Source organism: Neomonachus schauinslandi, chromosome 2 (genome assembly GCF_002201575.2).
Source record: "Neomonachus schauinslandi chromosome 2, ASM220157v2, whole genome shotgun sequence".
Classification (NCBI taxonomy): Eukaryota; Metazoa; Chordata; class Mammalia; order Carnivora; family Phocidae; genus Neomonachus; species Neomonachus schauinslandi.
The window spans coordinates 30,738,898-30,799,177 of NC_058404.1; the positions used below are offsets into that span (position 1 = coordinate 30,738,898).

The window sequence follows — 60,280 nt, forward strand, 5'->3', positions numbered from 1 at the left end:
CACCTCCACTGAGCTCCCAAAAGCAGCTGGTGATGGGGGGAGAGGGAGCAAGCAGAGGGTAGAGAGCAGAAAGAATACAAGTCCCTTGCCCAGGGCAGTGGGCTTGCGGCATGAAAAGAGCTCCAAGCTGGCGAACACAACAAATGTTACCTAGGCACATTCAGAGTCGGGTTGGGATTCTACCTGGGACTGAACATGCCACTTACTAAGCTTGAAACTGCACTTGCAACGTAAAGTGACCATAAAATCGTCCATTGCTTCTGAGTGAGCACAAAGGCTGGAGATCTGCCAGATTTTCCAGTTAGGGATGGTGAAAATTAGCCCCCTGAATAAGGCTTTAAAGCGCAGTGAGAAACACACGCATGTTGATCTCATTCCATAACTCATGCTTGGTCATCGTCAGGCTTTGAATGAATGAATGAATGAACGAACGAATGAAATGTCTGAAGGGGAATGAGTAAACAAAAGAGTAAACCTGTGCACAAAACCCAGAACATGGAGAGATGGCTGGTAACAGAGTTCACTGATGAGCTAGCATTTCCAAAGGAGAAAGATGATGGATCTGTTGTGCAGGCTCATAGCCTCTGGTGTAGACAGTGTGGTAAAATATTAGTAAACAGAGTTTGAGTTCTATGCGATCTGAAGAGAAACCAGAGTATAACAGAGTTTGAGTTCTAGAATCAGATATTCCGATTTGGGTACATGATCAGGCACTTTCCATCTGTGTGACCTTAGGCAAGTCACTTACATTCTCTGAGCCTGTTTCCCCATCTCTAAAATGGTAATAATACCCAGGCAACTACATAGTGTTATGATGATTTTAAATAACAGAATACATGGAGAGTATCTCTTTGGTGCCTGGCAGAGTGGGCAATGATAACGGCAGTGAAATCCCAACGGGTTTGCTATGCTTCACTCTAAATGTATTTCATTACAATGCTCTGGGAACCGGTAAGCTATAGATGGCTTATAACAGAAACTTTTTCTCTTCCTCTGCTAAAGACCTTCCTTGTAACTCCGGTTCTTGAAGAAGTCTTCCGGAATGATACCACCCATTTCTAATGATTCCTTTACTCTATGTCTTCTCCGAGGTTGGAAATATAATCTGGACTATATTATCTCATGCCTTGTCCATGAGGAGAAAGTTCTGGTTCCTACCACCCACACAGGTAACCGAAGACAAGCCTTTTCATGCCGTGCTTTACTTCCTTCTTCATCAAAAAAAGATAGAATGCCCACCTATGAGGCTGTTTTGAGAAGGCAATGAGATCATGTTCAAGGAAGCGGTAGGGGGAACATGGAGCCTACCACGAGGGTGGAGGTATTGGAGCTCCCGGCAAGCAGTCAGCACTCAGTCCCAGAGAGCTGGACTGGAGCTGTCCTTTGAGGAGGGCCAACCTGATGTCCTTCCTCTTCATAACCTCCAGACTTCATCAAGGTGTGCTCATCCCACATTCCTAAGGCGGTAAAATATTTCAGGAGCCTCCTTGTTTTCTTTATCTCCACGTGCCTCTGTTTACTAAAACCTCTGTTGAGAAGGTCACCTAAAACATAAGCAGTTCCCCTGCTCTAACTAAGCCCATTCTCGTCAAGGCTGACTCCAACCCGTCCTTCAGGAGAGACATCTTTCAAGAGAACTGTCTAAAAACCCAGAGTTGTGTTAGAAATCACTACAGTGACAGTTTTGAAGACTCCCATAACCCTTGGACTTTGGGTTTTAAAAAAAAAAACCACTTTATTCACTTGTGACTGCTGTATTTTCATTTCAGAGAATTGTTAATGAAGCTGAAGATTTGCATTTCTCAAATGGCTCAAACCAGACACAGTATTCACAGTGTTCGTATTAAGTAAATAACTCATATCTAGGAAGAAGAAAAAGAAAGTAGGCTACAAAGGAAACAAGAAAACTCAAAAATATTCTGGTTTACAATAGCTTCGAGGTTACATAATCCTCCAAGTTTCCATTTCGCTAAATTAGGTCAGCTTTTGACACCAGCATCATTTTCCCTGCCTTTTCTTTTTCAATCCTGCTGCAGCAGAGACCCAGGCGCAGTTGTGAGTGACCTACTTAATTAGAATTTGTGGAGCCCTCAGACAGAAACGTGTGGTGTCTTCATTCTATTTTGCTCAACAGACCTCCTTAATGAACTGAATCTCTAATTCAGCCAGCTAAAAACCACACATCTTAAGCAATTCCCAAATCCAAATATCCAGGTTTAATTATACTCATGAGTATACATTCAAATGTGGTACAGACAAAAGAGCGATGGATGAACCAAGTGTGAGGGCCCGTTGGCTCTCAGTCCCACTCTTCTGCTGACCCCAGTGCAATCTTGGCACATCCCTCACCTTCCAGGGCCTCAGTCTTGTTACCTTGGTGAAGAGAAGGTTAGACTCCTGCATCCTTTTTGGCTTGACTCTCTATGAAGATTTCCTGAGCGCCTACCAAGGATAAGGTGCTAGATATAAGGGGTAGAGGAGGTACAAAGATGAACGGACGTTGCCCTATCCTCAAAACTTTCCACTCCGTGAAGGAAGAGAAGATCACACAGAACAAAACCAAATGCCTAGTTACCTCATTTATCTTATTTATTCCTCAGGATTGGCATTGTGCCTGGCATACCGTAGAGGCTGCATCTGATGGGAGGGAATCCGGAGTGGTTCACAGTGTTCTGAGTTGGCTTTTAAAAGGCCATTCAACTCTCAGGGGTTCCCTGATAACATTCTCCAATGTGATGCAAAATCTTAAGCCAACGTTCAAGTTCTCCTTGTTCTGGTCCCAATATACCATTCAATCTCCATCTCTCTCTTACCCAGAACTCTGCTACAGCCCTGCTGTACCTCAGATATTACCCATAACTTTCTACTTCTCTGCTCACATTCACGCCATCCCTCATCCCGACATGTCCTCCAATCTCAACCTAATCCAATTCCGTTATCCCTCAACATTTCGAATTTCTCCTGTTTTATGAAGGCGGTCTTACAAAGCCTTTCCTGACTCCTCCAATCATATGTTCTCTCTCCCTTCTTTGAAATTCCACAAGATTTATTGACACTTCTGTTATGGTACACTTAGAACTGCATTACTGCCAGGTTATATCTTTGTCTCAAGATAATAATCTGTGACATTAGATGCTACATTATTCATCCATGTTGCCAAACAAATGGTGGGCATTCAGTAGATTGTTTGACAAGACAAATATAGAAAGGACAATCTAGGACTCAGAAACTGAATAAACAGTGGCAGTAAATTAGTACATTTGTGGCTTCTGCTTAAAATGGTGACTATTGCAGTTTGATTCTTAAACCTAGGGTTTGGTTGATAGAATCACAGTGGTTAGAAGTTTAGAAGACAGGCTGGATTCAGATTTCAGGGCCTTGAATGCCAGGGTAATAAAAATGGCATAGGGCGCCTGGGTGGCTCAGTTGGTTAAGCGTCTGCCTTCGGCTCAGGTCATGATCCCAGGGTCCTGGGATCGAGTCCCGCATTGGGCTCCCTGCTCAGTGGGGAGGCCTACTTCTCCCTCTCCCTCTGCCTGCCACTATGCCTACTCGTGTTCTCTCTCTATCTCTCTGTCAAATAAATAAATAAAATCTTTAAAAAATAAAAAAATAAAATGAAATAAAAATGGCATATATTTAGATCTCAATGAGAGTCACGGATGGTTTCAGGAGCTGGAGAGTAACAAAACCTGAGATAGGAAGATCAAGCCAGAAGCATTCCAGTTAACACATCAGTCTCCTGGGAACTGGGTTGGAGGTAAGTCCATTTCTGAAAGAAGAATCGAGTCTTGGTGTGCTGATAAAATTAAGTGCATTAACCTATAGATCTGTGAGTCCTGGAAAAGTCACTAAGCTAAATACTGCTTTGTAGGCTTCCTGGCAATCCGATATTTTAGTACCCACCTCAATAAAAGGAAAGAGACCCACACCAAAGCATCATCACTAAATTTCCAAACCGGTGAATAAGAGAATATTTGATATTTTTCCAGAGAAGGGAGAGGGGAACAGAATACAAAGGAGAGGGAATCAAAATAGCTTTGGATTGCCCAGCAATAACAGCAGAAGCTAGAAGACAGAGGGAAAATGTCTTTCAAATTCAAAAAGAAAAGCATTTCCCACCTAGAATTCTAGGCTGAGCCAAACCATGAATGAAGGTAAGGGTAAAATGAACACATTTTCACACATACAAAGTCTCTGAAAACTTACCTTCAAAACACACTGAAACAAAAGTATAAACCAAGAAAGAGAAAAATAAGGCATAAAAGAAACAGGAAGGGTGCCTGGGTGGCTCAGTCAGTTAAGCATCAGACTCTTGATTTTAGCTCGGCTCATGGTCTCGGGGTCATGAGATTGAGCCCTGCATCAGGCTCCCCACTCAGTGGGGAGTCTGCTTGGGATACTCTCCCTCTCCCCCCACAATCTTTCCCCCATGTTCTCTCTCTCTCTAATAAATAAGTCTGAAGAAGAGGAAGAGGAAGAGGAAGGGGAAGAGGAAGGAGAGGAGGAGGAAGAGGAAGAGGAAGAAGAAGCAGGGAGCTAACACAAGAGTAAGGCATAGGGAACCCCCAGAACAACAGCGAGCCAGGACAGCACCTGTGTACCCAGCAAAAAGGGCAAGAACTGGAGACTGGAGCAGGTCAGGAATCTCAGGGAGACAGGATGTGTTAACTTTCTGTCTTAGCTCTCTAACTTGCTTTTCCTCTTACATGATTTCCAAGGTCTATCGATGTTGGATGCTTAGAGCTCCAGGACATCCATTTCCACTGTTGTGTAGTGTCACATTGAATTTATATATATCACACTTCATTTGACCATTTTTCTCTTGTTGGACATTTAGGTGATTTTAAAAACCTTACTTAGGACAAACAATGCAATAAGCAATCCATGTGCATGTGTGAGATTTCGTGAGGCTTCATGCCTAGCAGTGGGATGATCTGGTATGAATTTATGTTGACTGATATTGCCAGACCAATATCCAAAGTGGTCATATCACGGTGGCGGCCTTTCAAACAAAACTTTAAAAAAAAAAAGATTTTATTTATTTGAGGGAGCGAGCGAGAGAGAGAGAGAGCACAAGTGGGTAAAGGGGCAGAGGGAGAAGCAGACTCTCTGCTGAGCAGGGAGCCTGACCAGGGGCTCGATCCCAGAACTCTGGAATCATGACAGATGCCAAAATGACTGAGCCACCTAGGCGCCCCTAAACAAAACTTTTTAACATGTTATACATGCACATAGACCTCCAGTATTCCCAAATAACATGCTTAGATTTTACTTCTTGACTTGTCAGTTTTAGACAGTATATATTGATTCCTTTTACAGAAGATGAATATTCAACTCTCCCTCACCCCTGCCCACCCCACTCAATTTCTCACTCCCAGAACCTTCCCCCAAAGTTGTATCATTTTAGATAGATTAGTAATCAGTGTTGACATCATTATGTCGTCTCAGTGAGCCATGTCATATACTAAGATGACTTTTCCCCCATAGCCTGTTTGCCCTAGAGTAGCATCAGATTTCTCAAAGAAATGTCTCACTATTAAAATCAGTAGCTATGGGGTGCCTGGGTGGCTCTGTCGTTAAGCGTCTGCCTTCGGCTCAGGTCATGATCCCAGGGTCTTGGGATCGAGCCCCACATCGGGGTCCTTGCTCAGCGGGAAGCCTGCTTGTCCCTCTCTCACTCCCCCTGCTTGTGTTCCCTCTCTTGCTGTGTCTCTCTCTGTCAAATAAATAAATAAAATCTTTTAAAAAAATCAATAGCTACACTTGGCAAAGGCGTACAGCAGCGATGTGATGGCTGCTTCTGGCCTAAGCAAGGGGAGACCAGACTCTCTTAGTGGTTTCAGGCAGAGACCCCAGCCCAATCTCTAAAGGAAGAGTGTGGAAGTCTCCCTCTCTCTCTCACACACACACACACACAAATACAGATACACAATCACACCACTCTAAAGCAGATTGGCTTCCACTGACTTCCTAACTGATCAACCTTGCCTATATTTGGTCGAGTTGGCTCATCTTTACCCTCTTGCCCCCTCCACTCATCCCCAGGAGCTCTGTATTTCCTGCCACCCCTGGCAGCTTGCTAATTCCCCTTGCTGGGTTTGGTTGCCCTCAACCCAGCAGGACATACAATCAGCCTCAGGAAGTGATGAATACCAACTTACTCTCGATATTGTTCAGCCAGTGCTGAACAATATTTTTATTTTTATTGCTGATTACTCTGACTAACGACATAAAGAACACTGTGCTTAGCTAATGTCCAATTAAACATTTGTTAAGGTCATCAAAATCTCCTGGCTTATTATCGCAGGTGACATTCTGAATCGATATCAGCAATAGAATCAATACCCAATTCCCTAAATACCAAATTCAGTAAGCACAGTGTCCAATTGTGAAAGGGCGAGAGGAAATATCCCTTCTCTTCCAGAATTACCAAGGGGCCAGCCAACCACCTTTATGTTGGTGAAGCTTGTTTATTTCTTGTATCTGCTAAATGCTCAGGCCTCTCACAGAACAAATGCAAAGGAAATCAGGCATGTCCCACGTGTCCAAGGGGAGCTCCACCTTCTCTTCCCTGGAGGTAAGCAGTAAGTCAGCTTTGGAGTAGGATTTCAGCAAGCCATGGGAGACAGGCAAATGCCCTACTTACCATAGAAGAGGAATGCTTTGGTCATGGGATGATGTAGGAAGGTCCGGTTGATGGTGAAGAAACACGCATCTGTCCCGCACTGGCCGAGCCTTCCAGTCTCCCCGGTCAGTGGGGACCACCAGAGCATGATGGGGTAGCTATCAGTTTCCAGTTGGGTTTTCCTATTCAAGGTCAGTGCTTCTTTCCTAGGCAGTGGATAGAGATGCGCAGACTCCTCTTCCATCTTTGCCTGTCCATCTGGTAAATCGGAATTTTTAAACTTCTTCCTTTCAAATTTTCCCAGTTCAACCACTACCTAAAAGAGAAGACAAGTATTACAGAGCCAGATGGTTTCATTGCCTCTTGCACGTCTCCCATTCATCTTGATGATGAAGCCTCGTTTTAGTTTTCTATTGCAGCTAGAACAAATCACCACAAACTCAGCAACTGAAAACAACACATTTATTGGGGTGCTTGGGTGGCTCACTTGGTTGAGCATCCAACTCTTGATTTCCACTCAGATCGTGATCTCGGGGTCATGATCTCAGGGTCTTGGGATTGAGCCCCGCATTGGGCCCCACACTCAGTGAGGAGTCTGCTTGAGATTCTCTCTCCCTCTGCCCCTCCCCCCATTGTCTCTCTAAAATGTAAATAAATTTAAAAAAAAAGAAGAAGAAGAAGAAGAAAGTAACCAACACATTTATTATTGCATAGTCCTGGAGGTGAGAAGTCTGACCTGAGTCTCACTAGGCTAAAAGCAAGGCGTCAGCAGGGTTACATTCTTCTCTGGAAGCTCTCGAGAATCCATTTTCTTGCTTTCCTATCTTTTAGAGACACCCACCGCTTGGCTCGCCACCCTTTCTCCATCGTCAAAGCCAGCAATGTTGCCTCTCTCTGATGCTTATTCTGCTGTCACATTTCTGTCTGACCACAGCCAGGGAAGACTCTTCTCTTCTAAGGACTCATGTGATGACACTGGCCCACACTGATAATTCTGGATAATCTCCTCATCTCGAAGTGTCTCACCTTAATCCCATCTGCAAAAGCCCTTCTGCCACGTGAATTTACATACCCACAAGTTCCAAAGATTAGGGTGCTGACAAAATATTTATCAACAAGCATGCTTAATTCTACTAAACACATGCCAGCTACATTTCTGCATTTCGTCGGCATATAGAGTACCCGGAAATACTTCTGTCTCTTAATGAAACCCGTGAGAGTCAGGGCTATTATCTGGCTCTTACTCGAGACTGCATTCTAGGGAGATTTCATTATAAATCACCAACTGGTTTCTTTTTATTACGGTTAAAGGAGTCAGAACACAAGTCTTCTATTTCTAATAATTTCTACTGTGGCATCAAGTGAAGTCTACCATGAGTACTGGGCTCCCCTCCATGTAAAACCATGTTTCTTTCTTTCTTTTAGGATGGTCTGGGTCACTGGATAGCTAGGCCATCAGTAATAAGAGTCTAGAGAGCAGGGCGGGCAGAGCGGACACAGATGGACAGCGATTCCCCACAGGTGATGGAAGCTCAGAAATGACATGCATACAAAAACATGGCAATGTCTTCTGACATCAAAAGAAAAGCTCTTAGGGACGCCTGCATGGTTTAGTCGGTTAAGCATCTGCCTTCGGCTCAGGTCATGATCCCAGGGTCCTGGAATCGAGTCCTGCATCGGGCTCCCTGCTCAGCGGGGAGCCTGCTTCTCCCTCTCCCTCTGCTGCTCCCCCCTGCTCGTTCTCTCTCTTGCTCTCTCAAATATATAAATACAAAAAAAAAAATCTTAGAAAAAAAGGAAAGCTCTTAGCTTCGACACAGCCATTCCTCATAACTGAAAAAAGTGCCAAAGTAATTGTCTGGTAAGATCAAAGCTCTGGTAACTTCCCACAGAGAGTAGAGAACTCCAGCCCCTCCCGCACAAGCCCGGACACCCACAAGACAGACGAAGAGGGAGTCAAGTATTTCCTCCAACCAGAATCCTGATCTGGCAGCAGAAGGTGGCACAAGTCCAGCGCCAGCCTGTCTGCCAAAGTACTTTTATATGCATTATCTCATTCAATCTTGATCAAGAGGAAAAAGCCCAGAGAACACCTCTGTTTCCATCAGCCCCACACCTGAACTGCTCACATCCACAAATAATCTTTAGAAGTCTTTTGGATTTCCAAATGGACAGCTGGTGCTTGAATGGGTCCAAACTATATCTGAATTCATATCTATACTTTTTCTATTGCTGTGTCATTTTTACTTTAATTTGAAATCAGTAATGAACTTCAGAATCACCGACAAAATGAAATAGATGGCAAGACTAAAAAATGCTGCAGTTCAAACACCCACATTCAGGGATGCCTGGGTGGCTCAGTCAGTTAAGCGTCTGCCTTCGGCTCAGGTCATGATCCCAGGATCCTGAGATCGAGTCCACATCAGGCTCCCTGCTCAGGGGGCAGTCTGCTTCTCCCTCTCCCTCTGCCTGCCTGTCTACCTACTTGTAATCTCTCTCTCTCTGTCGAATAAATAAATAAAATCTTTAAAAAAAAAAAAAAGGAATGACAAATGTATTAATGCGGATGCTTGTGTTCCACAGAATGGATGTGCTTATTCTTAGAATACACACGGCTTCTTCAAGAATGCCATCTTTCACAAGTCATCGTGATAGGGGGCTTTGAGAAATCCATCTACATTTGACCCAGTAAGACAGACGGAGCTCTACTTTCTCTTTTTCTAGAACCAGGACCCTACGAGAGTCATAAATTGACCCCCTATGGGGTGCCTGGGTGGCTCAGTCGTTAAGCGTCTGCCTTCGGCTCAGGTCATGATCCCAGGGTCCTGGGATCGAGTCCCACATTGGGCTCCCTGCACAGCGGGAAGCCTGCTTCTCCCTCTCCCACTCCCCCTGCTTGTGTTCCCTCTCTCTCTCTCTCTCTCTTTCTGTCAAATAAATAAATATTTAAAAAAAAAATTGACCCCCTACTCACTGATTTTGTCTCTACCTGACACACCCACTCACTAAACCTCAGTTTTATCTATTGACAAAAAGAGTATTTCCCCTGCCTTAGACAGAAAACTCCCCAGTCCTGAGAGATTAAGCAAAAAGTAAAGTACTTGGAGAGAACAGGGGTGGGTTGAGGGCGGGAAGGTTGGAATGGCTCAGCAATCGACACTAAGCAACCCAAATTCTTGCTACCTGGAGTGTGACAAGCAGAAAGACGGAGGCTGTGATGCATAGGCAAGATGCCAAAAGCTTCCTCCTCTGAATCCACACCATGCTGCCCGGCCCTGGGTGACTGACAGAGGGCTAGCCTGGTTACCAGGTGTTCTCGAGTAGCCCCACAGCCCAAGACAACTTCACGTGGAGGAACCATCTGGGTACAAATTTCTTCCACTGTCATTCCTGCTGGGACTTGGTTTCCATGAAGGACTGAGATCCCAGGTTCTGCAAGGTCCTGGCTTGGCATCGAGCGGGAACAGTATGCAGTCTTCTTAAGCTATCAACAGAGCAGCTGGAGATTCTTCAAACCAGAAGGCATCAAAAAATTCTGTAACAAATGAATAATATTTTAGCCATAGTGCAGAAGATTTAATAAATGTAGTCTTTCAGGGTTATCACATAGAAACCTCACACTTTAAAACTAAAAGGAACCTTTGAGATCTGAGATACCTCACTCCTAGATAAGGAAACCAAAATCAGAGAGGTAAAGTGACTTGGTCAAGGTCACACAGCCCATTAGAGGACTGCGACAGGTCTACAATTAGGTCCTGAGTCTAAAATTCTGTTTCCACTTAATTTTCTCTGCCATCAGAAGATTGAATTCCACAAGTCATGTACATGTATTCATTTTCTTCTACTTAGGTTTCAAAGGCATAGAAAAGTGGAATAGAAATTACCATGATTGGGGAACCTGAGTGGCTTGGTTGGTTAAGCTTCTGACTCTTGGTTTCGGCTCAGGTCACCATCTCAGGGTTGTGAGACCAAGCCCTGTGTTGGGCTCCACACTGAGCACAGAGTCTACCTCCCCCGTGTGTGTTCTCTCCCTCTCTCTAAAAATAAAAATGAAAAAAAAAAATTCCCCAAATTATCCACCCACTCCTGTAAAATTTAAGGAGAAAATAAATAAAAGTTCAGGCTTGGTTTGAAAATAGATCATGATCAACTGACGCAAATTTTCCCTAAGGAAAACAACTTCCGCCACAACATAAGGAATTCTGGTTATTGATATATTTATTCAGTCTTTTATGGCAAGTGTAACAAAGCAGCGGGTTGTGTGAACAATACGATTCTCTGGAAGTTCTGAAATAAGATTTCCATCTGTCTGAAATGTATGATCTTTTCAAAAAGTTTTAAAAATGAACTAAAGAGTTCCAAACAATGCCTTTTATTCCCAGGGCTCTGTGCAGTCAAATGTCTCGGTCAAATGACCCTGTGGAGTTTCAGAACAGAGCAAGGATCAACATTCCTGAACCTGTTTTATAGTACCCCAAATATCTGGTTCTAAGATCTGATTGTACATCTCCCAGATACAGCATTAAAGGTATAATTAGAAAATAAAAATGATGTAGAATTCTGGTTAAAAACATTAGCCTTAAAGGTGTACTCCCTTCCCGTGCATCTACCTTGATTTACTTTAAGTCCAGGGTTTATTATACTTTTAAGTGTAAAATGAAGCTGAATCATATAAAGTATGTTGCCACCCCATCCATTGGAACTTCAAAAGGAGACACGCTCACTTTGCCAAAGTAAAGAAGATCACTAATATTTGTTGAGTGACCTATTGTAAGCGAGGCCCTTCCTAAGTGTTCAGCTTGCATGAGATCATTCAATCCTCCCACAACTCTATGAAGGACTTAAAGTCCCATAGGGAGCCCGATGTGGGAATCATTGGATTCACCTATTGGTGGTGAGCAGGAAAGGAGTATTATTCTAAATCAACCTGAAAAATATATCACTTCTCCTACTTAAAACAATTTGGGGGCGCCTGGGTGGCTCAGTTGGTTAAGTGACTGCCTTCGGCTCAGGTCATGATCCTGGAGTCCCAGGATCGAGTCCGACATCGGGCTCCCTACTCAGCAGGGAGTCTGCTTCTCCCTCTGACCCTCCTCCCTCTCATGCTCTCTGTCTCTCTTTCTCTCTCTCACAAATAAAAAAAAAAAAAATTAAAAAAAAAAGATAGGGTGAGAATGGGAAGATATAGTTCGGGGTATTTTTACAGCTACCACAGTGCTGTCCTAGGGTCTGTCCTAGGTAGGGCCTTTTTAAGTCTTGACATGGCTGTATGAACTATGACAGAGGAATTTAAGGTTACAAATTCCCTTTCATCCAAAGAATCTCAATTTAGCTTATACCCACAAAGCCAGAGGTATAGTGAGGTCTCAGGGACTGAGCTGTGGTTAAATGCCCACCACTATTCTAAAGAACAGAGCCGGTTAGTGTAGATTGTACTACAATTTATAGCATGCAGCGATCAACCAGACCTTGGGGCACATCAATCTAATATGTGGTATCTATTACCCAGGAGCTTGTCATCCAGTCACCAGTGCCCCCACTGGTGGACAGATGGACTTGCAGAGAGCGTGGCAAAAGTCAGTAAGCACCATGCAAGGGGGCTCCAGGAGGAAAGCTCCCTTCTGTTTCATCACTGCCCGCAGGGTGAATCTCAGAGTCCGCCAAGAAGGTGCCCCAGAACACTCCATTCCCGGAGGAAGCAATGTGTGCTTGTTCAGACAACCATGGTAGGTAACATCTGAAACGGACGCTCGCTAACCAACCCTCTTGACCCTAGAGCTGAGCTTCTGAAATGCATTTTTCGGCTGGTGTGCACTGCCTGGGGCTGGCCATCTGCTGCCCAGAGCGGGTTCTGAAGCTGAGCGTGCCTAGCTCACACTCTTGCAAGCACTAATCCATCAAAACCAGCAATACCTTCACCCTAAAATAATTTCAAATTTCTCCACCTTGTTTTGAATTAAAATGGACAGAGGAGGGATCTTAGAGCACATTAGCAGTCTGAGGATGCCAGCTTCAAATTTCAGCCTCGCAGTGCCAGTCCAATGTATAGGTTAAGGGTCTCAGAAATGGGACTCAGAAGATGATTTCTGCCCTGCATCTCTGAGTATAAAATGAGAAGGTAACCCTGGGAGACGCATGGGGTTTTCTGACCCTGACACTTTATGTGTCTCTGTCTCTCCCTTCCTGTCCCCATGGCAAGGGGAAGAGGTGAGGCAGAGGCTGGGAACTCTGAGAAGGCTCTTTTGATCATCTCTCCCCTAGTCATTGGTGGGTCAATTGAGTTAATAAGCGAATGGCTGTCTAAACAGAGCTTAAGGTTAGACCAGGGAGAGTCTTTAAAAGGAATGTATCTAATTACCAAGCTTAAATTATACCCACTAAGGTGTAATTTCTCAAGTAGGTTTGACTCCCCCAAAGTATGTTTTCATTTTATAACGTATAAATCCTCACAATATCCCTTAAACAGGACTGTCCTGAGAAAGACAGATGATGGCAGGCTGGTGGGAAGGTCTAAGGGCCTTTGGACAACTCTCCAGGAGCTTTTCAACCACTCCCTTCAACTACTTGTCCTCATCAACACTCCTCTTTCATTCCTATTTGGTTTCTCCAAAAGCCTGACAACTGGTGTTCCTACCAGTCTGACCCTTTGGACTCTCCACTTGACTGTAGAGTTGTTTCTGGGATGTAAACTGGATCTCTCTCCTCTGATTACGATCCATCAATGGTTTCCCACAGATTTCAAGATTAACATCAAATGCATTAGCTCCGAAAACAAGACTCCCTGTACCCTACCCTACTTCTCCAGCTTCCTCCACACATAGCCTTTGTTCCGACTCTTCCTGGAGTGTAGCTTCCTGTTCTGTGCTCTAGTCCTTACCTAGCACATCCACACCTCCTTCACTAGCCCAGCCATTCTCCTAGACTCTCCAGGCCACCTGCTTTGGCCAGCCTTACCCCTCCCAATGCCAAGTTGGGAGATCTAGGTCCATATCATTGTGCTTGTTTCTATCACAGCAGTGGAAAGAATGCAGGAAGCTGGCAGATTTCAGGAAACTTTCTGAAGTTGCTTTATTGGATGCATATAAAACACTTGTCGAACATTAAAAAGTTGACATACTCTTAATTTGCAGAAAACTTCCTTAGTGCCTGTGCCTGTTCCTTGGGCACATGGCGAACATGGCATGGTGGTTCATTTCCACTTTCATCCAATTTTCTTTATTGACATTTATTGGTGTTCGCTTTCCTCACTCTTTTTAAAAAGACTTCATATTTTGCTAAGCATTTATTTTTACTAGAGTGCTTAGGGTTGAAGATTTCTATCTGGGAAGGTCATCCTCTTCCACCAAGCACACATTTCAGGTAAGACAGATAAATAAGGAGAGATGAAGGGATACTGGCAGTCATGTGAGGCCAGGCTGGTGATTAATGGTGGGGAGTGGGGGAGAATTTGCAGCCCGAGACCTTCACATCTCTATTGTAGAACCAAAGGTGATGTCATTCTTAACACTTAAATTCTGGACATGCTGAAGCATTCAAATTATGTAGTATTAATATAACTTCATTTAGTGGTGCTACTTAATGAAGAAACTAACTTAAAACATTTCCAGACCAAAAAAAAGCAAAAAACAGAAAAGACTGATATGAAGCCTCAAATAGAAGCATTCAAAGGGAATAGGTTTTTTTAAATAAAGGTGAGGGCACAAAATTGTGAAGATTCTATATTACACCAAGAACTTAGTCAGCTTCCAAAGAGCAAGACTTTCTCAATCTTTCTCCTTGGAAGGTCTTCTTAGTAACTGTTCTTTCTCGAAGAAGAGTTTATTGGTTACGATGTAACAATCTTCCTACCCGGCAAAAGATGTGAATTGAAATCCCTCGTCTGCTTTGATCATTTATGTAATCATGAGTGAGGCACCCGTTAAATAACACCAACACAATGTGGCTAACACTCCACATGCCCAAAGACAAAGGGCTGGACCAGGGGATCTCCTGGGGCTTCATCCCAAAATGAAGCTCTCTGATCCCACAAATAGTGTCCAGGAGCAAAAACTCTCCACGGAAGAAAGACCGATCAAGTAAAGAGACAGTCATTAAGATAGTCTGAGTCATCATAAACCAAGAGTTCTGTAAATATAAAGAAATATTTCTATATAACAAGTTTAGGGTTACTTTATCTTCATTCTCCTTTTTAGTAATTCAGCATTAACTTTTGAAAACTCAAATTTTATTCTCAAAGAAATAAATACCTTAAAAACACTGTAAATAAAGACAGACTTACATATTTTTTTTTAATGTTTAACAACCCATGTTCAGAAACACTATAATGGGGGCGCCTGGGTGGCTCAGTCGTTAAGCGTCTGCCTTCGGCTCAGGTCATGGTCCCAGGGTCCTGGGATCGAGCCCTGCATCGGGCTCCCTGCTCCGAGGGAAGCCTGCTTCTCCCTCTCCCACTCCCCCTGCTTGTGTTCCCTCTCTCGCTGTCTCTCTCTGTCAAATAAATAAATAAAATCTTAAAAAAAAAAAAAAAGAAACACTAGAATGTTTATCGGGAAATGCTGGTAATTGAATTAGGTATTGCATTCCCACTGAAATCAACACTTTACATTCCACATTTAGAAAGCATTTAAACATGGGTTGGACATGTCTGCATCTGAGCAATACTTACACATCTGTGAATAACATTATTGTTTGTCCAAACTATGGTCTTGTTCTTTATTTTCAAAATTTAACCCTAGTTTTAATTTTTTTAATGTACTGTTTGTAGGATAAACAGTTCTTTTAAGTGAAGAATAAAAGATGAGCCATAGTAACAGTAACAGTTAAGGCTGTGTATTTAATTCACTGTTACACACTGCCATCTAGCAGGCAGCCCGCAAAGGAAGAGTTACTACAGCAGTATCAAAGATGGAGCTGACCTTAATGAACCTCTGACGCTAGGACAGTGCTTGTGGCTTGCAGACAGCAGGAGAAAGTTGTGAAATTGAGGTGAGGGTGCTTCTAGATTGGTGGGTCTGCCACTTTAGTGTGCAAATACCTGGGTTGCTTATTCGATGCGGATAGCTGGGACCCACCTGAAAGCCCCCTCCCTTTGAGAGACCGCGGGGTGGACCAGAAACAACGCCCTAGTTGTAGTGTGACATCACGAGCAAGCCCAAGATTGGTCATGAGCTTCTGGGTTGTCTCATGTGGAGGGAAGGAAGGGCATACAAGGAGAATGAGGTCCTGAAGACCAACTTGCCATACACCCAGCCAGAGCGCAAGCACTCCGCAAATGAAATGAACCAGCCAAGTCACCGCACGCATTTTAGGGAGATGTGGCAGCGAATAGGGGGGCAGTCTGTTGGGAGGTGTGATGTTAAGGAAAACAGTCCTTTTGCGTGACATTTGCTACATATTCAAGAATCATTAAAAGATGCCCAGAAAATGAAAATCACATCGATGTTATTTCTACATCTTACACAAAATGAGGGCGCTAATCGGGTGAAAAATACCGAAGAAATGGATTGCATATGGATAACGAAAGCCTGCCGGTCTTGGGGCTCCCCCCAGGGCATTTTCTCCATGAAATACGCAATGCCCGCTATAGCTGGGCAGTCAGAATCCCTACCACTTGTGCACACAATTCCAGCAACAAGTGATTCTCAGAGAAAATGTGGGGAAGAAGGATGCAATTCTCAACACAACCTGGCAGAGTGAGGCTCTGGAACTGGCGGGGCTGGGAGGATCGTGGCAAGGGGGGGGGACGTGAAATCCCCCCAGTTGCCGGCGGCGGGGACCCGCGGGCCTTCCCCGGGCTCCTGCGGGGGCTCTGGCGCGTCACCGGCCTCCCACCTGTGCTTTTCCAGCCCCTGATAGTTTTAAATCTCAGGCGGTCTCTGGAAAGCGCTGCCCAAGGTTTCCCAAAACAGACTTGGCTTCTTTTTCCGCGCACAACTCCGTCTTTCTCTGGCACACACAGGAGGTGTCCTGCGCCTGCGAGTCCGGCGGGCGGCTTCCCAGCTTCCGTGCGCACCAGGAAGTCTCCTTTGATTTGTGGGCATCAAGACCCTGTCCCCACCAAGTATCATTCCAGCCAGAAAAGACCCAGTGCCTCCCACTCACCTTGTCTCGGGGTAGGAGGCTCGCTCGGCGGCCGGCAGCCCCGCGGTTTTCCACTTTCAGTTTGCACCCTGCCCGAGCTGGGGCGAAGACTCGGAAAGGAGGTTTGGGAAAGGGGGGATAACTCTTCGCGCGCCCAGGCCCAACGATCCTTGATCCAGGTTTTCGCCGGTGCCGGGCTTAGAATCCAGTCCACAGGGGTTCCCGGGAGCATCTGTTCCTCCCCTCACACGCGAGCCCACACATTTCTTGAAAGTTCCTGGGAAGCTCCTGAAATTCTCTTAAGTCCGTTGTGGGACACTTTCTGCGTCTCAAACTCTGATAGGACTGAAGCAAATTCAGTCACCTATTCAGGAAAACTGAGAACATGGTAAGCGGAGCAGAGACCTGGGTACCTTTCATCGGGTACCGTGTTTGGTAGACTGAGCAGGATGATCCTTTGCCAGTAAAATGAAACTTACTTCAGGCTACTGAATTCCAAATTCGGAGAACCCAAGTAGAATTATTTTGCTCTAGCCTGAAGGAAGGTGATACACGTAGGGAGGTAATTCAAGACCTTGGTAGGGCCAGGCCTAGGTTGAGGCAAGAGAGGCATCCAGGGCTCAAAATATGAGGAGACACTGACTGAGCCATGTAAATGCTGGGCACACTTGCAGGAACCTGAGTCATCGCTGCCCTAGGCCTGCCTCACTGTAGTCCCGGCCCCAAGAGTTCCAGTGCCAAGCACCTCAATTAACTTCTCTGTAAAAACCAGTTGATGATAATAATGGTATCAACTTCAAGGAACACCAAACACAAAGGAAAAGATTGATAAATTGGATATCATTGAAACTAAATTCTGTTCATCAAAGACACTATTGCTAGAAGGGAAAACCATCCAGAGTAGAAAATACTTGCAATAGATTTATTTAAGAAAGAATTCATATCCAGAATATAGCCAAGAATGCCTATAATGTGGTAAGAAAGAATTGAAAAAGCATCCTAATAAAAATCTCCTCTGGGAAAGAAGGGACCAAAGACTTATACAGCACTTCATCAAAGAAGAATCTGGCCAGTAAGTATGTGAAAAGATGCTTAACTTCTTTAGTCATCAGAGAAATGCAGATTAACACAACAATTATATACTACTACACATCCACCCACCCCAAAATTCGTGTGGAACCACAAAAGACCTGGAGTAGCCAAAGCAATCTTGAGAAGAACAAAACTGGAGGTATCACAATCCCAGATTTCAAGATATAAGACCATAGTAATCAAAACAGTATGGTACTAGCATAAAAATAGCCACAGAGATCAATGGAACAGGATAGAGAGCCCAGAAATAAGCCCCACTCCTATATGGTCAATTAATTTATGACAAAGGAGGCAAGAATATAACATGGGGCAAAGACAGTTGTTTCAATACATAGTGTTGGATAAACTGGACAGCTACATACAAAACAATGAAGCTGGACTACTTACCTACATCATACCAAAAAATAAATTTGAAATGGAGTAAAGACCTAAATATGAGATCCAAAACCATAAAACTCCTGAAAGAAAAGATAAGCAGCAATCTCTTGGACATTGACCTTAGCAACATATTTATGGAGATGCCTCCTGAGGCAAGGGAAACAAAAGCAGAAAATAAAGGATTGGGACTATATCAAAATAAAAAGCTTTGCATAGGGGCACCTGGGTGGCTCAGTTGGTTAAGCGACTGCCTTCGGCTCAGGTCATGATCCTGGAGTCCTGGGATCGAGTCCCACGTCGGGCTCCCTGCTCAGCAGGGAGTCTGCCTCTCTCTCTGACCCTCCCCTCTCTCATGCTCTCTCTATCTCATTCTCTCTCTCAAGTAAATAAATAAAATCTTTAAAAAAAAAAAGCTTTGCATAGCAAAGGAAACCATCAACAAAACAAAAAGGCAACCTAGTGAACGCAAAAGATATTTGCAAAAGATATATCTAATAAGGGGTCAATATCTAAAATATATGAAGAACTTATACAACTCAACCCCAAAAAAAACCAAACAATCCAATTAAAAAATGGGCAGAGGACCTGAATAGACAGTTTTCCAAAGAAGACATCCAGATGGCCAACATGAAAAAAATGTCGGAAACATGAAAAAATGTTCAACATCACTAATCACTGGGGAAATAAAAATCAAAACCACAATGAGATATCACCTCACACTAGTCAGAAAGGCCAGAATCAGACAAAAAATAACAAGTGTTGGTTAGGATCTGGAGAAAAAAAGACCCCCTGTGCACTGCTGGTGGGAATGCAAACTGGCACACCACTATGGAAAACAGTATGGAGATTCCTCAAAAAATTAAAAAATAGAACTGCCATATGATCCAGTAATTCCACTTCTTGGTATTTATCTGAAGAAAATGAAAAACTAACTCAAAAAAATATATATATATATATATATATACAGTTGACTCTTGAACAATGTGGGAGTTAGGGGCACGCCAACCCCCACCCCATACATATTTGGTATATGTATTATATACTGTATTCTTACCATAAACTAAGCTAGAAAAAAAATGTTAAAAATCCCAAGGAAAAGAAAATACATTTACAGTACTGCACTTTATTTATTGAAAAAAAAATTCACATATAAGTGGATCCATACAATTCAAACCCATGTTGTTGAAGGGTTAATGGTATGCACCCCCGCATTCATTGCAGCATTATTTACAATACCCAAAGATATCGTAAGAACCTAAATGTCTATCAGTTGATGAGTTGGATAAGAAATGTAGTATATACACACAATGTATATATATACAAAATGTATATACATACATATATACATATATCACTTCCCCTACTTAAACAATTTGGGGAGTGTGGTGTGGTACACCTGGTGAGTATTATCTAGCTTTTGATTTCTTCCACATTATTATTTTTTTTTAAGATTTTATTTATTTATTTGAGAGAGAGAGAACGAGAGACAGAGAGCAGGAGAGGGAGGAGGAGGGTCAGAGGGAGGAGAAGCAGACTCCCCGCCGAGCAGGGAGCCCAATGCGGGACTCGATCCCGGGACTCCAGGATCATGACCTGAGCCGAAGGCAGTCGCTTAACCAACTGAGCCACCCAGGCGCCCTCACATTATTATTTCTTAAGAAGCTTCATCCTTTGATTTACTTTTTAAGTAAATGTATATACATACATTTTTCATTAAAAAATGAAATCTTTGACGTTTGTGATGTGATGGACCTAGAGGGCATTATGCTAAGTGAAATAAGTCAGACAGAGAAGGACAAATACCATATAATCTCACTTTCATGTGGAATAAAAAAAACACAAAAAAACAGGGGCCCCTGGGTGGCTCAATCAGTTAAGTGTCTGAATCTTGGTTTCAGCTCAGGTCGTGATCTATAGGTCATGAGATTCAGCCCCACAATGAGCCCCGCATTAGGCTCTGCACTCAGCAGGGAATCTGCTTGAAGACTCTCTCCTTCTGCTCCTCCCCCCCCAACTCAAATAAATAGATAAATCTTAAAAAAATAAAAATAAAAATAAAACAGAAAGGCAACAGAGCTCATAGAAACAGAGAACAGAATGGGGGAGGGGGGAAATGGGTGAAGGCAGTCAAAAGGCGCACAATTATAGTTACAAAAATGTCATAGGCAGGCACCTGAGTGGCTCAGTCTGTTAAGCATCTGACTCTTGATTTTGGCTCAGGTGATGATCTCAGGGTCCTGAGATTAAGCCTTGGGCTTCACACTCAGTTCTGAGTCTGCTTGAGATGCTCCCTCTCCCTCTGCCCCTCCCCCGACTCTGTCTCTCTCATGTTCTCTCACTCTAAAATAAATAAAAAGCCTTTTTAAATATGTCATAGGTATTTAATGTGCAGATCGTGATTAGAGTTAAAAATAGAAAGTATGAATTGCATATTTGAAATTTGCTGAGAGTAGATCTTTAACATTCTCATCATTAGAAAAAAATTGCAATTATATAGTGACAGATGTTAACTAGACTTACTATGGTGATCCTCTAGCAGTATATACATCTATCAATCATTATTTTGTACTACTGAAACTAATATATGTCAATAATAAATCAGTTTAAAAAGCTATTCATTGGATTCATCTATTGGTGGTGAGCAGGAAAGGAGTATTATTCTAAATCAACCTGAAAAATGTATCACTTCTCCTACTTAAAACAATTTGGGGGCGCCTGGGTGGCTCAGTTGGTTAAGCGACTGCCTTCGGCTCAGGTCATGATCCTGGAGTTCCGGGATCAAGTCCCACATCGGGCTCCCTGCTCAGCAGGGAGTCTCGTTCTCCCTCTGACCCTCCTCCCTCTCATGCTCTCTGTCTCTCATTCTCTCTCTCGCAAATAAATAAAATCTTAAAAAAAAAAAAAAAACCAATTTGGGGAGTGTGGGGTGGTACACCTTGTGAGTATTATCTAGCTTTTGATTTCTTCCACATTATTAAAGAAGCTTCATCTTTTGATTTACTTTTTAAGTAATCTCTACACCCAAGGGAGGGCTGAACTCACTACCTGGAGACCAAGAGTCACAGGCTCTGCTACTGAGCCAGCCAGGCATCCCTCTTCCATATTATTTTAAACTTGATTTTATCAACATAAAAGGGCATTGTATGTGTGACTGCCCTCTAGGTCTTTAAACCAGGAAAGGCAAGTAGATGAGTGAGAACAATCAAAATTGTTGGGTTTTTTTTTAAAGATTTTATTTATTTATTTGACCGAGAGAGACACAGCCAGAGAGGGAACACAAGCAGGGGGAGAGAGAGAGGGAGAAGCAGGCTTCCCGCGGAGCAGGGAGCCCAATGCGGGGCTCAATCCCAGGACCCTGGGATCATAACCTGAGCGAAGCGGACGCTTAACGACTGAGCCACCCAGGCGCCCCTCAAAACTGTTTCTTATGAAGCAATGTAAACTATGCATTTAACATACCACCAGTCATCATACAGCCCCCTTTTTCAAATGGGATAGTTTGCTAAAGGGTAACTTGCCTAAAGATAACTTAGTAAATAGCAGTTGGTTTTTATAACCTAAATTTGGCTCCAAAAACCACTGCCAAATCAATGGTTTCCAAGAGGGGGTTTTGTTTAAGATTTATTTATTTATTTTTAGAGGGAGATTGACAGCGGAGGGGAGGGGCAGAGGGAGAGGGAAAGAGCGAATTCTCAAGCCACATCCCCGCTGAGCAAGGAGTCCAGGAAGGGACTGGATTCCAGGACCCTGAGATCACGACTTGAGTCGAATCCATCAGTTAAGCCTCAGCTTAACAGACTGAACCACCCAGGCACCCCTCCAACAGGGTGGTCTCAATTCATAGTTTTCACCTGTATGCAGCAAATACATTACTTATGATATACTTAATTATTTTATAATGCAATATGCAAAGTAAGTGCCCATCCTTATTCTGAGATTATGCCTTTTTTTTTCTTTTGGTATTAAACTGGCCTTTCTTGAGAAAAACGGTGTGAGCTACTAAACGTTTTTTTTTCTTGTCAAATTAAAAAGAGGGGGACAAACTGTTAATCCTTTTTTTTTTTTTTTTGCTTTTAATATTACCTAATCCATAAATTTCAAAGGTCAAGACCCAGCGTCACACTAAACAACAGCGTCTGCAGGGTTAAGTGAGGGGGAAGTGAGTGCGGGAAAGCGGGTCTCAGGTGAAGGACCGAGTTCGAGCTCCACAACCCCGGCGACGGCGGAGTAAAAGTAATGCAGCTCCGACGGCTAAGCGCTAAGGGTCGGCGGGCGGCGGACCGCGCTTTCCCGGGTGCACACCGGGACAGAGGAGGCCCGCCGCCGGCGTGGGCCAGCCAACCCTCAGGGGCAGTCATAGACCGCGCTTTGGACAAGGGCGTACCCAGCGACCTCCGCCTCCGCGCCCCAGGCCTTGTCCGAAACTTGCGCGGATTGGCAGGGGACCGCTAACCGTGTTTACCGTCCCAGAGGGAGACCCGGAACAAGACGTAAAGCGGTATTAGCCGGCCGTGACGGACCGGACGTGGCGGTGGACGCGGAAGTTGCGCCGCCAAGGGGCGCTACGCAAGCCCGAGAAATCAAAACTCTCGCGATAGGTGAGACTAGGCTCTCCGGAAGTGATTTTCCGGAAGAAGCATGGCTGCTCCCTAGATCTGGCCAGGCTTCGCCTTCTGAACCGCGGACGCCATGCAGTCAGATGATGTGAGTGTCGTGTTTGTCTGCCACCTCGGTTCTCCTGCTTTAGGAGACTCAGAAGCCACATACTCAGCTGGCTCATCGCATTAGCCTCGTGTTGCTCCAGAACCGAGGCTTCTAGAACCCCGATTTCCGAGCGTGGGGCTCTCACGTGTCTACTCGGGATCCCCAGCCCGCTTCCTTAGCTGGGTGAAGGGGCTGGAACACCGTCATTTCAATCCACAGGGTTGGCTTATCCAGTCCGTGGTACCCAGCAATGAAGGACTTTGCCTATGGTGTCACTGGACGTGGGAGGCACGCGCGGGTGGGGGCTGAGGGCGGGGGTTGGTATGGCCAAGTTTGGACATGAAATTTAAGGATCCCTTTCTTCCAGGTGTATGTTACTTTTAAGTCTGATTTTTCTATGTTAGGTTTTTCTTTACATTTGCTCCATTGTCTGCCTAAGTCATAATTTTTTGGAAGCATCCTCGATTCATTTATTTAATAATGTTTTTTTTATTTTTAAAGATTTTGTTTATTTTTTGACAGAGAGATAGCGAGAGAGGGAACACAAGCAGGGGGAGTGGGAGAGGGAGAAGCAGGTCTCCCGCCGAGCGGATCCTGGGATCCTGGGATCATGACCTGAGCCGAAGGCAGACGCCCTTCGATTCATTTATTTAGTTACATGTATGAGAAATACGAAAGTGTTTACGGTGTGCCAAGTACTGTGTAATTACTGGAGATTTAGTTTTTAATAAGCAGACAAAAGACCTCTTTTCCTGGAGCACTCTGGTGGAGGAGACAGGTGGTAAACACGTGAACAAATTGAAAACCGTTGTACTGTGTAATAATACTGTGAAGGTAAGACCAAGGTTGATGAAGTAGAGAGTAATTAGCAGAGACCACTTCAGACAAAGCTGATCTGGGAAGGTTTCCTTGAATGAAAGACATTTGAGCTGAGATCTAAAAGATGAGAATAAGCCGTCATTGAGGGGCTGAGGGAAAAGCAAAAAATCCAGGCAATGGGAACAGTAAAATGCAAAGATCTGGAGGTAAGAGAAAAGGAATATATTAAAGAATACCAATGTGACCTGTGCTATAGGAATCGAGGGAAGAGAGAGAGGTAATGAGTTGGATATGCTTGCAGGACAAGATCATGTAGAGTCTTGTAGGAAGTATTTTTAGGGCTTCTAATGGGAAATGACATCTGACTTATTTTGTGAAAAGTTGTGTAGTTATGTGAAAGGCTTTTGAAGGAGAGAAAGAATGAAAGCAGGGAGACTAGAATATGATGAAAGTAGTTTCAACCAAGGTAGTAATGGTGGAGAGGAAAAGAAGCGGATGAATTTGAGATCTGTATTATCGGTATAACTGAAAACACCACGTGATCCATTCAGTGACGGGGAAAGGGAGAAATCAAAGGATTTTTGGATTTGTCCAAATAGTTCAGTGGTGGTTATATTTGTGCAGATGGGGAAGGAAAACAGTATTTTGAGAGATGGGGAATTGAGAGCTTCATTTGGTTGTTAATGTGTGTGATACCTTTCAGACATCCAAGTGGAGATGCGTGTATATATACTTCGGCTCTGGAGAGAAGGTTTGACCAGGAGATGACAATTTGGGAGTCATCAACTTACAGATGATATTTAAAGCCACAAGCTAGAATGAGCTCCTACTTTCCCAGTTTGATTTCCTCTCACCTGTTTCCTGTCATCCCCCACCAAAGACATGTTACAAAATATATATACATCTCATTTTTGTTAAAAATATAGGCATACTGGTTGATGGAAAGTACATGTATAGAAAAAAATTCAAAAATATTTACAAAATTCTAATGAAATTTTATCTGTGGGTCATGGGGTGATGGCTATTGCCAATTTGTATTTTCTTTTTCTACAAGAATCTGTGTAAAAAGAAAACAGATCAGACTATTTTACAAAGCATTTCTTCCTCCTCTCATTCCTCAAAGACCCCTTTGAGACTTCCTCAGTAAACCAGGGCACTGCTCTAGGGCATTGTTTTCTTGAGTTAATATTCCCATCTGTTGGGTCAAAGCAATTGAATTGGGTTTTTTCTTTGTCTTGTAGGTTATCTGGGATACACTAGGAAACAAGCAGTTTTGTTCCTTTAAGATTAGGTGAGTCTAGATTTGCATATTGAACAAAGATTCCTTCAGTTGCCCTCTTGGTAACCCATCTTATAATTTTTGCTCTTTTCCTCCCATTCTAGAACTAAGACTCAGAGTTTTTGCAGAAATGAATATAGCCTGACTGGACTGTGTAATCGGTCATCTTGTCCCCTGGCAAACAGTCAGTATGCCACTATCAAAGAAGAGAAAGGTAACTCCTCAGTTTTAACTTCCATGAGAACTAGTCAACAGCTCTTAAAAGGATGTTCTCTAGTCTCTCTGTAAATAATATTAACGGTATTTACTTTATCCTGCAGGACAGTGCTACTTGTATATGAAGGTTATAGAGCGAGCAGCTTTTCCTAGGCGTCTCTGGGAACGGGTAAGACTTAGGACATAAAATTACAGTGATCATTAATCAAGAGCAAAAATGCCACATGCTTTTCTCTCTTCCTTGACCATAGCTAGATTAAACTTTTAATTAAGATTTATTTGTTTATGAGGGGCACCTGGGTGGCTCGGTCGTTAAGCGTCTGCCTTTGGCTCAGGTCACAATCCCAGGGTCCTGGGATGGAGCCCCGCATCTGGCTCCCTGCTCAGCGGGAAGCCTGTTTCTCCCTCTCCCTCTCCCCCTGCTCGTGTTCCCTCTCTCGCTGTGTCTCTCTGTCAAATAAATAAATAAATCTTTAAGAAAAAAAAAAGATTTATTTGTTTATGAGAGAGAGTACGAGCGGGGAGGTGGGGGTGGGCAGAGGGAGAAGCAGACTCCGTGTTGAGCACAGAGCCCAACACAGGGCTTGATCCCAGGACCCTGAAATCATGACCTGAGCCAAAATCAAGAGTCAGATGCTTCACCAGCTGAGCCACAAAGGTGCCCCTGGATTTAACATTTGAAGCCAACCTCCCTAGGTCCCATGGGTATCATAGCAGTGAAGACCTAATAATTTACCCTTACTCTTTAAGCTTTCTTTTTGCTTGATAGGTTCGGCTTCATAAAAACTATGAGAAAGCACTGGAGCAAATAGATGAAAATCTAATTTACTGGCCCCGTTTCATTCGACACAAGTGTAAGCAGAGATTCACCAAGATCACCCAGTACCTAATTCGAATTAGAAAACTTACACTAAAGCGACAGTAAGTATTTAGATCATTCATTTATTATATTTATTTTTTAAGTCTATCTTTCTGTGGGTCATATTAGGAAGATGAGAGATTATGAAATCTCTGGTAAATGCTTCTTATTAAATCCAATTTCAGATAACCTTTTATGATATGCTGACAAGAAGAAAGTTTATCTCCAGTTAAAATTGTGCCCTTTGATGTTGCAGGATTTAAAAAACAGTTTAGTAAAACTCAATGATCCCCTCCCTGTCTGAAAAGCAGCTTCAGAAAATTTTCTTTATAACTTCCTGACAGAATCATAAAATTAAGGAATTGACAATGACCTAAAAAATTTTGAATAAATAAGAATGTAAGAACTTTACTCTGAGTTCGCTGAAAACTAATTTTTAAAAGTGATATGACATCCACAGAATTGAATATCTTCCTAAGGAGTGATAGATCCTAATACTTCTTCATTGTGACCTGCAGAGAAAGCTAAAGATGGCAGTCCTCTACAGAAAATTCTTTTTCTTTGTTAACTGAAGCATTAATCTTGGCATAGCGAATGCCCTCAGAAGTCTCAGAACACCTAAAGAAAACAAAAAGTAAAATACATATGAAAATGTCTGACTTTTTATAGCATTAAATACCTAGAAAATTGTTAAGTATATAATCTTGGCTATATTGAGCTGAGCCCTACAAAATCAACTCCAATCCTTTTTTCTTCTCATTTTTTTTTAAGACTTTATTTATTTGTCAGAGAGAGAGAGTGTGTGAGCACACAAGCAGAAGGAGTGGCAGGCAGAGGAAGAAGCAGGCTCCTTGCTGAGCAAGGAGCCCCATGTGGGGCTCGATCCCAGGATCCTGGGATCGTGAGCTGAGCCAAAGGCAGACGCTTAACCGACTGAGCCACCCAGGCATCCCTCTTCTCATTTTTTTTTAAAGGTACACACAGAACGTGCACTTGGGTTTTCTGATAATGTGTTTTATTTTCCGTAGGAGGAAACTTGTTCCCTTGAGTAAGAAGGTGGAACGGAGGGAAAAAAGAAGAGAGGTAACTTATTATTTTGGTATTCATAGCTTCTGTATTTTCATTGAGGGTAGGGGTGTGTAGGTAGGGATCATGAAAAAGATTCAGTCACTATTGTCTGTGAACTGCTCAGGCCTTGGGTTCACTAATGGATAATACTGTTGTATTAGTTGTATAAGATACCGGATATTCATATTTTAAGTTTATGACTTTCAGGGCAGGTTAAAGTAAGGGTTCTTAGGTATATATATAATGGAGAACAGAAGGAATACCTTGTCTGAAATTCTTGAGGTTAAATGTCTCAGAAATCACACCTTTGGTATGTTGCCTTTCTTACACATCGCATACTACTCTCAGCAGGGTTTGAGCACTCTTTTTTTTTTTTCCTCTCCCCCCGCCCCCAAGGTAAACCTCTTTAATTTCCATTCCCTATTTCCCCCATCTTCCCACCCACCTCCCTTCTGGTAACTGTCAGTTTTCTGTAGTTAAGAGTCTATTTCCTGGTTTGTCTTTTTTTTTTTTCCTTTTCTTGTTTTGTTTCTTAAATCCCACATCGGAGTAAAATCCTATGGTATTTGTCTTTGTCTGACTTATTTCACTTAGCATTATACTCTCTGACTCTATCCATGTCGTTGCAAATGGCAGGGTGTCATTTTTTTATGGCTGAGTAATATTCCATATATATACACGCTTCTGTATCCATTCATCAGTCAGTGGACACTTGGGCTGTTTCCATACTTTGGCTATTGTAAATAATGCTTATAAACAGTGGCACATGCATCCCTTTAAATGAAAGTATTTTGGTATTTTTTGGCTAAATAGCCAATAGTGTGATGCCTGGCTCTTGGGTAGTTCTCTTATTTTTAACTTTCTGAGGAATCTCCATACTGTTCTATAGTGGCCGCTCCAGTTTGTATTCCCACCAACAGTGCAAGATGCTCCACATCCTCACCAACACTTGTTTCTTGTGCTGTTGATTTTAGCCATTCTGACAGTGTGAGGAGATATCTCATTGTAGTTTTGATTTGCACTTCCCTGATGATGAGTGATGTTGAGCATTTTTTCATGTGTCCGTTAGCTATCTGGATGTCTTCTTTGGAGAAATGTCTGTTCATGTCTTCTGCCCATTTTTTAATTGGATTGTTTTGGGGTATTGAGTTTTATCAGTCCTTTATATATTTTGGATATTAACCCTTTGTCAGCTATATCATTTGCAGATATTTTCTCCCATTCAGTAGGTTGCCTTTTAGTTCTGTTGATTGTTTCCTTTGCTGTACAGAAACTTTATTTTGATACAGTCTCAATAGTTTATTTTTGTCTTTATTTCCCTTGTCTTAGGAGACATAACTAGAAAAATGTTGCTTATGGCAGATGTCAGAGAGATTACCCCCTGTGCTCTCTTCAAGGATTTTTATGGTTTTGGGTCTCATATTTAGCTCTTCAATCCATTTTGAGTTTATTTTTGTGTATGGTGAAAGAAAGTGGTCCAATTTCATTCTTTTGCCTGTGGTTGTCCAGTTTTCCCAATACTATTTGCTGAAGAGACTGTCTTTTTCCCATTGTATATTCATCCCTCCTTTGTCAAAGATTAATTGACAATGTAATTGTGAGTTTATTTCTGGGTTTTCTGTTCTGTTCCATTGATTTATGTGTCTATTTTTATGCCCGTACCATTCTGTTTTAATTACTACTGCTTTGTAATATAACTTGAAATCTGGATTTGGGACACCTCCAGTTTTGTTTTTCTTTTTCAAGATTGCTTTGCCTATTCGAGGTTTTTTGTGGTTCCATACAGATTTTAGGATTGTTTGTTTTACTTCTGTGAAAAATGTTGATAGTATTTTGATAGAGATTGCATTTAATGTGTAGATTGCTTTGGGTACTATGGACATTCAGTATTTGCTCTTCCATCCCACGAGCATGGAATGGAATGTCTTCCCATTTCTTTGCATCCTTTTGAATTTCTTTCATCACTGTTTACAAAATACAGGTCTTTCACCTCTTGGGTTAAGTTTATCCTTAGATATTTTATTGTTTTTCATGCAGTTGTAAATGGGATTGTTTTATTTCACTTTCTGCTGCTTCATTATTAGTGTGTAGGAATGAAACAGATTTCTGTACACTCATTTTGTATCCTGCGACTTTACTGCATTCATTTATCAGTTCTAGCAGTTTTCTGGTGGAGTCTCTAGGGTTTTCTATTTATAGTATCATGTCATCTGCATACAGTGAACATTTTACGTCTTCCTTACCAATTTGGATGCCTTTTATTTCTTTGTGTTGTCTAACTGCTATGGCTAGGACTTCCAGTACCATGTTGAATAAAAGTGGTGAGAGTGGACATCCCCGCCTTGTTCCTGACCTTAGGGGAAAAGCTCTGTCTTTCCCCACTGAGGATGATTTTGGCTGTAGGTTTTTCATATAAGGACTGTATTATGTTGAGATATGTCCCCTCTAGACCTACCTTGCAGAGAGTTTTTATCAAGAACGGATGTTTGGCAAATGCTTTTTCTCCATCTGTTGAAATGATCCTGTGGTCTTTATCCTTTCTCTGAATGGTGTAATATATCACGTTGATTGTTTTGTGAATATTGAACCACGCTTGCATCCTGGAAATAAATCCCACTTGATCATGGTATATGATTTTTTTAATATATTGTTGGATTTGGTTTGCTAATATCTTGTTGAGGATTTTTGCATCTGAATTCATGAGAGATATTGGCCTGTAGTTCTCTTTTTTGGTAGTGTCTTTGGTTTTGGTATCAAGGTAATACTGGCCTCATAGAATGAATTTAGAAGTTTTCCTTCCTCTTGTGTTTTTTGGAATAGTGTGAGAAGAATGGGTATTAACTCTTCTTTAAATGTTTGGGAGAATTTGCCTATGAAGCCATCTGGTCTTGGCCTTTTGTTTTTGGGGAGCATTTTGATTATTGATTCCATTTCATTGCTGGCTAATTGGTCTGTTCAAATTTTCTGTTTCTTCCTGTTTTAGTTATGGTGGGTTATAGGTTTCTAGAAATTTATCCATTTCATACTGAGTTGTCCAAATGTTGGCATATAGGTTTTTACAATACTCTGTTACATTTGTTTGTATTTCTATGGTGTTGGTTGTTATTTCTCCTCTTTCATTAGTAATTTTGTTTATTTGGGTCCCCGGGGTTTGAGCATTCTAATCAGATACACTAGTAGCTCTGCAGTGAAATATAAGAAGGTTCACACTAGATGGAATTTCAAAAAACTTTTTAAGGAGCCTTATGTCAGTTCAGGTCATATTAGGCCACTAAATTGAGTTTTTTGGATTTTGAAATTAGTTATAAGGAATTGATTGGGATTATTTGTTTCTTTGAAGTAAACTGCACAGCTTTGTTACCAGATTAATGAATAGTGATGGTAATACCATGCTATCCATGGAAAATCTAGTCAGGAAATGCCAGCCTTTCTTGCAGAGAGCAGTCTGCCTGTCCACCTCACTGGTACCTCATTCAAGTTGACTTTTCTTCTGCTTTTCAAGACCTAGGAATTAGCTTTTCCTCACAAGTTCAAATTTTCAGTTATTCTGGGTATTTGCTCTGCATACTTCCCCTCTACCAACAGACATTTCCCTGATCATTTGTCATATTCTATCAAGAAATCACTTTAATAATTTGGTGCTTTTGTTCCTATCACTCATACAGAGTTTTGGACTTCAAATCTGTTATAGCATTGGTCTCCAAACTGTTTTGATTTCTCACCAGAGAAATTTTTGAACATATGCTCCCTGGTATATTATTTATAAATGTTATTATACATGTATACTTTCACTAATAGGTATATTATAATTAACATACCTATTACTGATCTAGTGAAATGAAGGTCTGGTTCTTTGCAGAGAAGAAATTTGTTTTTAAGGGCTCTCATAACTGATAGGTACCTCAGAGACACATCAAGAAGTGAATCGTTGATAGTTTACATTAAGTACTGGCTCTGCATTTTTCATTCTTCATCAGCAGTTTTGCAGAGGTTTTTATTCAGATCTAGCTAGTGAGTTTGTTTCTTCCCGGATTGCTAAACAGGTGTTCTTGCAAGCCTTTCAGAGGAAATTAAGTTGTTCTGATTTTACCAAATAAGTTTGAAGCCTTCTGAAAAATGTCGATTTGGAAGATTTTTAAATCAGCTGGAAAATTATGTTTCCAGATTGTGTGATTTATGAGAGACATATGTTTTCACAATGTCACTTATAAATGTTATCACTTTCCTTTTTCAAATGTTCTATCCACAGAACAAGTTTAAAAACATTTTAAACTCACTGTTAAAATATTGCTTTTCTCTTGAAAGAATGGAGTAAGTGTATTTTTTAAAGCTTCTGTTGTTAAATATTACAGTCATTTGTCATCCTGAAAAATTCGGAACATTTTTCTTTTTGTGAAAAATGCATAATTCTTTTAAGTTGTACAACTCTTTTTAAGTACTAAACAATTAAATAGTATACCTTTATAACTCTGCCTGTGGTATTGCAAAGTATTCAGTATCTATAAACCCACTTAAGCAAACATCAATTGCTGTATGCTGTAATCATGTGAATAAAGTAGTGAGATCCCCACTTTCAGACTCTGGACAGTATTTTTCCCTCAGGTTATCTTCCTCACTGTATCGGACACACAGCTATTTGCTTTATGGCCAGAGTTAAGGTACCAGTGTTATTATGCATAAAAAAATATAACTTAATTTTTAAAGAAAAAATACATACACAGCAGTTTTGACTATTTTCTGCCTGCATCTCAGTGGATCGCCCTTGAGGTGTGAGCACCCACTTTAGAGAACAGTACAGAACATCACGATAGCCTTTTAACTGCTCATGTGCCCCAGTAAGACTTTAAAATTTTATGATCTTTACTATTAAATTAATGCAGTCTTAGGTGAGAAAGATAGATTGAGGTTAGATTTTTATGTTTTGGTTGTGGGTGGTAGTTTGATACCATGTATCATTATCGTTTTTGATGCGATCACTGGAGGAAGAGATTTTTAATCTATTTTTCTGTCACATGGAATCTAACATGGTTTTAGAAAAAGTAGAGGAGTCAAAGTCTCGATTTCCCTTTCTCAGCTTTTACAAAATCTGTTTCAGGATTGGTCGTTTTCTTGTGGTTTTTTTTAAAGATTTATTTATTTGACAGGGCGCAAAAGCAGGGGGAGCAGGAGAGGGAGCAGCAGATCCCCCCACTGAACAGGGAGCCCGATGCGGGGTTCAATCCCAGGACCCTGGGATCATGACCTGAGCTGAAGGCAGATGCTTTACTGACTGAGCCACCCAGGCACCCCAGGATTGTTCAATTTCTAAGACACTTAAATGTATATAGACCTACATGCTTTGGGTATCTATGAAAGGCTTCATTAGAATTTAATTTAAAATGCTATTTATAAAACCATTGGAATTTTTAAATTTAAAAGGTTCCCAGAGTTTGAAAGCAGGAATATATCTGGCTGGAGAGGAATGAGTCCCAGTGATAGCAAGAGGGGGGAAAAAAGTGATTTTTTTTTTTTTAAATAAAAACTTGGTTTCTTCCACTTCTACAGGCTGAAAATGAGTATTAATGAAGTAAATGGGTTAACTCAAATTTTTCTATTACAGGAAAAGGCATTAATAGCTGCTCAGCTGGATAATGCTATTGAAAAGGAATTGCTGGAGAGACTGAAACAAGATACGGTGAGAAAGCCAGGAACTTTGGGATGTAAATTTTATTTTTTAGACCAATAATATCATGCTAGGAAATAGTGGGGAAATGTGTTTTATTTTCAAAGATGCTGGAAAGAGCTTCACTTTGATTTTGTTCCTGGAATAAAACAAATATATAGGCCTTGGCTTCTCCATTTTAGTTCCAGATCTCTGTATAAAAGGCATGCAGTTTTGATCCTCCTGCATATTACCCTAGTCTTCTAAGGTTCTTCAAAATGAGTTTTTAATTCTCTTTAAAAATTAGTGTCATTTAAAAGACAGATGAATAAAACTTACTTTTTCCTTATCATTTCCTTCCTGTCAGCAAATTTACGTTTGTTCCAGCCCATGGGTTTTATACACTACTAAGATTTAAGTGATGTGCTTCTATTCTTCATGGAAGTTACCTGTTTGATTTTAACCACTGATTATTTAAAATGTACTTTTAAAGACGTTGTCGGTTCTAGGCTTGAAATTAATACAGAAATATTACTACTTATCAAATTAAGTATTCTCATTTAATCACTGAGGAATATGCTTATTGGACAGTGGACTTCAAGTGTAAAATTGAGATGTCATTAAAGCCAGTGTGTGTTTCTGTCCTTCAGTATGGCGACATCTACAACTTCCCCATTCATGCCTTCGACAAGGCCCTGGAACAGCAGGAGGCAGAGAGTGACTCTTCAGATGCTGAGGAAAAAGATGACGAAGATGAAGAAGTAAGCCTTGTTTGTTTGTTTTTGCTTCATCAAGCAGTAATCTGTAGAACTAGATCTCTTTACGTGTACTTGAGAGAATATCATTTTCATTCCCCTAACCAAAAATAATTCTTTGGTCATTTTTTTCTATCATGAGGTTAATTTTAGTTCGGCCAACAAACTACACATTGACAATTTTAATCTTACTTATTGGTATTCTAAAATTTTTCCTGCAAGGGGACAAATGAAGAATCCTCATTAGCTGATAGAATATACCATTAAGGAACCTACTGAAATTTATACAGGATTTAATTTTACTATTAATATAGGGGAGGTACTGGAATGATTGTATTTTTAGGAAAAGGCCAGATTTACCAAGTAGTTGCTTAATCACATGGTACACTCAAACAGGCACATAGGTGTACTTTTTCTTTTTTTTAATATTTTATGTATTTGACAGAGAGAGAGACAGCAAGAGAGGGAACACAAGCAGGGGGAGTGGGAGAGGGAGAAGCAGGCTTCCTGCTGAGCAGGGAGCCCGATGTGGGGCTAGATCCCAGGACCCTAGTATCATTACCTGAGCCGAAGGTAGATGCTTAACAACCGAGCCACCCAGGCGTCCCCATAGGTGTACTTTTCCTAGTAGTAACCTTTTTTTGATATTTGAAATTAATAGGTTTAATTAAATGTACAGAATTGTTTGTAAAGCCCTACCTATATACTGATTTTTTTTGACAAATTAAAATGAGGATGTTTTACCTCTGATGATTTATATTAGGCATGAGAATTGATATCCCTGAAATGTTTTTAAATCAGAAGTATTAAACTTGGAAATAAGTAGATTTTGGTTGAGCCTAGTAAGTAGACTGTGAATCTGTTTGTTATTTATGCACTTATCAGAGAATAAAACTAGATGTGTAAGCTGAATTTTCATTCTGTATTTTGAACTTAACAGCTCTGTGTTTTTTTAGGATGTGGAGAAGAGAGAGTTTGTGGAAGATGATGAGGTGGATGAGAGTGACATAAGTGATTTTGAGGTGAGATTTTGGGCCTTCAGGGAAAAGAAGGTTTCTGAACACACCGGCAGATAAATCCTCTGGGTCTAAATTGAGAGTACAATGAAAGGAGTTTGGGAGATGAATTTTCTCTTTTCTTTTCCTCTCTGTATCAGGATATGGATAAACTGGATGCCAGCAGTGATGAAGATCAGGATGATAAATCCTCCATCGAGGAAGAAGAAAAGGCCCTTGATACCAGACATAAAGGCAAAACACCCTTGAAAGGACCCTTGCGGAGAAAACGAGCCTATGTGGAGATAGAGTATGAGCAGGAGACAGAGCCTGTGGCCAAGGCCAAAACAACGTGACTTTTCTTCGGACATTTATAAATAGGACTGAACACTTTCAACATCCTCCTTTCTTTTACCATAAGCGTGCACACCTCCAGTTTTTGCTCTTTCATATGGTACTTAACACAATATTTGTGTTTTTAATATTTATGCTACTTCTGTGGGGCACAAAATCTGGGAGGGAGCGGAGGAAGCCTTAGTTGTGAACAGAGTATTTTTATAGTGTTGGCATATGCTTTGAAGTAACAGCTTGAGCCCAAGAAGCTTAACAGATGAATTTGTGGGTGTAAATATTTCTAAATTTTAAATGCTATCCACCCGTTTCCTTGGCGTCCGCCCCCCACCCCCCCAACTTTATTTAGAAATGTCCAGACTTCATTTTTTTTCTTGTTCTCTTTTCCCTACTTCTGTGGGAATAAAAGAAGGACAAAGAAGGTCTAAGTTATAATGTTTAGTGTGAAAATACCTTTTTTCTTAAACAATTCCATTTACACAGTTGGACCAAGAAGCCTTCCTGCTGTAGGAAAGACAAATTTAAGTTCCGTCGCAGGACGCGCCTTCAGACACCTGCTGCACTTTTCTGATACAGTTCACCACCTTGCTGTCTTCACAGCTTTGGAGAATTTTGACCAGGAGACCCTGAAACATGAAACCAAATCGGCTTTGATTTTTTTTAATTGATACTTCTTTTCCTTTTACCTTGGTTCTTCTTTCTTGGTACCATACTCAAAGAAAGGATGAACAGACAAGACTAGACAGCAGTTTGTGGAACAGATGTTAACGTTAAAAACAGTGTTGGTGTACATGGAAGGGTCCTGCTGGCTCAGGAAGAAGCGAGTTAATACCAGCCAATGCAAATCAGATTGGATCCAGGGGCTCGAAAACTGCCTGAGATGAAAGAGCCAACACAAAGTAATTTGAATAAGCTGATAACAAACTACAGTATTTCTAAATACTTTTAGGATATGAATTTCTTTTCACGCTGCTTTATAAATTTAAATTGAAGATTTCTAAGTGGAAGAAATGAGGCAATAGTTTATTAAATATATATAAATATACACACATAGCTATTATATGCTTTGGCTTTGAGAAGTTAACTTTTGTGGAATATGAAACTAAAGGAAGAACTCCCATGTGGATATGGAAAAATACAGTTGCCCTGGAAAAACTGGAAACATTTCTGGGATCGATCTGAATCACTCTACTTATATTATTACTCCTTGGTGGTTTATAGCTCATTATTTCACCATTTAAAAAAAAAAATTCAGATGACTAAAACAGAACTTAAGTTTTATAAACTCTTAATCTTTTGTGCATTTTCTGTCCTCACCCCAGAGACCTTACCTTTGGTCTAAATTCTGAAGAGCTTTAAAAGAAAAATAATCAACCTCTGTTGAAGGCTAGTGGTCTCCAAGGTGGGAACCTGAACCCTCCATGTTCAATTACAAACTTGGTCAGGCATGTGAACAGTAATTATCAGTCATAGGAATTACTTAAGGACCAGGTTACAGACTCTCTTACCTTCACCTGTCCTTGAGAACAGTGGTCCAGGAGAATCAGGCAATCTGTGGCTTCCTCTAATAAGGTGTTCTTAACAGGCTCGGGTGTAAGGTTTGGATCCCTTGCTACGTCGCATATCAGTTTCAGGAGAGCCTTCAGTAAGACCACAAGTCTACAGGAAACTCTGGAATCAAGAAGAAAAAGTTATGTTCATACTCTAAATCAGGATATTAAAACAGATTTCAAAGGCCATCTAAGTTGTAAAGCCCTCATTTCCTAAAGGAAGGAACTAAAGTGCTAGAAGCAGAAGTAGAGACCAGACACCAGATTTCCTAACTGCGAGCCCCTCTTTTTCTCTGCAGCATAGTGTGTACCCATATACACACTCTGGCCTAAATACCTTGCTCCCTTCCAGAAGCTTGGTTCTACTGTAAGGAAATAATCCCTCCTGAAAAGGAAGAACTGGGATCTCCCCTTACCAGGGGCTTAGACTTTAGGCCAGAGAAGAGGAAATGGTCCACAATACTTTTAACTTTTATGTAGTCTTGGGCCTGGAAATTTTTTTTAAAGATTTTATTTATTTATTTGACAGAGATAGCGAGAGCAGGGGGAGTGGGAGAGGGAGAAGCAGGCTTCCCACTGAGCAGGGAGCCCGATGTGTGGGGCTCGATCCCAGGACCCTGGGATCAATGACCTGAGCTGAAGGCTGACACTTAACGACTGATCCACCCTGGCATTGGGCCTGGAAATTAAAGTGAGAGAAAGAAACTTGGTTTCGGGGACCTCACTGTCAATTAGAATTTCCTGTCCTTTAGTTCCAGATCCTAGCTTACCATCAGTTAAGCCCAGCCTATTTACTTCAACTTATTAGCCTTTCTGAAAGTTTTTATCTTGACAAAAAAAAAGATCTGGAAAAGGATAGTGGTGATGGTTGTACAAAATTGTGAAGGTACTTAATGTCACTGAGTCCACTTTTAAATGGTAAATTGTATGTACTTTTTTTTTTTTTTTGAAGATTTTATTTGACAGACACAGCAAGAGAGGGAACACAAGCAGGGGGAGTGAGAGAGGGAGAAGCAGGCTTCCCGCAGAGCAGGGAGCCCGATGTGGAGCTCTATCCCAGGAGCCTGGGATCATGACCTGAGCCGAAGGCAGACGCTTAACAACTGAGCCACCCAGGCGCCCCTGTACTTTTTTTTATATATAATAAAAAAACCTTAAAAACCTTAATCAGAGCTGAAAAATAATTTGTAGTGGGAAAATATGCATACTAAACCATATTTCTGGGCAGAAATGTGACTGGAAGAATAAAAGTTTGCATCCCTCGATTTAGTAAATATTAAGCCTGTTTCCTACGTTGTTTGCTGCTCAGCTTTCCTACCTGTCATCAACATAAAACCTGCTGTTTCCCACTTCCCAGCCCCACTCCTTCCATACAGGCATTCCTTTTCTAACCTTCCTACTTGGGCCTGCCATCCATTTAGTCTGTTCTAGTCCGTTCATTCTTCTAATATTTGTGTATGTAATAACCAAGTACTGAGAAAACTTGTATACTCAGTATCCTAGAGTGAGCTTACAGTTCAGTAGGGAAAAAAGACCAGAAGTAAACAAAGACAGTCCAGTAACAGACATAACTAAGGGTAAAGACTTTGGGAACCTTCTAAGGAAATTAAGAGTATTACGGTTCAGAACAGATAGAGATGTTTTTGGAGCACTGGACTCCTAGGTGAATTAAACTTTGTTGTCCATGCAAGAAAGTATTTGCTGACAAAACATGTCTGGGTTCCAGTTTATTGTTCTTGACACCAACCTCCAGCCAGAGTTGGAATGCTTTCTAAGCAATCATATCTTCAATTAGTATTCTCCTGGTCACTGCTCTGCAGATGTCCAAGTAATGTGTTATGAAGCTCTCTGTTCTCAATTAGATTTAAAAAACTTTGGGGTGAACAAAGTTAAGCATTGTATCACTTCTAAATAGCCTTTGAAATTCTAATATACATTATAAACCTAGAGAGAGATATCCCTGCAGTAACAATGGGTATATTTTATCTTTTCAATGTGACTTCCGCAGTTCAATATCCAATAGAAATGTAAAAATGGAGATATTCAAATATAAAGCATGTCCTTAAGACTTTGTACTGAAAGTACACCTGGGCAATTTCTGAAGAAAATATTGGCTGAGTTCTGCCCCTCTTGGCACACCTGCCTGCTTGGCTGTTTTACCTGGGCCATGCATACTGCATGAGAAGTTTTAGAGTTTCCAGTATCTTCAATCTAGCCTCCTCCTCTGGTCCATCATAAACCTCCAGATAACCAATGATGACTCGCTCCAGCCTCTTTAAGTGCCGGACAGTTAGAATCCCCAACCTAAAAAGGAAAGAGAAAATGTGGCACCAAGGAGATGAAGAGTAGGTCGGACCAGCAGCCCAGGCACTCGCCTCTTCACAAACGCTGGGAGGTTTCTCGCGTAGGTCCTGCGTAAGAGAAGGCGGTGCTCCGGCTCCATGTGGGTCAGGATCAACTGCAGTACCTCATCGCAGTGCGTGGTGGGTCGAGCAGCACCTCCCTTCCAGTGCAGGCCTTTCTCAAGGACAGGGAATAAATCCAGCAGACAAAGGAGCACAGCCTAGGAGGAAGTAATAGAACTGTGCGTCTGTTTGCATTCACATTCACTGACTGGTCTAGCAACTTCATTAATCTATCCTTGGGGTCCGTGTGATAGAATTCTGAAAGATACCAGTAATACATGAAGTGTATATTACTTTATATTTTCAAGCTTGTTTTACATCATCTCCAAACAAGTTAACACCCAAGCAGGGGGGAGTGGGAGAGGGAGAAGCAGGCCTCCCGCTGAGCAGGGAGCCCGATGTGTGGGGCTCGATCCCAGGACCCTGGGATCATGACCTGAGCCGGAGGCAGATGCTTAACGACTGAGCCACCCAGGAGCCCCTAACACCTCCTCTTCTAGACTGTTCTTTGCTAAGCTATGAAATGGGACCTTATGGGCACAGCTGGGACTTTAACCGAAATTATAGGAGTCTAAGTCTATTGCCACTAAATTTCTAAATTAAATTGATAGTTACACATACAATAAAACTGCTCCTACAAAGAATCTACGATGGGGGGCGCCTGGGTGGCTCAGTCGTTAAGAGTCTGCCTTCGGCTCAGGTCATGATCCCAGGGTCCTGGGATCGAGCCCCACATCGGGCTCCCTGCTCAGCGGGAAGCCTGCTTCTCCCTCTCCCACTCCCCCTACTTGTGTTCCCTCTCTCGCTCTCTGTCAAATAAATAAATAAAATCTTAAAAAAAAAAAAAAAAAAGAATCTACAATGGTCCTCATTTGTGTCCAGTCTGACTACCCTATGTGAAGTTTCAGTATCTAAGCACTCCCTTCTAGCTCTCTTGGGATTTTTTTTTCCCTCTTAGTTTTGTTTTGTTTTTAAACCATCATCTAAGGAGCCCTAAAATTTTGGCTGTCAATACCTGGATTCTCAATTTAATACTTAATATTTAAAAAGAAAGGTGGCTGGGGGGAGAGGGGAAGGGAGGACAGGCATTAAAAAAAGAGGCTATTTCTACCTCTGATTTTATATAACTTGTTTCTTCTGTCTTCAGAATGTTCTTGCCCATCCTAAAAAACTTCTGTTCATCCTTCAAATATCACCTCCTTCCTAAATCCTCCTAAAACCATCCCAACACCACCAAACCTGGTTAGCCACCCTTTGCTGGACACCCACTGCATTCTATACAAACCTCTTCTTAATAGATTTATCACCCTGTACTACAGACATGTATAAATACTCATTTATTTACATGTCTTTCCAAAGGGTTTCTTAAAGCCAGAAACCCTGTCTGATCCATTCACTCTTGGAACTTACAATGGTTACTCACACACAGTAGATACTCAGTGTCTTTGGGAAGGAAGAATGGCACTATAATACCCAACTTACAAAGAGTTTCAAGTGTGTGTTGATACAAAGAGGCAGAGAAGGACACAAGTTAATAAAAATAGAACTTTTCAGACAAAGCCGCCCTCAAGTGATATAGAATTGACCCAGATGAAGACAAAACACGGGCTCTTCTGTGGAGACTCAGAAATGTGGATGCCTGCTCAGTACTGAGGCATTTTCACTAGTCATTTGCTACCTCTTTATTTTCAAGTTGGCTATAACTTAGTCATCATCCTCACCTTCCAAAAAAGGAAAATGTCTCAACTATTCTTATTCATGTAATACCACCTTCTACTCAAATTTGAGAACTGAGATTCACAGTTATAAACAAAAATTACAATTACCTGAATGAGGTTGTACTCTGGTGTGTACAGGTGGTTGAAAAGGGCATGGTAGAGGACCTGGGCTCTGTTATACTGGAGCAAATCAGCAGCCGGCTGCAAGCAGACAAATTACCCAATTAAAATTTTCCCAAGGTTGCCAAAATGTTGATTTTTTTTTAAAGATTTATTTTTGTGAAAGAGCAAGAGCACGAGCGTGTGCACTCAAGCAGCGGGGAGGAGCAGAGGCAGGGAGCCCCGTGCAGGACTCGATCCCAGGACCCTGAGATCACGACCTGAGCCGAAGGCAGACGCTTAACTGACTGAGCCACCCAGGCACCCAATGTTGGTAATTTTTGAAACTGAAGTATGGATACACAGAATCTATCATGCCATAGGATTCATTATACCACTCTCTACTTCTGTGTATATTTTAAAAGCTCCAAAATACACAGTTAAAAAAAAAGTTTCCTTGAGTAATATAATAATGGCTTGCATATTTGGATAAAACCTCTTTTAGTTTCTGATTTTTTTTTGCTCCTTGAAAGTCAACTGTTAATTACTCAAGGTCTGGTTATTCAGTTTGACATGCAGGATAATGGTCCAGGTGTTACCGATGAGGTACAATCTACTAGGTTGGCAGAAGGAAAATATACAGAAAAAAATATAAATAAGCGAATTTAGTCACATAACAACATTAATAGGAAGCTAATAAAAGATAAAAAAGACAACAATAAAATGGTATCATGATGCCTCAATCTGTCCCATCCACACAGATGGCCGACTGCAGAGGCTGCTTACCACATTCAGCACAATGTGATGGAGGCAGTGCACACCAAGTGTTTTGTTCTCAGTTTGATAGTCATCCGAGATGAGCAGTGATGCGGGGAGTACCCTCTCCAGATGTTCATTCAGCCAGGGTCGGGTGACCTGTTGCAGAGTCCATGAGAAAACATGTTTGGTGGCAGGGTTTTTCTTCCAGGATTCCCTACACGGAAATGTGAAACCACATTAAGTAAAGTGACACGGTGTTAATCAGCAAAGAAAACCAACCTCTTCAAGCTAAACAGAGCATTTTCTTGTCCTTGAAAAGAATACATCACACGTAACTCCTGATGTTATACGTTTTAAGATTTAGATCAAAATAACTTACAGAACTTGCACTAAAAGAACAAAAAACAAATAACCTGATACTAAATACATTTAACAATGAATCAGCCAGGGCTCTGGGTCTAAAGCTTATCCAATGAGAAGGAGCCATTTATAACAGTAGCTTGTAAAGAATCTGTGGTGATGGTGTGGGTGGTTACAGGGAAGATCTGCTAAGGGAGAGAGGAGTAAAACAAATATCTTCAGTATTATAAGTATTACAAGGGAGCAAGTGAATCGATATTTGAACAAAAGCAATTTACAGCTTATAAAGTGGGCTTACACACTTTACTCAACCTTCAAAATAACTGTGTAATCGATAATATTATCTTCATATTACAAAAAAAAAAAAAATGCAACAGGTTCAGAAAGGCTCTCTGACCTGGTCCTACTCAGAAGCAATAAAAAGTACCAGACTACTTCAAAACTCCAAGTTCCTGGTAAAATGACAGTTATGTACACGTTTTTCTCTCATCACTCTCGTGGTACTAACAGTAACATATAAAGTAGCAAGTGGGACTTACAGAAAATACTTTAGCTAATAGCAATCTAAAGGGCTTTTTTCATCCCAAACACCACTTTCATATCTAACAACCATCCTCATCTAATAACTAGTGATGAGTTTCAAGATCCCTAAGTTTAAATTCAAATCATAAGTTTAAATCCTCTTCAAATCCCCATAGTCACCTAACTTAAGAAACTTTAGAGTAAATAAATGGGACAGGCCTTCCGATGTCCAGGGCAGTTGTCAGGAGGACTGGAAAGAGCACTAGGGAATGGAAGTCTGACGACCTGGGCTCTAATGTCGAACTTGCCAATATCTGATAATGTCATTTATAGCAAACTGCAACCTTCCTGGGCCTTAAGAGATCTGCTATTATCACAACACCTTTATCTTACCATCGAAGAAACTCAGGTTCCTTTGAGCTCTAATATTCTAAAATGTTAGGCTGAAGCTCAAGTTAGTGGCCCTTTTGACAAGAATACTCACTTATTCAGATCAGGTTTGAGAAGCTCCATTATTACAGTAAATCTCCCTTTCTCATCTTCATTTTCTCCGTGCAGAAATCCTGCCACAGAACCACACCGAGTAACTCGGAGGAGTAAGGAGAGCACCTCTCCAGCAACGTCATGGGATCTCGGGCTGGTCCATGGTTGCTCCAAGCTGTGTGTGACCGCGAAAATATAGATGGGTCCTGCCAAGTGACGCAGGCCTATCTTCCATGTAGGACAAAGCAAGGAATTCTGGGCCGCCTCAATTTTCCCCAACAGTTTAAGAAACAGTACCCCAACTGCTGCCGCTTTCTCGGCCACTTCAGAGTGGCCATGACCTCTACCTTGCTGCTCCTTGGGTGGGGCTGCATACTTCTCTAGGGCTTTTGCCACCTGCCCCAGCATCTCTGGCATTCCGCGGGGCGATGTGCCACTACCCTCAAATAACTGATCACATTCTGTGGCTTCTATTAGAGCACCGAGGTCCTGAACTACGGCACTTCTGGCCTTGCCCCGTCGGGACTCCTGGCTGGTAAGACGATGCAAAACCTGGGAGAAAGACTGTCCGAGGGCGGAGGAAGGCCGCTCTGCCGGCAAGGAAGATTCTTCCTGCGATGGGGATTCCCGAGGGCTGTCCTGTTCCATTCCTCAGACTGCGGCAGTGATGAGCGGGTCTCCTCCAGGGAGCCGAGATGGGAGGCTGGTGCGGATCTGCTAGAGAAAAAAAAGATCACCCGGAGGCTGGCATTCTCCCGGAGAACGCAACTAAAACCAAATAAAACTGCAAGACGTCGGGGGGTGGGGTGGAGGTGGGGGGGCGCGAGTCTCACCCGCAAAAGAGTAAAGTCTGCGTAAAGAAAAAGGTGCAGGAAAGGGAAAGGAGCCTCTCCGGGAGTAACAGAGCCTCAGACTCCCAACAGATCAATTATTCTTGCCTTTCTGAAGATTAAAAACAAACAAACAAAAACAAACAAAAACAAAAACCCTAAGAGTTTAAGAAATAAACCCCTAAGGCATCACACAAACACTACCACCGGTGGTGCCTCCAGACCTTCCAGCACGGAGGTACCTATTAGGATCCAGACCCAGCTCGCCTCGCTGCCGCAAAGCACAAGGCTAGCTTCCGCCAATACTCAGGCAACACTTCGTCGTTTCACGGCCTGCTTGTCGTAAAGCAACAGAGACCATGTTCCCCCAAAAAGGAGGAGTTTGGGCGAAAATTTTGCATAGACATATCCGCTCGCTAATTTTGTTTTTGTTTTCATTTATTAAGGTAGAAACAAAAGAAAAATGTCGAAGATATTTTAAAATTATACCCAATTTTACTGTGAGACTGAATATATAAAGCCCAAGTCTGTCACCCTTTCTTTAAAGTCAGTGGGACATACTCGGGACTCCTTAACAACCACAATCTCGTGATCCTTTTGTAGTTCATAAGTGTGATGATTGGGTGTTCACGCTGTTGTGTGACATGTGCCTCCCTCAAACCTTGTTACGATCTGGGCACATTACCCGTCTGACGTGAACTTGGAGGGTCCTTTTATTTTTAAATATCTCAAAACAAGTAGGGCTTTGGTTATTCTTAGGCTGTATTGCGTCTGCAGGTTGTAGGAGCAGTAAGAGGTTTTTGCTGGTTTGTTTGTGAGCATCTAGCTTTTCAGTTTCAGAGTCTGGTTTGATGCAGGTTGTAGCTTTTTATCTAGGAGTCGGCTTCTTAAAGCGCATATCTGTAGGCTGCTGCAGGTTAGGTGCCAGTGTCGGACGAGGACTTGGCTTGTGAGATCTGACCCCCCACCCAGGCGCGGGGCGGTCGCGGCGGCGCAGTCGCACTGCAGGCGGGCTCGCGGGTGTGAGCGCGCTGTGCTCCGGGGCAGCCCCCCGCAGTACTGGGTCTGGGCGGCAGGCGGCGCCGGGAGCAAGCTCCCGAATCAGCGGGCGGAGGCGACCTTCCCGTTCAAGCTGGGCAGCCCACAACGACCTGTCTTTGGCTCGGTTTCGACAGACGAGACGAGACGAGGCGGAGCGGGGCGGAGAGCCACTGCCCAGTGCGACCCCTTGTTCTTGCCCGTGTCATGCTACGTCGGCACCGCTTGTCCCCTCGCTGCGGGTTCCCTGAGTGTAGAATTGTGTCCAGTTGACATGGGGTACCCCATGGGAGGGTAACGATGCCTGGGAGTTCGTCCGTGGCTGCATGTAGCTTCCCCCGTGTCGTAGGAGCCCGGGGAAGCGGCCTTCATTGCTGCCCAGGCGTGAGCGGGAGCGCGGAGAAATGGGCGGCGCACACCTGGAGGGGTCGGGGAGCCGGCTCGGCTGCTGCTCCGAGGGGGACCCTCGGCGGGCAACCCCTCAGCTCGCGGCCGCTGCTCAAATCCGCGCTGCGGGGCGGGCCGGCTGGGCCTCCGCCGTGCAGTCCGCAGGTCGCCTACGGGCCTCGGGATTCCTGCGCCCCCCAAGAGTCCAGAGAGAGCCCTGCAGGGTTTTTCCGATCTTGGGGGGGGGGGTGTGTAGGGAGGGAGGTGTCAACGGTAGTTTCTCCTCCGCAGCGGGTGATTATGGTCCGGGAAGACACAGTGCTCTTTTCCCACCCGGGAGAGAGGGCACTGCTTGCGAGTATCCTGTCGTCTGCGCTTCTTTGCTCCCTGCCTCGTTCGCTCGCTGTGTGCCCTTGAAGAGTTCAGTAACCTCTCTGTGCCGTAATTTCTTTAACGGTAAAATGTGAGGCATGATAGTCCCTACTTCTTAGGATTGTTATTTTAAAATAAAGGAGTTAAATATGTGTCAACAGCTTAGAGCCATCTCTGGTGAGTGTTAAATTCACTACCGGCGTTAATTCTTAAACCACAGCTTAGGTATTAATTTACGTTTCCTCTTTTGAGGGAGTTTTGTGATTAGGACCCTTCCTCTCTGCCTCTTTCATTTGGCCTTGCCTTCTCTGACCAATTGGTGGCACTCATGATTTTCTAAGTAGTTTCAAACATTGATTAAAAAAACAAAACAAAACTGAGTTCCTCCCATGGGGATTCTCCCATATTAAGGTCCGTGTGGGAGCAAGATGCCAATCAACAGAGTGTCATTGTGTCCCTCCAGTGTGTGAGCCTGTCTGCCCTGTTCCACGCACCCTTTGTGCTAAGTGGATCCAAGATCTCACTCCCTTGTGAGCAAAGCGCTTGTACTGCAGTGGTCTCCCCCTCTTCACTCTGAGTTTCCTGAGGCCAGAGACCATGTCTTTATCCCCAGTGCCTGGCACGATTTAGCAACGCAATAAATGTTTGTTGAACCCACAAGTCTATCCACAGAAGACTGGCTGAATAAACCAGGGTACATCCACACAAAGCTGTTCTGTATAGCTTTACCAAAGAATGAAGCCCGTCTCTGTGGAAGGCCACAGAACTCCAGGATACATCGAGTGAAAAAAGCAAGGCTGGAACCACATATACATTGCCTTTCTTCTAACAAAGATGTGTGCTTTTGCTTACATTTTCAAGAAGAGGCAATGCAACTGTAAATCACAAACTAATAAAAATGGTTACATATAAGGAAAAAACAGTGAAGGGAATGGGAGTGGAAACTAGGCTTATTTTCATATACTGTGTTTTATAGTTTGACTTTGGAATCATGTAAATGGCGTACATGATTATTTTTTTAAAAGAAAATTAAGCATTTTCCAAAAGAAAAAAAAAAAGCCACTAATCAGAGTGTATCAGGAGTTACTGACATAACTACCTGGAAAAATAAGTAACTGACTTTAAAACTCATTATTTTGACTATATATCCTTAGGGTGACACATCCTCAGGATAAAAAAGAATGGCAAGGAAATCAAACTACACTTACTAATAGTATTTGTTAGTAATAATACTGGTATTGTTGTTTAGTTGCTATTGCATGTATTTGTACTTTACATCTATATGTTTAAGTAAAATAGTAAATAAGTAATTGAATTGATATCGTTAGATACCAAGGTCTTCAATGAGAGATGAAGGGATACAAGTATCAAGTCAATGATGTTAGGGATAAGTTGTATAATGGAAAATTTGAATCAGCAAAGGTAGTATGAGTCATAATTAATTTTTCTCTTTCTACAAAATACATATATGTTAGCTGTGTCCACTGAAAAGGCCAAGAAGCAATGGCAATCCATTGCCTATGAGCACCCCTAGTGTCCAAACTGATCATCGAAATGCCATTGCCCACTAAGAGGAACAAAGACCCCTCTAGGAGATGACTGATTTCAGAACTGGGGCAGGGATTGTGTAAAGATGAGCCTGTGGCATTTTGTTATGCCCCAGACTAAAGTGGCTATCAAATACTACTGGGGTTATGTCAAAAGAGCCCAAGAGCAAAGATAAAGGGGCACCCTTTGGCTAAAGATGGAACAGTTTAGGCTGAAGAAAGAATAATGACTGATTGATTGAAACATATCAAATGTATACAAATCCATGAATGCATAGTAATATTTTTTAAAATCCCTCATTGTTGTGAAATAAGTCAAACAGAGAAAGACATGTATCATATGATCTCACTGATATGAGGAATTCTTAATCTCAGGAAACAAACTGAGGGTTGCTGGAGTGGGGGGTGGGGTGGGAAGGATGGGGTGACTGGGTGATAGACACTGGGGAGGGTATGTGCTCTGGTAAGCGCTGTGAATTGTGCAAGACTGTTGAATCTCAGATCTGTACCTCTGAAACAAATAATGCAATATATGTTAAGAAAAAAAAAAAAGAAGAAGAAGGTAGCGGGAGGGGAAGAATGAAGCGGGGGAAATCGGAGGGGTAGACGAACCATGAGAGACGATGGACTCTGAAAAACAAACAGGGTTCTAGAGGGGAGGGGGGTGGGAGGATGGGTTAGCCTGGTGGTGGGTATTGAGGAGGGCACATTCTGCATGGAGCACTGGGTGTTATGCACAAACAATGAATCATGGAACACTTCATCTAAAACTAATGATGTAATGTATGGGGATTAACATAAGAATAAAAATAAATAAATAAAAATAAATAAATAAAAGGGAGGGAAGGGAAAAAATAAATAAATAAAATAAAATAAATAAAATCCCTCATTGTTTACTCTTGTATTGTCTAAGGAACTATTTGTTTGGAAAACTGGTAAATAAGGGGAAAAAATCAAGCATTTATTCTGCTATCATTTCAGGATACCCAAATAGTTTGTAAGGAAAATAAATGCAACAGAACAGTTGGACTTAGAGAGTCACTCCTCACAATTCATAAAGAAACACTGGGACAAGCAACAATAGCTATTAAAAGTATGAGGTCGGGGGCACCTGGCTGGCTCAGGGAGTTGAGAGTGTCTGCCTTCGGCTCGATGGTGAGCCTGCTTCTCCCTCTGCCTGCCTCTCCCCCTGCTTGTGCGCTCTCTCTGTCTCTCACTGACAAATAAATAAATAAAATCTTTAAAAGAAATAAAAGTATGAGGTGGGGGGCACCTGGCTGGCTCAATGAGTGGGTAGAGCATGGGACTCTTGATCTCAGGGTGGTAAGTTCAAGCCCCATCTTGGGCATAGAGATTACTTAAAAATAAAAATTAAAATATGTTGGTGGGAAACCTATATTGGCTGAATCAAACTAAAAACCCTGAACCCACTGATTTATCTTAACATCACTGAGTGAGACAGACAGATAGCACATGCCTCCTGTTGCAATAGGAAGTACACAGCGTCTACGAAATATTCTTGCACAAACATTGAATCTTCATCTAATCAAACTTCCAGATCTAACTACCAAATGGCAAGAAACATGGAGGACAAAGAAACAGATGAAAAGAGACTACAATGGTTTAATCAGTCAAATCAGGATGTGGGAAGTTCCACAAATTACCCGGTTTCTTCAATCGATGACGAGCATGAAAGAAATGGAGTCGAGGGAGAACTGATAGAGATTAAAAGTTTTTAAAGACATCTCAACCAAATGCAGTGTCGGATCTTGTTCTCAATACGTTGGAAAAAGACCTACTGAAGGCAACTGGGAGAAATTTGAACATAGACTCATTATTAGGGTGTTCATATAATCTGTCATCTAAACAGGGCATGTTGAAAGTTAAAGGCTACAAAGGTGTAAATTGGGTCTGTCCAGGCCAACTTGATTACCCTGAGGTTGCACAATTGTGTGGAATTATTGTTAATTTTTAGATTGACAACATTATTATGTTTATTTTTATAAGCTCTATGTCAGAAAAGCAACTCTCAAAACTTCTAGTCTCAAAACTCTTTACACTTCTAAAAATTACTGAGTCATACTCCCAAGGATGTCTAGCATCAAGAACGCTGAAAATAACGAATTTTGGAAAAGCTGTGGAGAACTGGAACGCCTATACATAGATGGTTGAAATGTAAAATGGTGGGACGCCTGGGTGGCTCAGTCGGTTAAGCAGCTGCCTTCAGCCCAGGTCATGATCCCAGGGTCCTGGGATCGAGTCCCACATCAGGCTCCTTGCTCAGCAGGGAACCTGCTTCTCCCTCTCTCTCCGTCTGCTTATGCTCTCTCTGTCAAATAAATAAAATCTTTAAAAAAAAAAAAAAGAAAAGAAAAAAAAAGAAATGTAAAATGGTGCCACTACTGTGGGAAAGAGTTTGACAGTTTCTCAAAAAGTTAAGCATAGCGTAACACAGAGTCAGACTCAGCAATGCTGGCCCTAGGTATAGAGCCCAGAGAACTAAAAACACATATTCATACAAAAACTTGGACACAAATGTTCTTAGTAGCATTATTCATACTAGCCAAAAGTGGAAACAACCCCAAAGTCCATCAACTGATGAACGAATACACAAAATGTGGTATATACGTACAGTGGAATATTAGGTACAAAAAGTAATGAGGCTCTGGCACCTGCTACGATGTGGATGAGTCCTAAAGACAGTATGCTAAGTGAAATAAGCCAGACACAGAAGATTCCATGTATATCACATGTTCAGAACAAACAAGTCAGAGTCAGAAAGAGGATGAGGAGGGGGAAGAATTGAGACTGACTGGTAACGGATATGGAGTTTCTTTTTTAGGGTGATATGAATGTTCTGGAATTAGCTAGTGGTGATCGTTGCCCAACCTTGTTGGCAAAAATACTAAAACCTACTGAATTATATACTTTAAAAAGGTGAATTCTTTGGTATGTGAATTAAATCTCAGTTAAAACACTAAAAAAGTATTGAGGACCCCCAAGAGCTTTTCTTTATGTGAAATACATATTTTTTTTCCTATAGTAGAAATTAGGGGCACCTAATAAATAATAAATTAATAAATTAATAAAAATTCAATAAATGAATTCATTGGCAGCTGTGCTCCTGAGACCCTATCAAATACGGATGACCCTATGTAAGGCTATGGGTTCTTCGAGACCACGAGGATAAACAAGTAGGTTCATTGTATGGCTTCATAGGGCAAAAACCTGAGCACAAAGTGAAGGCTCATCACTAGCACCTCCACACTGGGGAATTCTCCCTCCATTTACTAAGAGGATGAAGTGGAGCTAAACCAGAGGGCTAACTAGGAGGGGTCCCCGCAAGGTGTCATGCAGTGGTGAGCCTAGGATGCAAAGGACGCTATGGCCACCTGTTTATAAGACAGTGCTTTAGGGGCGCCTGGGTGGCTCAGCCGTTGGGTGTCTGCCTTCGGCTCGGGTCACGATCCCAGGGTCCTGGGATCGAGTCCTGCATCGGGCTTCCTGCTCCTTGGGAGCCTGCTTCTCCCTCTGCCTCTGCCTTCCCCCCCCCATGAAAAAATAAATAAAATCTTTTTAAAAAAGAATGATTAGGGGGCACCTGGGTTCCTCAGTCGTTAAGCATCTGCCTTCGACTCAGTCATGATCCCAGGGTCCTGGGATCGAGTCCTGCATCAGGCTTCCTGCTCCTTGGGAGCCTGCTTCTCCCTCTGCCTCTGCCTTCCCCCCGCCATGAAAAAATAAATAAAATCTTTTTAAAAAAGAATGATCCCAGGGTCCTGGGATTGAGCCCCGCATCAGGCTTCCTGCTCCTTGGGAGCCTGCTTCTCCCTCTGCCTCTCTCTCTCTCTCTCTGTCTCTCATGAATAAATAAATAAAATCTTTAAAAAAAAAAAAAAAGATCCTGTTAGGAGGATAAAAAGACCAACTACAGAGGAGGAGGGCAAGTGTGGTACAGGCTGGAGGGGACAAAGAGCAGTTGGGAGTCCAACACCTGGTGCTCTGGACTTTCTCCTCGCTGTGAAACCTACATAGTGGTTTCATCACAGTGAAGCATGAAGCATCATGATGCTTCTCCTGTAGAGCATATAAAGAGGAGCAGAGGGGCGCCTGGGTGGCTCAGTCGTTAAGCGTCTGCCTTCGGCTCGGGTCATGATCCCAGGGTCCTGGGATCGAGCCCCGCATCGAGCCCCCCATCGGGCTTCCTGCTCGGCGGGAGGCCTGCTTCTCACTCTCCCACTCCCCCGGCTGGTGTTCCCTCTCTCGCTGTGTCTCTCTCTGTCAAATAAATAAATAAAATCTTAAAAAAAAAAAAAAAAAAGACAGTGCTTTAAAAAATGCGTGCCTTGGGACGGCTGGGTGGCTCAGTCAGTTAAGCGGCTGCCTTTGGCCCGGGTCATGATCCCAGGACCCTAGGATTGAGTCCCACATTGGGCTCCTTGCTCAGCAGGGAGCCTGCTTCTCCCTCTCTCTCCCTCTGCTTGTGCTCTCTCTGTCAAATAAATAAAATCTTAAAAAATAAATAAATAAATAAATAAAATAAATAAAATAAAAAATGCATGCCTTTCTAAGTAGATACATGCCTAGGTGTGGGTCGAGGAATACCTGAGTAAGGAGAAAACACGGGAGGATACATCCCAGCTTCTCAGCATAGATGGCCTTGGGCGCTCAGCTGGGGAAAAGGAGGAAGAGAGGAAGCGGCTGGAGCTTAGCAAAACAAAAACACAGAAAGGAAAAACTGGCCACCCCCTTCCCAAAGCACATATGTGACCGTGCGTACCCACATAAAATTATCTATGAATGTGGTTATGGACAAAGAGGTTAAATTTTTAACTATTTCCTGTCTTTGTCCTTGGGGGCCCAGTGTGCCATGGTTGCAAACAGTAGCCTCCTTGGTAGTGTATGCAGCCTGTTGATTGTATGGGTTGCCCTACGGGACCTTGAAGACAGCCCTTTCCAGTGGATATTGAGGTCTGACCTCATGCTATCTCCAATCTAGGCTGCAGAGAGGTATGCGGGGTGCCTTTGGAAAGCCCCAGGGCACAGTAGCCAGGGTCCACATTGGCCAAGTCATCATGTCCATCCATACCAAGCTCCAGAACAAGGAGCATGTGACTGAGGCCCTACGCAGGGCCAAGTTCAAGTTCCCTGGCCACCAGAAGATCCACATCTCCAAGAAGTGGGGCTTTACTAAGTTTAATGCGGATGAATTTGAAGACATGGTGGCTGAAAAGCGGCTTATCCCAGATGGCTCTGGGGTCAAATACATCCCTAATCGTGGCCCCTTGGACAAATGGAGGGCTCTGCATTCATGAGAACCTCGGCACTGCCCCCTCCCTATTCATGCCCACCAATAAAACCTACTTCCTGTCAAAAAAAAATTTTTTTTTTAACTATTTCCTTTAAGGAGAAATGGAAGAATGCTATAAATTCCAGAGATTTGGTGGCTAAACCTTTAGCCGTACCTCTCAGGTTTTCCGAGACCATATGACTGACGATGTGAGGTGAAGACTTCCTCATCAGAAGAAACAAAAATGAGAGAAAGTAAAAACAAAAAAAACAAGTGTTTGCTCCCTTTCCTTCTCCGAAGAGTCAAAACTGATGGGTTTAGAGCACGACAGCATTTGCAGCTCCATCTTTCAGGGTTCACGTGGTCGCGGCGTGGTTAATAATAGGATTGGGAACACACTGGAAGGTAATTACTGCTTGCAGCAAAGCCACTTTTCTGATTATGGGCCAACTGGAAAAATGAGAGGCCAATATTTACAACCCCTGAAGGCCTATGGAGAATGAGGTGACCACTATCTCCTTTTGCCTGTGAGGGTACAGAAGTTTTAACGTAATGAAGGCTGGTTTGGGTGAAAAGAGTATACTAATTATTTGCACCAAATGGCTTTTAATGAGCTAGAATTCTTTGAAACACCGTAGTAAAGAGAGCTATAAACAAAAGAATCTTGTAAACATAGAATATCCACCGGAATAACAAAAGTCAGAGCCATGTTGAAAATTTGACCCAGCATGTCAGCTTTCACTGTGCTATAAATCCATCACATCTCCAGTATACCTTTCTCCCTCCTAAACGCCTAGGTTCACTTAGCTTCTTTCTCAGATCTGTGCCATCAGCTTAATATTTCTACACGTGTTTTTTATTAGGAGAGTGTATGATGTAAGCACATCTTACCCAGGGGCTGTTCCTTCCACAGGGACTGGGCTCCTTCTCACTGTGTCTCTTGGAGGACCTCACCCCAAGGACATTCCCTTCTTGTGCCCTAATCATTCCCGCTGGTGCTCCCAAAGGCTCACTCTGTTCCACTGGTCAAATGTTCTCCCTGACGCCATGCCCCTCTGTAGCAAGGACCGTTTCTCTGCTCAGCAAAATGTCTCAAAACCGAAAACAAAGTAACAAACCCACACATGTTGTCTCTCACTCCCCACCTATATCATTCGTTTAGAATTTCATTTGTTATGGGAAACTTGCTCCTGGTTATCTCTCTTGAGTTTTGAAAACTTTATAATAGCTCCCCTCTGTGAAATGCCATTGAAGAAACAAGGCCCTTTGTCTTGTAAAAGGACTGAACCTTTGGATTTGGCAGATTGGTGCTTCTTGCTGTCATTGAATTTTCCTCTTTGTCTCCCCCATTTCCTATGGAGAGATTGTCAGACCTAGAGGCAGGATTAAGTGCAGGATCAGCCTTGGGGGCAGGGCCGTGTACTTATGATTTTATCACTAGAGGCCTGTGATTTCCCACTTTTATTGATGAGAGATGGATCTGCTATAAAGTTCCCCAACAGTCTTTCCCCTGATATTTCATTAGTTTGTACGGGAAAAGCAGGGTGAAGGCTTGATTCTTCCCCTTTATTGGCCAAGTTTTAGAATGAGTTTAGTGCTCTAGTAGCCTTCAGTGGAAACCTGATATTTTGCTATTGTTAGTGTCATATGATCTCAAGGAATTCTGTAGATTTGATGAGTTTCATTCCATTGTCATTATTCTTTTCATACTCAAATTGTCCTATCCCTTGCCGAAGGGAGGCTTTTTTTTTTTTTTTAAGATTTATTTATTTATTTTAGAGAGGAAAAAGAGAGCATAGGCATGCGCACTTGCATGAGTGAGGGGAGGGGCAGAGGGAGAGGGAGAGAAGCCGACTACCTGCTGAGCGGGAAGTCCAACAGGGGCTCCTCTCTGGCGATCTCATCACCCTGGGATCATGCCCTGAGCTGAAATCAAGAGTCGGGCACTTAACCAACTGAGCTGCCCAGGTGCCCCTGGCCAAAGGGAGTCTTAAAAAAATTTTTTTTAAAAATACAGTCTAATTTTTAGGGTAGTTTTAGGTTCACACCAAAATTGAGCGAAAGGTACAGATTTCCTATATACCCCTTGTCCTCCTTTTCTTCCCCCACACATATTCGAGGCCAATGGGAGTCTTTTAATTTTGGCTCCTGTGTCTTTCTGACATGAGCAGTAGTCTTGGGTTTCTTCCTTGCTTTCTAGAATGGCAAGATTGAATCAACCATTCAGGAGCCCTAGCTCCTTCTAAGGGGAAATGCTATTTAAAGGCTATAATCTGAACAGTGGAATGTCATTGCTCCTGAGGTTTTTTTTCTTATTTTAGGTTTCCAGGCTCAGCAGACACATCTAGGAAATATGTGTTCTTTAGAAAATGAAAATAAATCATGGGCTCATGTTGATATTTCCAATTGAAATTAAGATATTAGGCTTATACTTTTAAAGTATGAGACACCTCTTTCACTGAAAATCTTATCTTCTCACAACATTAACAATTACTTCTTTGCTTTATCCTAAATATACACATATAGGTATTTAAATAAAAGTGTTATCACTAAAGGTTATTGAACATGATTGAAGATTTCTTTGCTGTTCTTTTTTGTCTTTAGGATATACGAGTAAATAATTACAATCAAATGCTACGCGTCAAGCCACCTGAAAAATTCTTTACTTTTTCTTTTTTTTTTTTTTAATTTTTTAAAAAGATTTTATTGATTTATTTGACAGAGAGAGAGAGAGGGCACAAGCCGGGGGGAGCAGCAGAGGGAGAAGCAGGCTCCCTACTGAGTAAGGAGCCCGATGCAGGGCTCGATCCCAGGACCCTGGGATCATGACTGAGCCAAAGGCAGATGCTTAACCGACTGAGCCACCCACACGCCACCCCCCCCAACTTTTTTCTTTCGTTTATGGCTCTGTGACCAACTTGATCTACGTTTAGTAGATTCATTTATTTTTGTTTCTTTTCAGTATTTTAGGAAGGGCTTCTTTCTTCTCACTTTTCAACACACTCCACTCTGCCTCCACCCCCCCCCCCCCCCCCCCACTTCAGCAAAACTGCTTTTGGGCCACCAATAATGCCCTCATTGCCAAAGTCAGCAGCCACTTTCCTACATCTCTTAATTTGATTGCTAAGGAACATTTGACTCTTGATCTTCCTCCCTGTAAAGGCTTCTTCTCTCTAGCTTGTGGAGAGCTCACCTCTCCTGGTTCTCTTTCCACCTCTGTCATTCCTTCTCCTTCCCCACATGCTCTGCCCTCCCAGTCTTGAAAGGTGGTGGTGCTTCAGGACCTCTCATGGACCCCTTTCTCATTGCCAGTCCTCTCCCCCAAGGGGAGCCCATGCTGCCCATGGCCTTCAATCCCATCTGTAGGTTCAACCCCCACTGTGGACATCTAGTTCACGCATGCCGCTGAGCTTCGGAATGGTGCATTTCAGACTCCTGCCTAGCATCTCCTTCGGTGTGCCTTTGGGTAAATTTAATATTTCTAAACTGAAATCGGAATCTTCCCCTCCGAAGCTTTTCTTTCTATAACCTCATTCTCGTTGAATAACCCTTCCCTCCACCAAGCCATTTAGCCAGAAACCGGTCATCCTTGCTAGTCCCTCCCTCCCCACATGAAATCTGGTAGTGAGTTCTATTGATTTTTTTCCCCCCAAAATATATCCTGAACTCATTAGTTTCTCTTTGCTGCCACTACCACCATCTCAGTCTAAGCCCGCCTCACCGAGCCACTTGGGTAGCCTTCCAGTTGGCCTCTCACTTCCATCCTTGCCCACCATTATCTCCATGAAAAAGTTAACTCAATGTCACTTCTCTTAACTTCTGAGACTGTCAACTCAAAACTCCTTACTGTGGCCACTTGGCCCTACAGGACGTGCCCCAGCGTCCCTTCAGTCTCATCTTGCACCCCGTTTCCCTTCTCTTGTTGAGCTCCAACCACACCGGATTTGTTCCTCAACAACCCAGGCTCCATCTGGCCTCCCCGTCCTCACAGATGCTTCTTCTGTCTGGTCTTCCCTCAGCTCTTGTCATGCTTCAGGTTCCTGCTTCAGTGCCTCTTGCTCAGAAAGGCCTTTCCTGCCTGCACTCACACCCACCCCACGTTTAATTTAGGTGGGTGCTGCATGCTTGATCATGTTTGGCACATGTATACGTGATGTTCGTTTAGTGTCTCTCATACGACCACACACATCCTGGGAGCAGAGGCCATTTTGGTCTCTGGTGGTTGGCACAGTGGCTTGCATGCAGCAGGCATTCAATTCATTGGCCAATCTCGATGCATCGGCATTGGCTGATGAATAAATTTAAAATGTTTGAGATACGTAGTCCTCCATCTTTGGCTCTAAGTACAATGACCCATACCTGGCTTCTCTACAGACAGCCTATTCGCTGGATACCAGCTATGCCCAGTGAAGGAAAGCAAAGTGCAGCCCCTATGACATCGTGTATACTTTATACAGGACTACTGGACTGTTGGGGGAAATACCCACGCTTTCTTATTTCTTGCAGATTTTTCACTTGGTCCACTTACTTGGGGGTCTAAGTCCCTATTTAGAAACAAAAATAGCTTATATTTGAATGTGACTTTGAGTCTGTATTACACGTGCTTTTATGTACTCTTCCTTTTTTTCATTTTTAAAAATTTAAGTTCAATTAATTAACATATAATGTATTATTGGTTTCTGAGGTACACTTCTTGACCACACTCTGGATACAGTTACTATTAGCTCCATTTTACAGAGGAGAAGGGTGAGGCCTCACTTATAGAACCAGGCTGGGTCTCCCAGCTAACTGGAGACAGAGCTGGGTTTAAAATGCATTTTTTGTTTATTCCACTGCACAAATTAACCTCATAATGAGGAGCAGCAAGGAAGGTACCCCGATCTCCTAAAAAAGCCACAGTTCATCACTGTTAACCTTTTGTTTCTCAAATACTGAGCCCTCCCCCCCCACTGTAAAACTAATAATTACGAACAAAAACCATTCATTCAAAATTTCTCTCTCTACATTTGTGCTCGCTTCATGCATTTCTCCTTGTAGACCCGACTTACAGAAATTCCGTTGTATTCTAGAGCAATGTCTCACTTTAAAAAAAACTGATTTTATATGAAGATTTTAGTGTTTCAAAGCTCAGAAATTAAACGAAAAAGTCCTCAGCCCTCATTTTAAAGACTTTTTTAGACCTAAAAAGACTCAAACATAGAATCCCCTTAAGTGATGAAACCTGCCTTACACATTTAAGGCAATTATTCATTTCAATGTGCGCCATTACCAGAGCATATGAAGTAGAGATGCCTGTAAATGCATTGCCTGTTTCTCAATCTGAATGGATAAATTTCTAATTTTCAGACTTGTAATGAATTTGCTATATTACTGTCTTTACTGTATCTTCAGCATTTAATAAAGGAGTAATCTGCTGCTTTGCAGAATAATTAAGTTGAGGCCATTACATTCTAACCACAAAGAAATGCAGATTTTCCCGTCTTTGGCATTCTTCCTTTCAAAAAATGTTGTTTAAAGTGGTATTTAAAGGATAATTCTAGCTTGCTAAATTTAGGGTGTGGAAAAAGTCCAAAATGAGAATATTCCATGGGTAATTGTGCAAGAAATGTTAGTATGTACAGTAAGAGGAGGATGTCCTACACTCCCAATGCATTTCTCCCCTCCCGCGTCCCTTCTTTTTTCCTTGATGCCAGCATAAAATTGAGCAAGGTTAAAAGTTACCAGAGGCAGTGAAAAATGCTTTACTCACCTCATTTTAAATATAAAATGATTTCATATCTGAGTAATTTCTAAAACCACCCTGACGTCAGAACTTTCCTTCAGAATTTATCAGCTAGTTATCAGAAAGTGCGTATCTTCATATTCAAGGCAGATTTCTGGTCATTGTCAGTTCACTTGCAAACAGAGAAGCTGACTGTAAAATTTAATATAAGAAGTGTCCCGGTCTATGAAGTTTACTTTAAAATGCTTTGAAAAATACATTGATTATGGGATAAAACAAATACAACAATATGTTCATTGTGGAATGTAAGTGGTTCACTCTATACTTCAACCTGAAAAGGAAAATGGTGGAGGGGCCCAAGGTGAATACGGACGGTCACCTTAGCTCCCAGGTGGCAGCCCGAGAGGGTGTCCGTGGAGGAAACTGTGCGGGTTCTTGGTTGAGCTGGACCCTCAACACCTCAGCAAGCTTTCCCTACTGCAGACTGGGCACCAGGGATGATAGATGTGGGGTCTCTGGGGCCCAGAGAACAGACAGATCGGTTGTTTCATAGTGTGTACAGAGGATGGGGGGAGAGGAGTGATCTGCGTAAGACTCTAAGGCTCATGAATAATTTAGGAAGGAAGGCAAACACAGTTGTGTACACAAAGATGAGGAGAAGTGGGTGGCTCAGGGTCAAAGGCAACTGGAAGGCAAGAAAACAATCTATTTCTGGAGTGACTGAGTTTGTGATGGAGGTTTATGCTTGCAACATAATATTGAAGCCCACCACGAAGTTGTTTGCCCCTTCCTCTTTATCCATCCAGATTTAAAATACTCCAGTTCCTTCCTCAGAGGATTTTGTATAGCTTCTCTGTTTTCCTGCAGACATAAAAATCTGACTAAAATTACTTAACAGAGATTTGGTTACTACTGAAGAATACTGGAGAGGGCAGAGAGGATGACCCCTTGGCTGGGTACAATCACGCTATTGCATTTTGGATTTGTTTGGATTTTTCTCGCCCAACTTGACATCCTCTGTGCTTCCAAATCAGCTTCTCGCCACTGAAGCAAACCTGGGTTTTCCTTCTGTTGGGCTTGGATTTGTCGGCCCCTCTCATACTGCGTCATGCCTTTAAAGTCATCATGGATTCTCCTCCGGTCTTGGAGGGTATCAGCCACCATCTTAAGACTTCATGAGCATATATAAATATTAAACACTTAGAAACCCAGAACTGGCCCCCAGAGGAACTCACACCATCATCTGGGTAAAAACCCTTAGGAACTGGTGTATCTTTTGAACCATTCATGACAATCATGGCCCATCAGGAGGGTTCTGAGGTGGCTTTGGTGCTCTCAGTAATGTCACAGAGTAGGCTGTGATGAAGAAAACAGGAAGAGGGAGAAAAAAGCAATGAGAAAGGAGAGAAAGTGAACAAGAAAAAATGTGCTGAGGTATAGCAGTGATGGAGAGCAACAAGACTGTGAAGAGCACTGGGAGCCACCAACTGGACATTTCCACTTCTACAGAGCACATGCCCTGGTGTGTTGTTGAGATTGTCATATAGGGACAGAAGCACAAGCCACTTCAAAGCACAAAGTGGCATTGGTCATATCCCCCGTCTACATAGTATGTCAGTTTTTTTTCTTTTTTAAGATTTTATTTGACAGCGCGAGAGAGCACAAGCAGGGGGAGCAGCAGAGGGAGAGGGAGAAGCAGGCTCTCTGCTGAGCTGGGAGCCCGATGCGGGGCTCCACCCCAGGATCCCAGGATCATGACCCGAGCCAAAGGCAGACACTTAATCATCTGCACCACCCAGGCACCCCAGTATGTTAGTTTACTAAAGGAAGAATTAAATGGGCATGATGTCTTAAAAAGTAGGACCAGTAGGAATTCAGGGTTGTTGATGGTCTGGGGTCTGAGGCAGGGTAAGCAGCTTGCTTTTCTCCCCATGAATGGCACTGGTTATATACCACTCCACATGACTGGTCATCATTTGACCTTCTTGTCTCTAATTGGATCCCATCTGTTGCTCTGCATCTGTGCATGTGACTTTGACAGATTCACCTGTAGTGAGTGATATGGTCAAGGGCATCCATGTTACGCTGACAGAAGAGGGTGCTAGAGACAGAAGAGGGTGGTAGAATGGAAGATACAGTCTGTGGAGGGTGGGTGGGCATGGCAAAGTTGGGGAGGCAGGAAAGGCTCTAGTGAGAATGGGAAAAGCCCCAGTGGGCAATGGATGACTTTGAGTTGGAATGGAAGACCTGTTGGGAGAGAAGGGGAACAGGAAGGTGCCATTCTTCAGGGCACCCATTTTCCCAATCTATCCAAGTCCCTGGCTTTCAAATTC

The 60,280-nt window shown here is 42.5% G+C and overlaps 3 protein-coding genes and 2 non-coding genes across 6 annotated transcripts in view; 3 read left to right on the forward strand and 2 right to left on the reverse strand.

Annotated features, from left to right (window-relative positions):
- The window catches only part of FUT10 (fucosyltransferase 10), a 63,485-nt gene extending 53,578 nt beyond the window's left edge, over positions 1 to 9,907 (reverse strand). The window contains exons 1-2 of the mRNA XM_021694243.1: positions 9,812 to 9,907; positions 6,650 to 6,944 (exon numbers count right to left, since the gene is read on the reverse strand). Coding sequence (XP_021549918.1) covers positions 6,650 to 6,944; positions 9,812 to 9,892 — 376 coding nt within the window. The 5' untranslated portion in view covers positions 9,893 to 9,907. The remainder of the gene's footprint in view (positions 1 to 6,649; positions 6,945 to 9,811) is intronic.
- Positions 9,908 to 22,768: 12,861 nt separating this feature from the next.
- Positions 22,769 to 35,286, forward strand: MAK16 (MAK16 homolog). Its single transcript, XM_021694108.1, has 10 exons — positions 22,769 to 22,882; positions 24,943 to 24,992; positions 25,085 to 25,194; positions 25,301 to 25,365; positions 25,966 to 26,117; positions 27,084 to 27,138; positions 32,723 to 32,797; positions 33,415 to 33,525; positions 34,476 to 34,541; positions 34,676 to 35,286. Exons 1-10 carry the CDS (start codon positions 22,868 to 22,870, stop codon positions 34,868 to 34,870), a joined length of 894 nt encoding a protein of 297 aa, XP_021549783.1. The 5' UTR covers positions 22,769 to 22,867; the 3' UTR covers positions 34,871 to 35,286.
- Positions 35,248 to 43,844, reverse strand: TTI2 (TELO2 interacting protein 2). 2 transcript variants are annotated; one of them, XM_021694106.2, is made up of 8 exons: positions 43,834 to 43,844; positions 42,763 to 43,475; positions 41,424 to 41,610; positions 40,647 to 40,739; positions 38,791 to 38,978; positions 38,576 to 38,719; positions 36,374 to 36,536; positions 35,248 to 35,491 (listed from the first exon to the last, which is right to left on the reverse strand). In XM_021694106.2, exons 2-8 carry the CDS (start codon positions 43,407 to 43,409, stop codon positions 35,387 to 35,389), a joined length of 1,527 nt encoding a protein of 508 aa, XP_021549781.1. In that variant the 5' UTR covers positions 43,410 to 43,475; positions 43,834 to 43,844; the 3' UTR covers positions 35,248 to 35,386. The 2 variants fall into 2 exon arrangements, with proteins under 2 accessions (XP_021549781.1, XP_021549782.1); XM_021694107.2 differs by lacking the exon at positions 43,834 to 43,844 and adding an exon at positions 43,595 to 43,808.
- Positions 43,845 to 44,182: 338 nt separating this feature from the next.
- Positions 44,183 to 44,286, forward strand: LOC123324249. The gene has a single exon (XR_006539728.1). It is a non-coding gene; the product is annotated as a small nucleolar RNA U13 (small nucleolar RNA).
- Positions 44,287 to 51,753: 7,467 nt separating this feature from the next.
- Positions 51,754 to 51,887, forward strand: LOC123324238. The gene has a single exon (XR_006539718.1). It is a non-coding gene; the product is annotated as a small nucleolar RNA SNORA70 (small nucleolar RNA).
- Positions 51,888 to 60,280: the final 8,393 nt, after the last annotated feature.

What these genes read in the sequence shown, in the direction of transcription:
- MAK16 (XM_021694108.1), top strand. An exon ending in GGAGGGAAAAAAGAAGAGAG is followed by an intron (nt 27,139 to 32,722) that starts GTAACTTATTAT and finishes TTTCTATTACAG; the next exon opens with GAAAAGGCATTAATAGCTGC. An exon ending in AAGATGACGAAGATGAAGAA is followed by an intron (nt 33,526 to 34,475) that starts GTAAGCCTTGTT and finishes GTGTTTTTTTAG; the next exon opens with GATGTGGAGAAGAGAGAGTT.
- TTI2 (XM_021694106.2), bottom strand. Translation starts at nt 43,409, where the DNA reads ATGGAACAGGACAGCCCTCGGGAATCCCCATCGCAGGAAGAATCTTCC. An exon ending in CAGAGTACAACCTCATTCAG is followed by an intron (nt 38,979 to 40,646) that starts GTAATTGTAATT and finishes ACTTCCTCCTAG; the next exon opens with GCTGTGCTCCTTTGTCTGCT. An exon ending in ATGCAGTATGCATGGCCCAG is followed by an intron (nt 36,537 to 38,575) that starts GTAAAACAGCCA and finishes TCTTGATTCCAG; the next exon opens with AGTTTCCTGTAGACTTGTGG.